Raw genomic sequence first — 72089 nt, forward strand, 5'->3', positions numbered from 1 at the left:
CTAAAGGTACAAGTTAGTATAGTGCGTCCTCCTCACATTGTTCAGCTAAAGCTACAAGTTAGTTTAGAGTGACCTCCTCACACTGTTCAGCTAAAGCTACAGGTTAGTTTAGTGTGACCTCTGCACAGTGTTCAGCTAAAGCTACAATTTAGTGTAGTGCGTCCTCCTCACAGTGTTCAGCTAAAGTTACAAGTTAGTTTAATGTGACCTCTGCACAGTGTTCAGCTAAAACTACAAGTTAGTGTAGTGTGTCCTCCTCACTGTGTTCAGCTAAAGCTACAAGTTAGTGTAGTGCAACTTCTGCACAGTGTTCAGCTAAAGCTACAATTTAGTGTAGTGCATCCTCCTCACAGTGTTCAGCTAAAGCTACAATTTAGTGTAGTGCGTCCTCCTCACAGTGTTCAGCTAAAACTGCAAGTTAGTGTAATGCTTCCTCCTCACACTGTTCAGCTAAAGCTACAAGTTAGTGTAGTGCACAGTGTTCAGCTAAAGCTACAAGTTAGTGTAGAGCACAGTGTTCAGCTAAAGCTACAAGTTAGTGTAGTGTGTCCTCCTCACAGTGTTCAGCTAAAGCTACAAGTTAGTTTAGTGTAACCTCTGCACAGTGTTCAACTAAAGCTACAAGTTAGTGTAGTGCAACTTGAGGACAGTGTTCAGCTAAACCTACAAGTTAGTGTAGTGCGTCCTCTAAACAGTGTTAAGCTAAAGCTACTAGTTAGTGTAGTGCACAGTGTTCAGCTAAAGCTACAAGTTAGTGTAGTATGTCCTCCTCAAGGTGTTCAGCTAAAGCTACAAGTTAGTGTAGTGCGTCCTCTGAACAGAGTTCAGCTAAAGCTACAAGTTAGTGTAGAGCGTCCTCTTCACAGTGTTCAGCTAAAGCTACAAGTTAGTGTAGTGCGTCCTCTGAACAATGTAAAGCTAAAGCTACAAGTTAGTTTAGTGTGACCGCTGCACAGTGTTCAGCTAAAGCTACAAGTTAGTGTAGTGCGTCCTCCTCGCAGTGTTCAGCTAAAGCTATAAGTTAGTGTAGTGCGTCCTCCTCGCAGTGTTCAGCTAAAGCTACAAATTAGTGTAGTGCGTCCTCCTCACAGTGTTCAGCTAAAACTACAAGTTAGTGTAGTGCAACTTCTGCACAGTGTTCAGCTAAAGCTACCAGTTAGTGTAGTGTCCTCCTCATAGTGTTCAGCTAAAGCTACAAGTTAGTGTAGTGCGACTTCTGCACAATTTTCAGCTAAAGCTACAAGTTTAATGTAGTGCGTCCTCTGAACAGTGTTCAGCTAAAGCTACAAGTTAGTGTAGAGCGTCCTCTTCACAGTGTTCAGCTAAAGCTACAAGTTAGTGTAGTGTGTCCTCTGAACAGAATTCAGTGAAAGCTACAAGTTAGTTTAGTGTTACTTCTGCACAATGTTCAGCTAAAGCTACAAGTTAGTGTAGTGCATCCTCTGAACAGAGTTCAGCTAAAGCTACAAGTTAGTGTAGAGCGTCCTCTTCACAGTGTTCAGCTAAAGCTACAAGTTAGTGTAGTGCGTCCTCTTCACAGTGTTCAGCTAAAGCTACAAGTTAGTGTAGTGCATCCTCTGAACAGTGTTTAGCTAAAGCTACAAATTAGTGTAGTGTGTCCTCACAGTGTTCAGCTAAAACTACAAGTTAGTGTAGTTTAATTTCTGCACAGTGTTCAGCTGAATCTACAAGTTAGTGTAGTGTGTCCTCCTCACAGTGTTCAGCTAAAGCTACAAGTTAGTGTAGTGCGTCCTCCTCACTGTGTTCAGCTAAAACTACAAGTTCGTGTAGTGTGTCCTCTGAACAGTGAACAGCTAAAGCTACAAGTTAGTGTAGAGTGACCTCTGCACAGTGTTCAGCTAAAGCTACAAGTTAGTGTAGTGCGTCCTCTGAACAGTGTTCAGCTAAAGCTACAAGTTAGTGTAGTGCATCCTCTGAACAGTATTCATCTAAAGCTACAAGTTAGTATAGTGAGTCCTCCTCACAGTGTTCAGCTAAAGCCACAAGTTAGTGTAGTGCGTACTCTGCACAGTGTTCAGCTAAAGCTACAAGTTAGTGTAGTGCGTCCTCCTCACAGTGTTCAGCTAAAACTACAAGTTAGTGAAGTGCATCCTCTTAACAGTGTTCAGCTAAAGGTACAAGTTAGTATAGTGCGTCCTCCTCACAGTGTTCAGCTAAAGCTACAGGTTAGTTTAGTGAGACCTCTGCACAGTGTTAAGCTAAAGCTACAATTTAGTGTAGTGCATCCTCCTCACAGTGTTCAGCTAAAGCTACAAGTTAGTTTAGTGTGACCTCTGCACAGTGTTCAGCTAAAACTACAAGTTAGTGTAGTGTGTCCCTCTCACAGTGTTCAGCTAAAGCTACAAGTTAGTGTAGTGCAACTTCTGCACAGTGTTCAGCTAAAGCTACAATTTAGTGTAGTGCGTCCTCACAGTGTTCAGCTAAAGTTACAAGTTAGTTTTGTGTGACCTCTGCACAGTGTTCAGCTAAAGCTACAAGTTAGTTTAGTGTAACCTCTGCACAGTGTTCAGCTAAAGCTACAAGTTAGTGTAGTGAAACTTCTGGACAGTGTTCAGCTAAACCTACAAGTTAGTGTATTGCGTCCTCCTCACAGTGTTCAGCTAAAGCTACAAGTTAGTGTAGTGCGTTCTCCTCACAGTGTTCAGCTAAATCTACAAGTTAATGTAGTGCAACTTCTGCACAGTGTTCAGCTAAAGCTACAAGTTAGTTTAGAGTGACCTCTGCACAGTATTTAGCTAAAGCTACAAGTTAGTGTAGTGCGTCCTCCTCACAGTGTTCAGCTAAAACTACAAGTTAGTATAGTGCATCCTCTAAACAGTGTTAAGCTAAAGCTAATTGTTAGTGTAGTGCACAGTGTTCAGCTAAAGCTACAAGTTAGTGTAGTACGTCCTCCTCACGGTGTTCAGCTAAAGCTACAAGTTAGTTTAGTGTGACCTCTGCACAGTGTTCAGCTAAAGCTACAAGTTAGTGTAATGCGTCCTCCTCGCAGTGTTCAGCTAAAGCTACAAGTTAGTGTAGTGCGTCCTCCTCGCAGTGTTCAGCTGAAGCTACAAATTAGTGTAGTGCGTCCTCCTCACAGTGTTCAGCTAAAACTACAAGTTAGTGTAGTGCAACTTCTGCACAGTGTTCAGCTAAAGCTACCAGTTAGTGTAGTGTGTCCTCCTCACAGTGTTCAGCTAAAGCTACAAGTTAGTGTAGTGCGACTTCTGCACAATGTTCAGCTAAAGCTACAAGTTAGTGTAATGCGTCCTCTGAACAGTGTTCAGCTAAAGCTACAAGTTAGTGTAGAGCGTCCTCTTCACAGTGTTCAGCTAAAGCTACAAGTTAGTGTAGTGTGTCCTCTGAACAGAATTCAGTGAAAGCTACAAGTTAGTTTAATGTGACCTCTGTACAGTGTTTAGCTAAAGCTACAAGTTAGTGTAGTGTGTCCTCCTCACAGTGTTCAGCTAAAACTACAAGTTAGTGTAGTTCAATTTCTGCACAGTGTTCAGCTAAATCTACAAGTTAGTATAGTGTGTCCTCCTCACAGTGTTCAGCTAAAGCTACAAGTTAGTGTAGTGCGTCCTCCTCACTGTGTTCAGCTAAAACTACAAGTTAATGTAGTGCAACTTCTGCACAGTGTTCAGCTAAAGCTACAAGTTAGTGTAATGCGTCCTCCTCACTGTGTTCAGCTAAAGCTACAAGTTAGTTTAGTGTGACCTCCTCACAGTGTTCAGCTAAAACTACAAGTTAGTGTAGTGCGTCCTCTGAACAGTGTTCAGTTAAAGCTACAAGTTAGTTTAGAGTGACCTCCTCACAGTGTTCAACTAAAGCTACAGGTTAGTTTAGTGTGACCTCTGCACAGTGTTCAGCTAAAGCTACAATTTAATGTAGTGCGTCCTCCTCACAGTGTTCAGCTAAAGTTACAAGTTAGTTTTGTGTGACCTCTGCACAGTGTTCAGCTAAAACTACAAGTTAGTGTAGTGTGTCCTCCTCACAGTGTTCAGCTAAAGCTACAAGTTAGTGTAGTGCATCCTCCTCACAGTGTTCAGCTAAAGATACAAGTTAGTGTAGTGCATCCTCCTCACAGTGTTCAGCTAAAGCTACAATTTAGTGTAGTGCGTCCTCACAGTGTTCAGCTAAAACTACAAGTTAGTGTAGTGCGTCCTCTGAACAGCGTTCAGCTAAAGCTACAAGTTAGTGTAGTATGACCTCTGCACAGTGTTCAGCTAAAGCTACAAGTTAGTGTAGTGCATCCTCTGAACAGTGTTCAGCTAAAGCTACAAGTTAGTGTAGTGTATCCTCTGAAAAGTATTCAGCTAAAGCTACAAGTTAGTATAGTGCGTCCTCCTCACAGTGTTCAGCTAAAGCCACAAGTTAGTGTAGTGCGTCCTCCTCACAGTGTTCAGCTAAAGCTACAAGTTAGTGTAGTGCATCCTCCTCACAGTGTTCAGCTAAAACTACAAGTTAGTGAAGTGCGTCCTCCTCACAGTGTTCAGCTAAAGCTACAAGTTAGTGTAGTGCTTCCTCCTCACACTGTTCAGCTAAAGCTACAAATTAGTGTAGTGCACAGTGTTCAGCTAAAGCTACAAGTTAGTGTAGAGCACAGTGTTCAGCTAAAGCTACAAGTTAGTGTAGTGTGACCTCCTCACAGTGTTCAGCTAAAACTACAAGTTAGTGTAGTGCGTCCTCTGAACAGCGTTCAGCTAAAGCTACAAGTTAGTGTAGTGCGACCTCTGCACAGTGTTCAGCTAAAGCTACAAGTTAGTGTAGTGCATCCTCTGAACAGTATTCAGCTAAAGCTACAAGTTAGTATAGGGCGTCCTCCTCACAGTGTTCAGCTAAAGCCACAAGTTAGTGTAGTGTGTCCACTGAACAGTGTTCAGCTAAAGCTACAAGTTAGTGTAGTGTGTCCTCCTCACGGTGTTCAGCTAAAGCTACAAGTTAGTGTAGTATGACCTCTGCACAGTGTTCAGCTAAAGCTACAAGTTAGTGTAGTGCGTCCTCTGAACAGTGTTCAGCTAAAGCTACAAGTTAGTGTAGTGCATCCTCTGAAAAGTATTCAGCTAAAGCTACAAGTTAGTATAGTGCGTCCTCCTCACAGTGTTCAGCTAAAGCCACAAGTTAGTGTAGTGCGTCCTCCTCACAGTGTTCAGCTAAAGCTACAAGTTAGTGTAGTGCATCCTCCTCACAGTGTTCAGCTAAAACTACAAGTTAGTGAAGTGCGTCCTCCTCACAGTGTTCAGCTAAAGCTACAAGTTAGTGTAGTGCTTCCTCCTCACACTGTTCAGCTAAAGCTACAAGTTAGTGTAGTGCACAGTGTTCAGCTAAAGCTACAAGTTAGTGTAGAGCACAGTGTTCAGCTAAAGCTACAAGTTAGTGTAGTGTGTCCTCCTCACAGTGTTCAGCTAAAGCTACAAGTTAGTTTAGTGTAACTTCTGCACAGTGTTCAGCTAAAGCTACAAATTAGTGTAGTGCAACTTGTGGACAGTGTTCAGCTAAAGCTACAAGTTAGTGTAGTGCGTCCTCCTCACAGTGTTCAGCTAAAGCTACAAGTTAGTGTAGTGCATCCTCCTCACAGTGTTCAGCTAAAGCTACAAGTTAGTGCAGTTCGTCCTCCTCACAGTGTTCAGCTAAAAATACAAGTTAATGTAGTGCAACTTCTGCACAGTGTTCAGCTAAAGCTACAAGTTAGTTTAGAGTGACCTCTGCACAGTGTTCAGCTAAAGCTACAAGTTAGTGTAGTGCGTCCTCCTCACAGTGTTCAGCTAAAGCTACAAGTTAGTGTAGTGCGTCCTCCTCACAGTGTTCAGCTAAAGCTACAAGTTAGTGCAGTTCGTCCTCCTCACAGTGTTCAGCTAAAAATACAAGTTAATGTAGTGCAACTTCTGCACAGTGTTCAGCTAAAGCTACAAGTTAGTTTAGAGTGACCTCTGCACAGTATTTAGCTAAAACTACAAGTTAGTGTAGTGCGTCCTCTGAACAGCGTTCAGCTAAAGCTACAAGTTAGTGTAGTATGACCTCTGCACAGTGTTCAGCTAAAGCTACAAGTTAGTGTAGTGCATCCTCTGAAAAGTATTCAGCTAAAGCTACAAGTTAGTATAGTGCGTCCTCCTCACAGTGTTCAGCTAAAGCCACAAGTTAGTGTAGTGCGTCCTCCTCACAGTGTTCAGCTAAAGCTACAAGTTAGTGTAGTGCATCCTCCTCACAGTGTTCAGCTAAAACTACAAGTTAGTGAAGTGCGTCCTCCTCACAGTGTTCAGCTAAAGCTACAAGTTAGTGTAGTGCTTCCTCCTCACACTGTTCAGCTAAAGCTACAAGTTAGTGTAGTGCACAGTGTTCAGCTAAAGCTACAAGTTAGTGTAGAGCACAGTGTTCAGCTAAAGCTACAAGTTAGTGTAGTGTGACCTCCTCACAGTGTTCAGCTAAAACTACAAGTTAGTGTAGTGCGTCCTCTGAACAGCGTTCAGCTAAAGCTACAAGTTAGTGTAGTGCGACCTCTGAACAGTATTCAGCTAAAGCTACAAGTTAGTGTAGTGCATCCTCTGAACAGTATTCAGCTAAAGCTACAAGTTAGTGTAGTGCATCCTCTGAACAGTATTCAGCTAAAGCTACAAGTTAGTGTAGTGTGTCCTCATCACGGTGTTCAGCTAAAGCTACAAGTTAGTGTAGTATGACCTCTGCACAGTGTTCAGCTAAAGCTACAAGTTAGTGTAGTGCGTCCTCTGAACAGTGTTCAGCTAAAGCTACAAGTTAGTGTAGTGCATCCTCTGAAAAGTATTCAGCTAAAGCTACAAGTTAGTATAGTGCGTCCTCCTCACAGTGTTCAGCTAAAGCCACAAGTTAGTGTAGTGCGTCCTCCTCACAGTGTTCAGCTAAAGCTACAAGTTAGTGTAGTCCATCCTCCTCACAGTGTTCAGCTAAAACTACAAGTTAGTGAAGTGCGTCCTCCTCACTGTGTTCAGCTAAAGCTACAAGTTAGTGTAGTGCTTCCTCCTCACACTGTTCAGATAAAGCTACAAGTTAGTGTAGTGCACAGTGTTCAGCTAAAGCTACAAGTTAGTGTAGAGCACAGTGTTCAGCTAAAGCTACAAGTTAGTGTAGTGTGTCCTCCTCACAGTGTTCAGCTAAAGCTACAAGATAGTTTAGTGTAACTTCTGCACAGTGTTCAGCTAAAGCTACAAATTAGTGTAGTGCAACTTGTGGACAGTGTTCATCTAAAGCTTCAAGTTAGTGTAGTGCGTCCTCCTCACAGTGTTCAGCTAAAGCTACAAGTTAGTGTAGTGCGTCCTCCTCACAGTGTTCAGCTAAAGCTACAAGTTAGTGCAGTTCGTCCTCCTCACAGTGTTCAGCTAAAAATACAAGTTAATGTAGTGCAACTTCTGCACAGTGTTCAGCTAAAGCTACAAGTTAGTTTAGAGTGACCTCTGCACAGTATTTAGCAAAAGCTACAAGTTAGTGTATTGCGTCCTCCTCACAGTGTTCAGCTAAAACTACAAGTTAGTGAAGTGCGTCCTCCTCACATTGTTCAGCTAAAGCTACAAGTTAGTGTAGTGCGTCCTCCTCACAGTGTTCAGCTAAAGCTACAAGTTAGTGCAGTTCGTCCTCCTCACAGTGTTCAGCTAAAAATACAAGTTAATGTAGTGCAACTTCTGCACAGTGTTCAGCTAAAGCTACAAGTTAGTTTAGAGTGACCTCTGCACAGTATTTAGCAAAAGCTACAAGTTAGTGTATTGCGTCCTCCTCACAGTGTTCAGCTAAAACTACAAGTTAGTGAAGTGCGTCCTCCTCACAGTGTTCAGCTAAAGCTACAAGTTAGTGTAGTGCTTCCTCCTCACACTGTTCAGCTAAAGCTACAAATTAGTGTAGTGCACAGTGTTCAGCTAAAGCTACAAGTTAGTGTAGAGCACAGTGTTCAGCTAAAGCTACAAGTTAGTGTAGTGTGACCTCCTCACAGTGTTCAGCTAAAACTACAAGTTAGTGTAGTGCGTCCTCTGAACAGCGTTCAGCTAAAGCTACAAGTTAGTGTAGTGCGACCTCTGCACAGTGTTCAGCTAAAGCTACAAGTTAGTGTAGTGCATCCTCTGAACAGTATTCAGCTAAAGCTACAAGTTAGTATAGGGCGTCCTCCTCACAGTGTTCAGCTAAAGCCACAAGTTAGTGTAGTGTGTCCACTGAACAGTGTTCAGCTAAAGCTACAAGTTAGTGTAGTGTGTCCTCCTCACGGTGTTCAGCTAAAGCTACAAGTTAGTGTAGTATGACCTCTGCACAGTGTTCAGCTAAAGCTACAAGTTAGTGTAGTGCGTCCTCTGAACAGTGTTCAGCTAAAGCTACAAGTTAGTGTAGTGCATCCTCTGAAAAGTATTCAGCTAAAGCTACAAGTTAGTATAGTGCGTCCTCCTCACAGTGTTCAGCTAAAGCCACAAGTTAGTGTAGTGCGTCCTCCTCACAGTGTTCAGCTAAAGCTACAAGTTAGTGTAGTGCATCCTCTTCACAGTGTTCAGCTAAAACTACAAGTTAGTGAAGTGCGTCCTCCTCACAGTGTTCAGCTAAAGCTACAAGTTAGTGTAGTGCTTCCTCCTCACACTGTTCAGCTAAAGCTACAAGTTAGTGTAGTGCACAGTGTTCAGCTAAAGCTACAAGTTAGTGTAGAGCACAGTGTTCAGCTAAAGCTACAAGTTAGTGTAGTGTGTCCTCCTCACAGTGTTCAGCTAAAGCTACAAGTTAGTTTAGTGTAATTTCTGCACAGTGTTCAGCTAAAGCTACAAATTAGTGTAGTGCAACTTGTGGACAGTGTTCAGCTAAAGCTACAAGTTAGTGTAGTGCGTCCTCCTCACAGTGTTCAGCTAAAGCTACAAGTTAGTGTAGTGCATCCTCCTCACAGTGTTCAGCTAAAGCCACAAGTTAGTGCAGTTCGTCCTCCTCACAGTGTTCAGCTAAAAATACAAGTTAATGTAGTGCAACTTCTGCACAGTGTTCAGCTAAAGCTACAAGTTAGTTTAGAGTGACCTCTGCACAGTATTTAGCTAAAACTACAAGTTAGTGTAGTGCGTCCTCTGAACAGCGTTCAGCTAAAGCTACAAGTTAGTGTAGTATGACCTCTGCACAGTGTTCAGCTAAAGCTACAAGTTAGTGTAGTGCATCCTCTGAAAAGTATTCAGCTAAAGCTACAAGTTAGTATAGTGCGTCCTCCTCACAGTGTTCAGCTAAAACTACAAGTTAGTGTAGTGCGTCCTCTGAACAGCGTTCAGCTAAAGCTACAAGTTAGTGTAGTGCGACCTCTGAACAGTATTCAGCTAAAGCTACAAGTTAGTGTAGTGTATCCTCTGAACAGTATTCAGCTAAAGCTACAAGTTAGTGTAGTGCATCCTCTGAACAGTATTCAGCTAAAGCTACAAGTTAGTGTAGTGTGTCCTCATCACGGTGTTCAGCTAAAGCTACAAGTTAGTGTAGTATGACCTCTGCACAGTGTTCAGCTAAAGCTACAAGTTAGTGTAGTGCGTCCTCTGAACAGTGTTCAGCTAAAGCTACAAGTTAGTGTAGTGCATCCTCTGAAAAGTATTCAGCTAAAGCTACAAGTTAGTATAGTGCGTCCTCCTCACAGTGTTCAGCTAAAGCCACAAGTTAGTGTAGTGCGTCCTCCTCACAGTGTTCAGCTAAAGCTACAAGTTAGTGTAGTCCATCCTCCTCACAGTGTTCAGCTAAAACTACAAGTTAGTGAAGTGCGTCCTCCTCACTGTGTTCAGCTAAAGCTACAAGTTAGTGTAGTGCTTCCTCCTCACACTGTTCAGATAAAGCTACAAGTTAGTGTAGTGCACAGTGTTCAGCTAAAGCTACAAGTTAGTGTAGAGCACAGTGTTCAGCTAAAGCTACAAGTTAGTGTAATGTGTCCTCCTCACAGTGTTCAGCTAAAGCTACAAGTTAGTTTAGTGTAACTTCTGCACAGTGTTCAGCTAAAGCTACAAATTAGTGTAGTGCAACTTGTGGACAGTGTTCATCTAAAGCTTCAAGTTAGTGTAGTGCGTCCTCCTCACAGTGTTCAGCTAAAGCTACAAGTTAGTGTAGTGCGTCCTCCTCACAGTGTTCAGCTAAAGCTACAAGTTAGTGCAGTTCGTCCTCCTCACAGTGTTCAGCTAAAAATACAAGTTAATGTAGTGCAACTTCTGCACAGTGTTCAGCTAAAGCTACAAGTTAGTTTAGAGTGACCTCTGCACAGTATTTAGCAAAAGCTACAAGTTAGTGTATTGCGTCCTCCTCACAGTGTTCAGCTAAAACTACAAGTTAGTGAAGTGCGTCCTCCTCACATTGTTCAGCTAAAGCTACAAGTTAGTTTAGAGTGAAGTCCTCACAGTGTTCAGCTAAAACTACAAGTTAGTGTAGTGCTTCCTCCTCACACTGTTCAGCTAAAGCTACAAGTTAGTGTAGTGCACAGTGTTCAGCTAAAGCTACAAGTTAGTGTAGAGCACAGTGTTCAGCTAAAGCTACAAGTTAATGTAGTGTGTCCTCCTCACAGTGTTCAGCTAAAGCTACAAGTTAGTGTAGTGCGTCCTCCTCACAGTGTTCAGCTAAAACTACAAGTTAGTGTAGTGCGATTTCTGCAAAGTGTTAAGCTAAAGCTACAAGTTAGTGTAGTGCGTCCTCTGAGCAGAGTTCAGCTAAAGCTACAAGTTAGTGTAGAGCGTTCTCTTCAGTGTTCAGCTAAAGCTACAAGTTAGTGTAGTGCGTCCTCTGAACAATGTAAAGCTAAAGCTACAAGTTAGTGTAGTGCGTCCTCCTCGCAGTGTTCAGCTAAAGCTACAAGTTAGTGTAGTGCGTCCTCTGAAAACTGTTTAGCTAAAGCTACAAGTTAATGTAGTGTGTCCTCCTCACAGTGTTCAGCTAAAACTACAAGTTCGTGTACTGCAACTTCTGCACAGTGTTCAGCTAAAGCTACAAGTTAGTGTACTGTGTCCTCCTCACAGTGTTCAGCTAAAGCTACAAGTTAGTGTAGTGCGACTTCTGCACAATGTTCAGCTAAAGCTACAAGTTAGTATAGAGCATCCTCTTCACAGTGTTCAGCTAAAACTACAAGTTAGTATAGTGTGTCCTCTGAACAGAATTCAGCGAAAGCTACAAGTTAGTTTAGTGTGATTTCTGCACAGTGTTCAGCTAAAGCTACAAGTTAGTGTAGTGGGACTTCTGCAAAGTGTTAAGCTTAAGCTACAAGTTAGTGTAGTGCATCCTCTGAACAGTATTCAGCTAAAGCTACAAGTTAGTATAGTGCGTCCTCCTCACAGTGTTCAGCTAAAGCCACAAGTTAGTGTAGTGCGTCCTCTGAACAGTGTTAAGCTAAAGCTACAAGTTAGTGTAGTGTGTCCTCCTCACGGTGTTCAGCTAAAGCTACAAGTTAGTGTAGTGCGACTTCTGCACAGTGTTCAGTTAAAGTTACAAGTTAGTGTAGTGCGTCCTCCTCACAGTGTTCAGCTAAAGCCACAAGTTAGTGTAGTGTGTCCTCTGAACAGTGTTCAGCTAAAGCTACAAGTTAGTGTAGTGTGTCCTCCTCACGGTGTTCAGCTAAAGCTACAAGTTAGTGTAGTGCGACTTCTGCACAGTGTTCAGTTAAAGTTACAAGTTAGTGTAGTGCGTCCTCCTCACAGTGTTCAGCTAAAGCCACAAGTTAGTGTAGTACGTCCTCCTCACAGTGTTCAGCTAAAACTACAAGTTAATGAAGTGCGTCCTCTGAACAGTGTTCAGCTAAAGCTACAAGTTAGTGTAGAGCGTCCTCTTCACAGTGTTCAGCTAAAGCTACAAGTTAGTGTAGAGCGTCCTCTTCACAGTGTTCAGCTAAAGCTACAAGTTAGTGTAGTGCGTCCTCTTCAGTGTTCAGCTAAAGCTATAAGTTAGTTTAGTGTGACCTCTGCACATTGTTCAGCTAAATCTACAAATTAGTGTAGTGTGTCCTCCTCACAGTGTTCATCTAAAGCTACAAGTTAGTGTAGTGCGTCCTCCTCACAGTGTTCAGCTAAAACTACAAGTTAGTGTAGTGTATCCTTTGAACAGTGAACAGCTAAAGCTACAAGTTAGTGTAGTGCACAATGTTCAGCTAAAGCTACAAGTTAGTGTAGTGCGTCCTACTCACTGTGTTCAGCTAAAGTTACAAGTTAGTTTAGTGTGACCTCCTCACAGTGTTCAGCTAAAACTACAAGTTAGTGTAGTGCGTCCTCTGAACAGCGTTCAGCTAAAGCTACAAGTTAGTGTAGTGCGACCTCTGCACAGTGTTCAGCTAAAGCTACAAGTTAGTGTAGTGCATCCTCTGAACAGTATTCAGCTAAAGCTACAAATTAGTATAGTGCGTCCTCCTCACAGTGTTAAGCTAAAGCCACAAGTTAGTGTAGTGCGTCCTCTGAACAGTGTTCAGCTAAAGCTACAAGTTAGTGTAGTACGTCCTCCTCACAGTGTTCAGCTAAAACTACAAGTTAATGTAGTGCAACTTCTGCACAGTGTTCAGCTAAAGCTACAAGTTAGTTTAGAGTGACCTCTGCACAGTATTTAGCAAAAGCTACAAGTTAGTGTAGTGCGTCCTCCTCACAGTGTTCAGCTAAAACTACAAGTTAGTGTAGTGCATCCTCTAAACAGTGTTAAGCTAAAGCTACAAGTTAGTATAGTGCGTCCTCCTCACAGTGTTCAGCTAAAGCTACAAGTTAGTTTAGAGTAACCTCCTCACAGTGTTCAGCTAAAGCTACAGGTTAGTTTAGTGTGACCTCTGCACAGTAATCAGCTAAAGCTACAATTTAGTGTAGTGCAACTTGTGGACAGTGTTCAGCTAAAGCTACAAGTTAGTGTAGTGCGTCCTCCTCACAGTGTTCAGCTAAAGCTACAAGTTAGTGTAGTTCGTGCTCCTCACAGTGTTCAGCTAAAACTACAAGTTAATGTAGTGCAACTTCTGCACAGTGTTCAGCTAAAGCTACAAGTTAGTTTAGCGTGACCTCTGCACAGTATTTAGCTAAAGCTACAAGTTAGTATAGTGCGTCCTCCTCACAGTGTTCAGCTAAAACTACAAGTCAGTGTAATGCATCCTCTAAACAGTGTTAAGCTAAAGCTATAAGTTAGTGTAGTGCACAGTGTTCAGCTAAAGCTACAAGTTAGTGTAGTACGTCCTCCTCACGGTGTTCAGCTAAAGCTACAAGTTGGTTTAGTGTGACCTCCTCACAGTGTTCAGCTAAAACTACAAGTTAGTGTAATGCGTCCTCTGAACAGTGTTCAGCTAAAGCTACAAGTTAGTGTAGTGGGACTTCTGCAAAGTGTTAAGCTTAAGCTACAAGTTAGTGTAGTGCATCCTCTGAACAGTATTCAGCTAAAGCTACAAGTTAGTGTAGTGTGTCCTCCTCACGGTGTTCAGCTAAAGCTACAAGTTAGTGTAGTGCGACTTCTGCACAGTGTTCAGTTAAAGTTACAAGTTAGTGTAGTGCGTCCTCCTCACAGTGTTCAGCTAAAGCTACAAGTTAGTGTAGTACGTCCTCCTCACAGTGTTCAGCTAAAACTACAAGTTAATGAAGTGCGTCCTCTGAACAGTGTTCAGCTAAAGCTACAAGTTAGTATAGTGCGTCCTCCTCACAGTGTTCAGCTAAAGCTATAGGTTAGTTTAGTGTGACCTCTGCACAGTGTTCAGCTAAAGCTACAAGTTAGTGTAGTGCAACTTGTGGACAGTGTTCAGCTAAATCTACAAGTTATTGTAGTGCGTCCTTTTCACAGTGTTCAGCTAAAGCTACAAGTTAGTGTAGTGCGTCCTCCTCACAGTGTTCAGCTAAAGCTACAAGTTAGTGCAATTCGTCCTCCTCACAGTGTTCAGCTAAAATTACAAGTTAATGTAGTGCAACTTCTGCACAGTGTTCAGCTAAAGCTACAAGTTAGTTTAGAGTGACCTCTGCACAGTATTTAGCAAAAGCTACAAGTTAGTGTAGTGCGTCCTCCTCACAGTGTTCAGCTAAAATTACAAGTTAGTGTAGTGCACAATGTTCAGCTAAAGATACAAGTTAGTGTAGTGCGTCCTCCTCACTGTGTTCAGCTAAAGTTACAAGTTAGTTTAGTGTGACCTCCTCACAGTGTTCAGCTAAAACTACAAGTTAGTGTAGTGCGTCCTCTGAACAGCGTTCAGCTAAAGCTACAAGTTAGTGTAGTGCGACCTCTGCACAGTGTTCAGCTAAAGCTACAAGTTAGTGTAGTGCGTCCTCCTCAAAGTGTTCAGCTAAAGCTACAAGTTATGCCGCGTACACACGGTCGGACTTTTCGTCTACAAAAGTCCAACGGACGCCGATGGACTAAAGCTGGCTGGTAATCCGATCGTGTGTGGGCTTCTCCGGACTTTCAGCAGACTTTTTCAGCCTCAAATCCGACGGACTTTAGATTTGAAACATGCTTCAAATCTTTACGTCGTAACTACGACGGACCCCGAAATCCGCTCGTCTGTGTGCTAGTCCGACGGACAAAAACCCATGCTAGGGCAGCTATTGGCTACTGGCTATGAACTTCCTTATTTTAGTCTGGTGTACGTCATCACGTACGAATCCGTCGGACTTTTGTGTGGTCGTGTGTAGGCAAGTCCGTTCGTTAGAAAGTCTGCTGCAAGTCCACCGAAAGTCCGCCGGAAGTCTGTCGGACAGGCTGTCGGACTTTTGTAGACGAAAAGTCCGACCGTGTGTACGCGGCATTAGTGTAGTGCATCCTCCTCACAGTGTTCAGCTAAAGCCACAAGTTAGTGTAATGCGTCCTCTGAACAGTGTTCAGCTAAAGCTACAAGTTAGTGTAGTGCGTCCTCCTCACGGTGTTCAGCTAAAACTACAAGTTACTTTAGTGTGACCTCCTCACAGTGTTCAGCTAAAGGTACAAGTTAGTGTAGTGCGACTTCTGCACAGTGATCAGCTAAAGCTACAAGTTAGTGTAGTGCATCCTCTGAACAGTGTTCGGCTAAAACTACAAGTTAGTGTAGTGCGTCCTCCTCACAATGTTTAGCTAAAGCTATAAGATAGTGTAGTGCATCCTCTGAACAGTGTTCAGCTAAAGCTGCAAGTTAGTTTAGTGTGACCTCTGCACAGTGTTCAGCTAAAGCTACAAGTTAGTGTAGTGCAACTTCTGCACAGTGTTCAGCTAAAGCTACAAGTTAGTGCAGTGCGTCCTCTGAGCAGTGTTCAGGTAAAGCTACAAGTTAGTTTAGTGCGTCCTCCTCACAGTGTTCAGCTAAAGCTACAAGTTAGTGTAGTGCATCCTCCTCACAGTGTTCAGCTAAAACTACAAGTTAGTGTAGTGCAACTTCTGCACAGTGTTTAGCTAAAGCTACAAGTTAGTGTAGTGCGTCCTCATAACAGTGTTCAGCTAAAGCTACAAGTTAGTTTAGTGTGACCTCTGCACAGTGTTCAGCTAAAGCTACAAGTTAGTGTAGTGCGTCCTCCTCATAGTGTTCAGCTAAAACTACAAGTTAGTGTAGTGCACAGTGTTCAGCTAAAACTACATGTTAGTGTAGTGCACAGTGTTCAGCTAAAGCTACAAGTTAGTGCAGTGTGTCCTCCTCACAGTATTCAGCTAAAGCCACAAGTTAGTTTAGTGTGACCTCTGCACAGTGCTCAGCTAAAGCTACAATTTGGTTTAGTGTGACCTCTGCAGAGTGTTCAGCTAAAGCTACAAGTTAGTGTAGTGCGTCCTTCTCACAGTGTTCAGCTAAAGCTACAAGTTAGTGTAGTGCGACTTCTGCACAGTGTTCAGCTAAAGCTACAAGTTAGTGTAGTGCGTTCTCTGAGCAGTGTTCAGTTAAAGCTACAAGTTAGTGTAGTGCGTCCTCCTCACAGTGTTCAGCTAAAGCTACAAGTTAGTGTAGTGCGTCCTCCTCACAGTGTTCAGCTAAAGCTACAAGTTAGTGTAGTGCGTCCTCCTCACAGTGTTCAGCTAAAACTACAAGTTAGTGTAGTGCAACTTCTGCACAGTGTTCAGCTAAAGCTACGAGTTAGTTTAGTGTGACCTCTGCACAGTGTTTAGCTAAAGCTACAAGTTAGTGTAGTGCGTCCTCACAGTGTTCAGCTAAAGCTACAAGTTAGTGTAGTTCAACTTCTGCACAGTGTTCAGCTAAAGCTACAAGTTAGTGTAGTGCGTCCTCCTCACAGTGTTCAGCTAAAACTACAAGTTAGTGTAGTGCGTCCTCTGAACAGTGTTCAGCTAAAGCTACAAGTTAGTGTAGTGCACAGTGTTCAGCTAAAGCTACAAGTTAGTGTAGTGCGTCCTCCTCACAGTGTTCAGCTAAAGCTACAAGTTAGTTTAGTGTGACCTCCTCACAGTGTTCAGCTAAAACTACAAGTTAGTGTAGTGCGTCCTCTGAACAGCGTTCAGCTAAAGCTACAAGTTAGTGTAACCTCTGCACAGTGTTCAGCTAAAGCTACAAGTTAGTGTAGTGTGTCCTCTGAACAGCGTTCAGCTAAAGCTACAAGTTAGTGTAGAGCGTCCTCTTCACAGTGTTCAGCTAAAGCTACAAGTTAGTGTAATGCATCCTCTGAACAGTGTTCAGGTAAAGCTACAAGTTAGTTTAGTGTGACCTCTGCACAGTGTTCAGCTAAAGCTACAAGTTAGTGTAGTGCGTCCTCCTCACAGTGTTCAGCTAAAGCTACAAGTTAGTGTACTGCGACTTCTGCACAGTGTTCAGCTAAAGCTACAAGTTAGTGTAGTGCATCCTCTGAGCAGTGTTCAGCTAAAGCTACAAGTTAGTGTAGTGCGACCTCTGCACATTGTTAAGCTAAAGCTACCTGTAGAAGGTTGGTGGTGTTTTCCTGATCCTATCACTTCCGCAGGCAGCTAAATTATTTACACGTTAGTGTAGTGCGACCTCTGCACAGTGTTCAGCTAAAGCTACCTGTAGAAAGTTGGTGTTGTTTTCCTGATCCTATCACTTCCGCAGGCAGCTAAATTATTTACACGTTAGTGTAGTGCGACCACTGCACAGTGTTCAGCTAAAGCTACCTGTAGAAGGTTGGTGGTGTTCCCATTCTACAGGCAGCCAGTTGATTTTGCTAGCTGCAGTATCAGTATATATAGATAGATAGATAGATAGATAGATAGATAGATAGATATCCCAGCTTAGTGCAGCTACAGGCCATTAATATGTCTGGAAGGCCAACAAGGAGAGGCAGACAGTCACAAGCCATTAAAAGAGGGCAAGCAGGCTCTGTGTCAAGAGGCAACAGTGCTGGTCGTGGAGACGGTGCATCCTCATCAGAACATGGCCGTGGGACACGCTTGGCCCTTTCTTCGGCAGCTGGCCATGTTGAGCCGCAACATACGGAAGACTTGGTCGAGTGGATGACCAAGCCATCCTCATCCTCCCCATCCTCTCTCACCCATGCTCAGGGTACTTTTTCTGGCAAAGCAGCTGCTAACATGGCCTCTTCCCTCAGCTCAATGGCATCAGTGACTCCTTCCCTAGCCCCACCATGTCCTCCTGAGAAGTCCCTCGAACTGTTTGACCACAGTGTTGGTTACATGCTCCAGGAGGATGCCCAGCATTTAGAAGGCTCTGATGATGATAATGACCTAGATGAAGGCAGTAACGTGAGCACGGACAGAGGGGGTGCCCAAGAAGGACAGCAATCTGGCAGTCATGCTCCCCCTGCTGCAGCATACTGCCAGGTTTGCTCCAGTGATGAGGAGGGAGGGGATGATGAGGTCACTGACTCAATGTGGGTGCCAGATAGGAGAGAGGAGGAGGATAAGGAGGCATATCACCAACGAGACAGGACGCCCTCCAGGGGCCAGCCTAAGGGCAGTACACTGACTGCATCACACCGCATAGCTCCGCATGTGCAGGGCGCTGCTGTCTCTGCGCGTTATTCTAAAAGTTCTTTAGTGTGGGCATTTTATGAGATGAGTGCATCACATCGCGCCGCTGCTATTTGCAACATATGTCTCAAGTGTATCTCGCATGGCCAAAACATCTCCCGCTTGGGCACCACATGCTTGACCAGACATATGTTAACCTGTCATGCAGTTCATTGGCAAGCGTATCTAAAAGACCCACACCAAAGAACAAAGAGGACCTCTCCTTGCTCCTCATCAGCTGAGATCTCCAACCCCACTATACCTTCAGTCCTCTCTGAGACCTGCACTGAGAGGAATGAAGGTGTAGAATTAGGTGTGTCACAGCCAAGTACTTGTGGGCAATCTTCTTTCGGTACACTGACATCAGATTGTACCAGGCAAATTTCCCTGCCCCAGCTGCTGCACCACCAAAAGAAGGTCACTCCCTGCCATCCACATGCCCAGCGGTTGAATGCTAGCTTGGCCAAATTGCTAGCACTTCAAGTGCTACCTTTTCAGTTGGTAGACTCTGCCCCCTTCCGTGAGTTTGTGGAATGTGCGGTTCCTCAGTGGCAGGTACCCAAACGCCACTTTTTCTCATGGAAGGCGCTTCCGGCTCTCTACTGGCATGTGGAAGGCAATGTCTTGGCCTCGCTGGACAGGGCGGTCAGCGGTAAGGTGCATATTACCGCTGACTAATGGTCCAGCAGGCATGGACAGGGACGTTACCTAAGTTTCACAGCGCATTGGGTCACTCTGCTGGCAGCTGGGAAGGATGCAGGACAAGATGCAGTAGTGTTGGAGGCTTTTCCGCCACCACGCCTCCAAAATGCCACTACTAATGATTGTGACACACCTCTCTCCTCCACCCCCTCCTCTTCTACTTCCTCCATGGCCTCTTCCTGTGCTTTGTCCTTGGAACCATCGGTGCTCCGTAGGCATTCAAGGGGTTACGCAAGTACGCAGGCCAAAAGATGCCATGCGGTGCTTGAGCTGGTGTGCTTGGGGGACAGGAGCCACACTGGGGCAGAGGTTCTGTCAGCTCTGCAGGGGCAGGTTCAGAGGTGGTTGACGCCACGCCAACTTAAGGCAGGAATGGTGGTTTGCGACAATGGCACCAACCTCCTCTCCGCCCTCCGACAGGGACAACCGACCCATGTGCCCTGTTTGGCTCATGTCCTTAACTTGGTGGTGCAGCGGTTCTTGGACAGGTACCCAGGCTTACAGGATGTCCTGAGGCAGGCCAGGAAAGTCTGTGTGCATTTCCGCCAGTCATATAATGCCAGTGCTCGGCTGGCAGACCTCGAAAAGGAGTTTAACCTGCCCAAGAACCGCCTAATCTGTGACATGCCCACCAGGTGGAACTCAACGTTGGCCATGCTGCAGTGGCTGCACATACAGCAGAGGGCCATCAATGAGTACCTGTGTGACTATGGCACCAGGACAGGGTTAGGGGAGCTTGTTTTTTTCCCCACGCCAGTGGGCCATGATCAGAGATGCATGCACTGTCCTGTCACTATTTGAGGAGGCCACAAGGATGGTGAGCAGTGACAGTGCATGCATCAGTGACACTGTCCCTCTTGTCCACCTGTTGGAGCACACGCTGCGTTGAATAATGGACAGGGCACTTGAGGCAGAACAGAGGCAGGAAGAGGAGGACTTCCTTAGCTCTCAAGGTCCCCTTTATCCAGACAGTGTTCCTGCGTGCCCGCCGATCACACAGGAAGAGGAGGAGGAGGAGGATTGTGTCAGTATGGAGGTGGAGCCTGGCACTCAGCATCAGCAGCAGTCTTTAAGGGATCAGTCCCAAGAATCACATGGACTTGTACGTGGCTGGGAAGAGGTGGCTGTGGACCATGTCATCCTTAGTGACCCAGAGGACTCCGGACCGAATGTCTCAGCAAACCTATGCTGCATGGCCTCCCTGATCCTGCAAAGCCTCCATAAGGATCCTCTTATTCGTGGTATCAAGGAGAAGGACCAATACTGGCTGGCAACCCTCCTTGATCCACGCTACAAGGGTAAGGTTGCAGACCTTATCTTGCCGTCGCCGAGGTAGCAGAGGATGAAACATCTTCGGGAGGCCTTGCAGAAAGATCAGTGCAATGCGTTCCCAGAGACTGGGAGGTTATAAACTCCTGTTTCTGGACAACGTGTTGCTGAGTCTTCAGTCAGTCAAAGAAGGAGCAGTGGAGAAGGTGGCCGTCTGACCGATACGTTCTGACAATTTTTTAGTCCGCAGCCCCAAGGTATGATCGGTTCCAGCAACCATCGCCAGCATCTGTTTTACATGGTGCAGGAATACCTAGGGGCAAGATCTGACTTGGACACCTTTCCCACCGAAAATCCTCTGGGTTACTGGGTCTTGAGGATGGATCAATGGCCAGAGCTTGCACAGTATGCAATTGAGCTACTGGCCTGTCCTGCATCCAGTGTTCTTTTGGAACGCACATTCAGTGCTGCTGGAGGCTTTGTAACCAATCACAGGGTGCGTCTGTCCACTGACTCGGTAGATCGTCTGACCTTCATAAAAATGAATCGGTCTTGGATCACCACCAGCTACCAAGCATCTGATGCTGACGTAACCAAATAATTTTTTTTGAAATGTCAGATCCCTTCAAAGACAGTGTATGCTGATGCTGAGTGACTATCCTGTTATGCTGAGTAATTATCCTCTTCCACCTCAATGATCATGCTGATAGCTTGTAAGAACATTTTTGGTTCTGGGCGCCGCCACCAGTGCCTAAGGCCCAATTTTTAAGCCCCTGTTTAACAGGGGCATGTAATTACAATTTTTGATGCAATTCTTTGCAGCAGGGCTTGTTCCTGCGTTCCAACTAGAATATCTGTGAGGGGTTGCAGTGTTGTGGCAACAGCACCAGTGCCTAAGGCCCAATTTTTCAGCCTCTGTTTAACAGGGGCGTGTAATTACAATTTTGATGCAATTCTTTTGCAGCAGGGCTAGTTCCTGCGCTCTAACTAGAGTATCTGTGAGGGGTTGCAGTGTTGTGGCACCAGCACCAGTGCCTAAGGCCCAATTTTTCAGCCCCTGTTCAACAGGGACATGTAATTACAATTCTTGATCTAATATTTCACATCAGGGCCCTGTGAGGGCTTACAGTGTTGAGGCCACAACAACACCTAAGGCCCAAATTTCTGCTGAGTATATAGGGCAGGCCCCTACTTTCAAACAACCAACTTACAAACGAATCCTACTTGCAAACGGAAGGAGACAACAGAAAGTGAGATGAAATCTACCCCATAGGAAGGGAAATTCTCTCTTGTAAGAGTTAATATGGGAAAAACTTTTCTCCTTTCCACTGATGCTTTATCACCAATCCTTGTTTCACTAAAACCCCCAAATTTTCAAAAAACATTTGTCATTAGGACAAAAAGTGAGGTGAAATCTTCTGAAGAGGAGCACAGACAACAAAACAAATGTCACAGAGGTGATAACCCTTCCCTATGTTTTCCAAAAAGCTTAAAAACAGATTTTTTGGCTGAAGCTACACTTTGAAAATGTACCAGTTCAAAATTACTAACAGATTCTACTTAACAACAAACCTACAGTCCCTGTCATGTTTGCACCGCCTGTATACTGCTGTTCAGAGTATATAGGGCCTGGGGGCCTTTCCTTTTTTTAATTTGGGTGCAGGGTTCCCCTTAATATCCATACAGGACCCAAAGGGCCTGGTAATGGACTGGAGGGTACTCATGCCGTTTGTCTCACTGATTTTCATCCATATTGCCAGGACCCGACATTACATTAAAGCCGCAAGCAGTTTTAAATGTCTTTTTTCCTTTAAAAATGTCATTTTGTGCAGGGACTGTTCTAAGCACGGGAAACACGCGCCACTTTACAGGCATACTATAGACACCCCCAGGTACAATATTTAAAGGAATATTTCACTTTTTTTTTTTTACTTTAAGCACAATTAAAATCACTGCTCCCGAAAAAACAGCCGTTTTAAAAGTTTTTTTTGCATTGATACATGTCCCCTGGGGCAGGACCCGGGTCCCCAAGCCCTTTTTAGGACAATACCATGAAAATTAGCCTTTAAAATGAGCACTTTTGATTTTGAACGTTCGAGTCCCATAGACGTCAATGGGGTTCTAACGGTCGTGCGAATTTTCGGTCCGTTCGCAGGTTCTGGTGCGAACCGAACCGGGGGGTGTTCGATTCATCCCTACCCCCCACTGTCATCATATCAATAAAAGCTTGGAGATTTCTCCTATCTCGCCAAATTGCTAATAGTAGAGCAATAGACTTCACACTTCCATTAATGCCCCGTACACACGGTCGGACATTGATCGGACATTCCGACAACAAAATCCTAGGATTTTTTCCGACGGATGTTGGCTCAAACTTGTTTTGCATACACATGGTCGCACAAAGTTGTCGGAATTTACGTACGACGAGACTAGAAAAGGCCAGTTCAGAACCAATCGCGGCACCCTTTGCTAATCTCGTGTTAGTAAAAGTTTGGTGAGAGACGATTCGCGCTTTTTCATACTTGTGGTTTTCAGATCGTTTTCTGCTGTTCAGTTTGTGCTTGTGGGTTTGTATCTGCTCTTCAGTGCGTGCAAGCAAGCTACATGTGACTTTATATATATATATGACCTTGGTGGTATGGACATGTCATTGCCATCATCCCATATAATTTTGTAGAACATTATATATAACCTCTAACGGGATTTTTAAGGCAATGAAAATTTGTAAATTTACTTAAAATCAATTTTATTGAGGATCAAGAAAAATTATTTATACAAAATCAAGATAAGTAGAAAAAATTAGTGTAAAAAATTCCCATTGCTAATGGTGCATAGCTATATAAAAACAATATCAAAGAAAGGTGATACAGCACACCACTCAATACAATCACCACAGATGAAAACCGTGGCATTGAGTGGTGAATTTTCCAATGCGTTTCAACCTGTATGTTTTTATGATAAGTCTTCTTCAGGGAAATGCATCACATTCTAAAAAATCAAAAAACGTCATATTACTATTTATTTTACTCTTAGTCAATGTATTATAATTCCTGTAAAATGCAGAGGTCCTAACACTCACATCCTTCCCGGATATCTTGTGGACAAACAGAGGTTCCCAACAAGGGTGGACAGTACCAAGTCTCCAAAGATTAATTATCCTATAGCTCCTACAAGACGGCTGGAAATATGCATTAAATCCAAATATTTGGCGTATTCAGCATCAAATAGTGATAGCTGTGTAAAGAAGAAGGGGGGCATAATTAGAAGGAGGCCACAAGCAATAAAGGGGGAGGGAGGGGAAAGGACAGGAATGGGAGGGGGAAAAAAAAAAAAAAAAACACACATCTCATCCCCCAGCCCCTGTGCATACACACGGGCTCCTCACCATCCTCCAAGTCCCCAAACCTTCTCCCTAGGTAAAAAAGTTTTACAAGCTTCCCATTTGTAAGCTGGAAAAACGAACACTTACTGTTGCCAGATGTCCGGTGAAACGAGCTCCAGGGATAATAAAGAAAATTAGGCCATAAGTCCACCCTGACATCCCTCGGTGGTTCCCGAGGGGGGAATGACGCCGTCTTGCCGTCTTTGGCGTCCTTTTTGTGATGTGGGCGGGGGCTGGCTGCCGCGCCAGCCAATGGCGTGGCTCACAGACCCTGACCGCCCTTCAGTAAGATTAAGCGTGGTGACGCTAACCGTCACCACGGTAACTAATGACGCCATAAGGCCTCGCATGCGCACCACTAACGCGTCCGATCCGTGGTGACGTTGGGCATCACCACGGAGACGGATGATGCTGCCGGGTAGCGCATGCGCGCCGCGGGGAGCCTGCATTGCATCCCCCACGCAGCCCGTAGCGTGAGCGGCCGACCCGTTGTCATTTTGAGAAAGGGCTGTGCCCATACAAGAGTTATAACCTCCCAGGCAAAAAAGAAGAAGAAAATCCCCATAAAGGAGTGAACTGCAGGACAGGATCGCTCCCAGAGATCCCCCTGCATGTACCCTTATATAGAAGGGAACATACTGTTGTAATGTATTCACCTTCCCCTTTAATCCGCAATATGCGGGGAAAAAAGAGGGGGGGGGAGAAAAAAGGGGTGTAATAAGTAATGGGCTGAATTTGAATAATGGGAGAATAAAAAAAAAAAATATATATAAAAATTAAAAAAATTAAAAAATCACATAAGTCCCCACCTGCATTGAGATTGTAAAAAAAGGAGGCAGGGGGGAGATTGGGACTAATAACCACCGACACGAGAGACTCCCTGTCTGGGGGAACAACCCAAGGCAGGGAGAGATTGGAAGGCCCCCGTGTATATCTAACACGAGGGCCCCCCTGTGCCGGGTAGGGTATAGGATGCAGGGGGTATGAGGATACCCCTGTCTATGAAGATCCAAGGAGACTGGACCCCTCTACTAAGTTAAACCCACAGATACCCCAGAAGGGGGGGCAAAGTGCAGAGCATGACCGAGGACCCCTGGTTGTGGATAATACATTGAACAAGGAGAATGTTATCATATGGATATAGTTTGGAAGGGCTGAAACGCCCAAACAGGAGATAACAATACCTCTAAAAAGAAGAAAAAATTGTACAAAATAAGAAGGAAAACATTCAGATCAATATCTTAATTCGTTCCATCTAATAATTTAAATTGGAGAAAACTCCCCTAGGAGAAAAAAATCTCTATCTGATGCCTATATACACGCCAGGGCTACTCATGGAGAGTAACTCACATAAGGAAGGATTTAGAGGAAATGAAATCGTGGCCCATCTAGAGGGAAGAGTGACCACTGTAATGGAGAGTAGGGGGGCATCTTAGTCGGTTTTGCCTGACCCAAAGCCCTCCAAAAAAGGCCTAAAGCTCTCCGTTTCATTTAAACCTGGGGGGGTGGTGGCCCTAAGACGCCTGATCCAGCACATCTCGCGCTGGAGCAGGATCTTGTTCCAATCACCCCCCCGGCCGGTATATGGAGTCTATCCAGAACTGTAAAGTTAACCTTGGGCATCCTGTAGTTATGTTGTTTGGCTACATGCCTACCCAACGGTAGGTAGAGATTGCCTATGCCCATGCTGTGTATATGTTTTTCCACTCTTACCAAGACCTGTCGGGTCTTACCAACATAAAAGGCCCCACAATGGCATTGCATTAACTACCCCCCGTGTTCTACAGTTGGCAAAGTGTGGTAACTGGAAAATCTCCCCACTGGGTAGGTTTATCTTGGTTCTTTTTCCTATGACTCCACATTGTGCGCACGATGCACATGGGTATGTACCCCAAGTTCTACAGGGATCTCTTCTCGCACTTCCTTTATATTCACTCTGTGTGAGTGTATCGCCTATGGAGCCGGATTTTTTGTAGGTGATTAGAGGTCTTGGTGTTACTAGACTGCCCAGGATTGGATCCTCCATGAGAATTGACCAGTTTGGATTTAATGCATATTTCCAGCCGTCTTGTAGGAGCTATAGGATAATTAATCTTTGGAGACTTGGTACTGTCCACCCTTGTTGGGAACCTCTGTTTGTCCACAAAATATCCGGGAAGGATGTGAGTGTTAGGACCTCTGCATTTTACAGGAATTATAATACATTGACTAAGAGTAATATAAATAGTAATATGACGTTTTTTGATTTTTTAGAATGTGATGCATTTCCCTGAAGAAGACTTATCATAAAAAAATACAGGTTGAAACGCTTTGGAAAATTCACCACTCAACGCCACGGTTTTCATCTGTGGTGATTGTATTGAGTGGTGTGGTGTATCACCTTTCTTTGATATTGTTTTTATATAGCTATGCACCATTAGCAATGGGAATTTTTTACACTAATTTTTTCTACTTATCTTGATTTTGTATAAATAATTTTTCTTGATCCTCAATAAAATTGATTTTAAGTAAATTTACAAATTTTTTTTTTTTTTTAACTTTAAAAGGTTTTTTATTGAGTTTGTCAATATGATACAGAGACAGGGTTACAACACATAAAGAAGAATGTAAACTAATATAAGTAACAAATTTAGTTAGGAAGCACAGAGCCAGAGTGATCGTATTTAGAATTACAGTAATATATATTTACAGATACTTATGTATACTGATATTTGCTAGTCCATAACACCCAACATTTGTCGAATTTATCACAATAAAGTGAATTAATTGCTAAGAGACGTTCAAATGTATAGTTTTGATGCACTTTTCTGATCACCTCGTTTATATTGAGTGTTAGGGTATTTTTCCAGTTTTGGAGTACCAGGGACCTAGCTACTAGTAGTATATGGGTGACTATGTGTCTCATGTTTTGCGGAAATTTTTCTAGCCCTATTAGTAGGATAGCCAATGCGGGATTTGGGGACGTGAGTATTCCTGTAATGGACAATATGAGTTTAAAAGTTTGATTCCAGAAGCTAATTACATTGGGGCACTCCCAGAACATGTGGAGAAGGTGACCTTTATGTCCACAGTTCCTCCAGCATAGGGGTGACGAGTTGGGAAACATGTGTGCAATTCTGCTCGGGGTGTATTGCCATCGGTTCATCACCTTTTATTGAAGATTCCCAGTGATTGATACAGTGTGAGGCACGGTGTATAGTTTGAAACATGAATTTCCATTGATCTTCAGTAAGCGTTTTACCTATGTCCATGTCCCACTTCATATGTACTGCTTTTTTTTAAACACTCTTTTATTTTGTAGTGTGTTGTAATATAGTGATATACCCTTATTGTTTTTAGCCCCTTGAGTGAGGTGTCGCCAAATGGAGAGCGGGAGTTTGAAGGTACCTATTGGATTTTTTTTCATAAAGTGAGATACTCGCAAACATGTAAAGAGCATATGTTGAGGTAAATTATGTGCTTTCATAATATGTTCTGCTGATTGTGGGGTGTTATGTGTGATGAGGTCCTGTACTTTTGTTATCCCATAGTTGAGGAGCGCTTTCAAGGAAATCATTGGAATATTAGCTTCAATCATGCTTAGAGGTAGAGTAAAATCTATTGACTTGCTGTCATAAAGTGTGCGTGTTAGGAGGAATCTCCAAGCTTGTAATGTTATGGCGATAGTTGGGGGTAGGTGTTTGAGGTTCCAAGGTAACCAAGTGTCTCCCAAGAGGACCGTTTGTAGGTCTGGTAAAGGAGCTAAATATCTTTCTATGTCAACCCATAGTGGATTATCCGTGGTCAAAAAACAATATTTGAGTTGGTCAAGTCTAGTTGCCCACATGTAATCATGTATGTCTATCAGACCTGCGCCCCCTGCGGATTTGTGGGGTATTAGGTTGAGTTGAGAGCATCTTGCTTTTTTGGATCCCCATAAGAGTTTCTATTGGAGGTTAGAGAGGGATTTAAGATAATGTTCGGGAATAGCAAGAGGAAGCACTCGGAACATGTATAAAATTTGAGGGAGAATCATCATTTTAAATGCTGCTAGCTTACCTAACCAAGATAGTTTTCTTTTCGCTAAATTACAAGTTTGAGTTTCTAGGTTGTGAATGAGTGTCTTCATATTAATGGCCATTAGTGAAGTAGTATCATTGGTTAGGGTGATGCCCAGGTATTTTATGCCTTTAGTGCTCCATTCGTATGGGAGGGAATGTTGTAGTTCCAGACAATCTGCTTTCGGTACACCCAAATTAAGTATGAGGGATTTTGAAAAGTTTACTTTGTAATATGAGACATCGCCAAAAGATTTCAATATTTCGTGTGCTGCTGGGAGGGATTTTAGTGGGTTTGATAGCATAAGGATCACATCATCTGCGAATAAATTGATGACATGGTGGGAGGTGTTAAAATGGAATCCATGTATATCAGTGTGAGTTCTAATGGCCTCGGCCAGGGGTTCAATCATGAGGTTGAAGATCGTTGGGGATAAAGGGCAGCCCTGGCGAGTACCATTAGATATTTGAAATGGTATGGAAAGCATGCTGGATGTGTACACCTGCGCAGAAGGGCAAGAGTACAGGGCCAGCACTGCGTTTAGTATATGACCACAAAAAACAAACTTTGACAAAGTCATCGACATATATTTCCAGTGGACCCTGTCAAACGCCTTCTCTGCATCAAATGATAGCAGCAGAGAAGGCGTTTGTTTTTTAACAGCATAGTGGATTATATTGACCATTCTCCGTGTCTGTGTTTAGTAGGGAGATTGGACGAAAATTAGGTGGTATATTAGGGTCTTTGCCTGGTTTGGGCAGACTAACTATGTATGCCTTTAGCATTTCTGGGGGGAAGGATGATGTGTCTGCTGCTTTTGTAAAGACTTGAAGAAGATAAGGTGTAAGGTGTGATTTGTATATTTTAAAATATTCATTGGAGAACCCATCAGGTCCTGGCGATTTGCCATTAGGTAGGGAGGCTAATGCATTTTCAATTTCAGGTATATTGAATGGGGAGTTAAGTAAGCTGATTTGGGATTCCGATAGGGAAGGTAATTTTAGGTTGTGAAGAAAGTTTTGTATATTTGGTAGAGTTGGTTGGTGTGTGGTAGAGTCATCTTTAATATTGTACAGACTGCTGTAGTAATTGGCAAATTGGTTGGCAATGTCCTGTGGATTAGTAATTTTGTGTTTGAGGGTGGGGTGAATCAGATGTGCGATTCTTGTTTTGGATTGTATTGCTTTTATTTGATTGGCCAAGTATTTGCCTGCTCTATTAGCATTAGCGTATGAGTTCAGTTTCAGTCGGCGTAGGTGGTGGTCATATTGTTGGGTCAATAGGTCTCTTAGTTTGTTTCTCAGTGAGGAAAATTGTTGTGTGAGATTCAGATCAGGCTTTTGTTTATTTCGTGATTCTAAGGATTGTATGTCCGACAGAATGGAATCGATATGAGCTTTGTGTCGCTTTTTTTCTCTAGCACTTAACTGAATTAGTATTCCCCTCATACACACCTTATGGGCGTTCCATAGAGTAAAAGGGTTTTCTACCGATTTTGCATTTTCATGAAAAAAATTGCTAAGGTGTTGAGATATGATTTTGGACGTGCGGGGTTCTTGTAATATTCTAATGTTATTGCGCCAGATGGGTGTAGAAGAGGAGACAACCTGGTCATTGATAGGAATAGTAACTGCTGCATGGTCAGACCACGTGATATCATGGATCTGTGCAGAGGAGACTTTCTGTAATAACCATTTATCAGTAAAGAATAAGTCAATTCGTGAATAAGAACAATGCCTATGGGAGAAAAAAGTGTAATCTTTAGCATTTGCATTTAAGCAGCGCCAGGTATCAAAGAGTTCTGCACCATGAATGGTTTTGTTCAAGAATGTATTCCCATTCATTTTGGTGTTTCGTATCTAGTTTCGGGTCCATAATGTGATTAAAGTCACCGCAGAGTATGAGGTTGCCATACAAGTGGGAGTTCGTCTTCTTAAGAAGCCTGTTGAGAAAGCGGGTTTGATGTGTATTAGGGGCGTACAGAGACACTACCGTATATGGAGTTGAGTTAATGTCACCCTTGAGGATGATATATCTTCCGTTAGCATCTAGAATGGTTTCCTTGTGTTGAAAGGATAGCGTATTTCTCAGGGCAATTAGAACTCCTCTCTTTTTATGTCCTGGTGTGCATGCCAGAAACACATGGGGGTACTCTTTGTTGGTGCATGTCGGTGCGTTGGATTCCTGGAAGTGAGTCTCCTGTACACATAGTATGTCTGCCTTGTGTTTAAGGGCCTCGGCCCACATGGAGTGCCGTTTGGCAGGGTGATTTAAGCCCCTGGCGTTTATGGATAGGCAGTTAATTGGCATGTAGATATTTTCGGGGATTGTGAGGCGTCATTGTGCAGGTTATGTACTCACTGTGGCCAAATTGTATCTTCTGGCACGGCAGAGTTGATTCTGTGTAATTCCGGTTCGTAACTGGCGTCCACTACTGGTTGGCGTGCTTCCATCATAAAGGAGGTAAAAGAAAACAAACAATATAGAAGAAATAAAGTTAATGTTGCAAAGTTAACAAACTTATTAAGAAAGGGATCATTAAATAGATCCATTTGCAGACGTAACTGCTGTTTAGGTAGAGGCAGGGAGAAAACAGGGATTGAACTTGAACACCCTGTGTCCGGAGAGAAGGAATGCCAAAGGTCGTGGTGTGTTTATGCGTTTTCACCGGCAGATTTCTTAGAGGAACGTTTGCGTGAAACCACTTGCCAGTCATCTTGTATTGGAGAAGGTGTAGAAGCTTGGGCAAGTGGCGGAGTATGGGCTGGTAGTATGTTCCATTGTCGCAGTGCTGCAATGCCTTCATCCAATGTGGAGATCAGGACTGACGTACCATTATGAGTAACGGACAGCTTGGCGGGGTATTTCCACTTATGGATAATGTTGTGGTTTCTTAGAGCCTTGGTGATTGTCGCAAGGTTGCGACGTTGCTGGAGAGTGTGTCTAGATAGGTCTGGTAACAGCTGCAGCTCAGCATATTGCGGATGTCTGCTGTCAGGTTTGCGAGACACTATCAGGAGCTGTTCCTTGATATGATAGTAGTGTACCCTGAGTAATACATCCCTGGGAGTATTTTCTGGAAGGAAGGATGGTTTGGGGATACGGTGGATGCGATCTACAATGAGGTCTTGTGGAGATGGGATTAGGGTGGAAAAGAGCGCTTGGGCGTACGCCAGTAGTTGTGTAGCAGGAATCGATTCAGGTATCCCCCTAATCTTTAGGTTGTTCCTCCGGGAACGGTCTTCCAAGTCTGCTACTTTTGATTTCAGCCATGCGATTTCTTCTGTGTGGTTGCTGTGTGCATCCACCATTGTATTGAAGGATGAGGTAAAGTCACTCATACTGTGTTCAACATGGTCTACTCTGCTACCCAGGGCCTGCACTTCCCTCTGACAGTGGTTGATTCCTGCTGTCATATCAGCATGCAGTGAGGCTTTTAATGACAGTAACATGTCCTTTAGGACTGTATCAGACACCGGTCTGTCAGAAGTGGGGAAAGCTGCTATAGGGTCTGGTGTATGGGATGTAGCTGGCGCTTCAGTGTTGTGAGGCCTGCTTACCTCCATGTCAGGGTCCGTCAGCGGTCTCTCAGGGGAAACAGTTCTTTGTTTCTGCTTTGCTGGACTCCTGGTGGACGGACTAGAGGTCCCAGAAGAAGACCCGCTATCCGTTCGGGTGTTTCGCTGCTCGTTTTGAGGGCCGGAGCGGCCGTTTAGTGTGGATGCAGCCCGCTGTGCTTTCTGGCTCAGCCTCGCGCCGGCACCATTTTGGTGGTGATCGCGCGCCTGGAAGAAATCTTGCAATTTCTGCAGATTCTGTGGATTCTTGCAGTGCCTGGGCATATCGGCAGGCTCAGTGGGTTCCAGGGATCCTGTGGATGAATTGTGGGGTCTGGATGTTGCCGGTGAGCGTGGATGGGTTCGGATTCTCTCCGGCGGCCGAGAGGAGCTCTTACATTAAGCGTCCATGTTGGAGCTCGGTCGCTACGCCCCTCTAAATTTACAAATTTTCATTGCCTTAAAAATCCAGCTACATGTGACTTTGTCATTGTGTTCTTGTTCATTCGTTACTGTTTTTCAGGTCTCTCTTCACAGGCCTTGCTGTTCTTCAGTGCATTCTGTTACTTCGTTCTGAGCGTTTTCTAGCCATGTTGCATATACGTACTCCTTGTAGAGTTCGTGCTGTGTGGGGGCTTGGTGTTGGGGTCCTGACCTTGACACAAGTCCAGTCCATGAACAGGGTGGGGAGGAGTTCATGGACCAAGAATTGGTTGCTCCAGCGTGACCAGTTCTGTCACATGCCTTTGCTCCGTGAGATCCGTGAGAATAATCCTGATGATTTTAGGAACTTTCTCCGGATGACGGACCCCATATTTCACCGTTTGTTGGCTTTGCTGACCCCCTATATCAGCAGGCAGGATACCTGCATGAGGCAAGCCATCACTCCGGATCAGAGGCTCGTCGCCACCCTGCAGTACTTGGCGACGGGGAGAAGCCTGCAGGACTTGAAGTTCTCGACAGGCATCTCCCCCCAGGTTCTGGGAATCATTATCCCAGAGACCTGTTCTGCCATCATCCAGGTTCTGCAGAAGGAGTATATTAAGGTAAGATTTTTATCCTTTAATATCACATTTTATTGTATATAATGTTTGTTAATATATTGTATTTCTTTCCTCATTCCCTAATTACCATGATTGTAATATGCTGTGAATGTCCCCTTTGTCCTCGTGCATGCTGGATTTTTAGGTAATTATTTTTGTTGTCCTTCATACATATTTGCCTTCACTTACCTCCCCAGCATGCTCTCCTGGCCCTATATTCACCTCATGTAGTCACTTAACAATGTATTTTATCAGCTCCATAGTAGTGCTTTACCCCAAACACCCCCTAAAATGTTTTTAAATGTGATTTGTGCTTTAAATTCAGGCAGAGTGCCAGAGGGTTTTTTTGGGGGGGTCCCCAAATCATTTGGAACCCTCTCTCCCCCCAACTGCTAAGACAGCCGATACCAATTCTCTATCTCTCCTCAATCATCTATCTGCTGACTTTGCCAAACCCATACACACTATACCCATCTCTTTAGTGGTCAGATTTATGGATGAATTCCCCAAAGCATGTAGTGCAAGGGCCTGCCTGTATACTTTCAAATGGTACTGTTTAAAGTTTTTTTATCCTATTATTGTCTTGATAGGTAATAGCAGAATGTCCAAATGTGCTAAAATGTGTACAGTGTGTATTTTTATCTTTGCATTATGACACTTCTTACCTGTCCAGTGGGCTGCCAATAGTCTAACTAAGGAGGGGCTGTTCAAAGTAATACCCATTATTTAGGCATTCATCTCTCAATGAAGTGGAGAGGGTTACCTGTCCAAGAGCTCCCCCCTATAATGTTAGAAATGGCCCAGGAGATCCTTCCAACTCCACTCAGTAACATCTGATCCAGCTGGTCGCTATCTCATTATAGTGTGTGACATAAATGCCACCCGATATACTCTAGTGAACGTATATGTTCCCAATAACCACCAAATTCGATTCCTGAACAGGTTGATGGAAAAGCTCAAGAAGCTCCAACAAGGTTCTCTAGTACTATGTGGAGACTTTAACATTACACCAGATCCACGCATAGATTCCACATCGGTATCCTCCAATAGGTCACCCTCTTTGGCTAATTTCTTACGTTCCCAGGACCTGTATGATGCATGGCGATGCACACATGCCAATGAAAGGGACTTTTTGTTTTTGTCTCATACACTGCACATATACGAGGATTGATCTGTTTCTGACAGACAAGTGGCTGCTTCAAAAAATAATTCAAATCAAAATCAATAATATAACGTGGTCGGACCATGCTTCCGTCCTCCTGACTCTAGGGGATAACTACCCCAACAATAGGGCATATGTGTGGCGCTCTAATCCCCAGGTAATACAAAACCTGGTAACTAAAAAAATACTGGAGGGTCACTTGTCCGATTATTTTCAGATCAATTCCTCCTCTACAAAAGATCCATTTGTACTCTGGAACGCACATAAGGCGTACATTAGAGCAATGTTTATCCAACAAGGCTCAAAAAGCGGAGACAGCAGCGGCTTAATACCCTACTATCTGAAATTAGTACCCTTGAGGCTCAAAACAAAATAAATCCAACACACCACATCAGCGCGAAAATCGCCTCCCTAAGACGCGACCTTAGGCTAGAACTTCTGCAGTCTTTTGAACAAACTGAAAGAAGGGTGAAAATGTCCTTCTATTCATCTAGTAACAAAGCTGGTAAAGCACTCGCTCGCAAACTACAAGGCCAGCGCTTTAAAACCAAAATACCTCATATCATCAACCCTAAGTCTAAACAAAAAGTATTTGATCCCCAAAACATTGCAGATGCCTTTAGTGAATACTATGGGTCCCTTTATAACCTAAATCAAGATAGCAATACTGCACAACCTTCTAATTCAGCTATAGTTAATTTTTTAAAAGACATTGACCTACCACAACTCTCCGTTTCACAATTACAGGAGTTAAATACCCCCTTCTCCCTGTCGGAAATAATGAAGGTTATCGATACTCTTCCCAATAACAAATCCCCAGGACCGGATGGGCTGACAGGGGAATACTACAAAAATTTTAAACAAACTTTAGGCCCACACCTTCTTAGGGTGTTTGAGACCGCTGCTGCCTCTGCTTCCTTTCCATCTGAGATGTTAGAAGCTCTAATAGTTACTCTGCCTAAACCGGGCAAAACACCGGACGTCCCCCAAAATTTTAGGCCCATTTCTTTATTAAACAATGACCTAAAGATTTATGCTAAATTAATAGCACTGAGACTTGTGGACATCCTGCCCACCCTAGTGGACTCGGACCAATCTGGATTTACTAAGGGTAGACAGACCTCGGATGCCACCAGATGACTAATAGATATAATCCACTTGGCTACAAAACACAGGACGCCTTCTCTGCTCCTTGCTTTGGACGCAGAGAAGGTGTTCGATAGCGTACACTGGATGTACCTAACAACAACATTGGAGAAATTTGGCTTCAAAGGCCATCTGCTTTCTGCAATACTAGCCCTGTATACTTCCCCGTCAGCCCGAGTGTATACTTCGGGCATGCTGTCTAAACCCTTTAGGATTACAAACGGCACTCGCCAAGGATGCCCACTGTCTCCCCTTATTTTTAATTTGTTAATAGAGCCATTAGCCGCCAGCATTAGACAAAACCCTAACATACAAGGTTTTATGATCAACAAATGCAAACACGTCATAAGTCTCTTTGCAGATGATGTGATCCTAATGCTCACTAATCCAGTGTCTTCCCTGGAAAATGTATCTCAACTATTGCATAGGTACGGTATGGTATCATACTACAAGGTAAATGACGCCAAATCTTATATATTGGATCTAGGTGTAAATCCAAATGACAAAGCAGACCTACAAAACAGATTCCCATATGTATGGAACCCCCAAGAAATTACATATTTAGGGATTAAACTCACCTCTCAACCTAAACAATTGTTCAATGCTAACTACCTGCCGCTAGAACGCAAATTACAAGCAGGACTTCAAACCTTAAGCAAACATACATTATCATGGTCAGGAAGACTGGCAGCCTTCAAAATGCAACTCCTACCACAACTACTTTATATATACCGAACGGTACCCATTCCGGTCCCCAGAAAATTCTTTCAAACCTTACAAACCATTCTTTCCAAATACCTTTGGGAAGGCAAGAAACCCAGAAGCGCTTTCTCCAAACTTCGTAAGACAAAACAAGCGGGCAGAGTAGGTCTACCAGTCTTGGCTGACTACCATTTAGCTGCCATATTAGCTCAACTTAGAGGATGATTTCCTGACCAACCTACCCCACTCTGGGGGAGCATTGAACAAGCTGCAATACCAGGAGGTAACCTATACGAATATGTCCTAGCTTATCCCCATCTTAAAACTAAAACTAATCTTCCTCTACCAATTCTAGCAACTCTGTACTCATGGAAGACTATGGTGACTTCCAAATCTCTGTCATCCCCCACTATTCCGTTATCCATACCCATCTCTATCCTAGCACCATCTTTCATGTTCTCTGGTGTTGTAAAGGACTGGCAAACTTTTGGTCCAACATCTTTACTATCCTACACCAAGTGACAGGCATACGGATTCCATACTCTCCTTCATTAGCTCTATTAAATGTAGGAATTGAAGACATACCACCACTCCATAGGAAATTCACCATCCACTTATTTCTAGCAGCCAAGTTAGTGATACTTAGACTGTGGAGATCACAGAATCCCCCAGAAGTAAAAGAAGCTATACGCACACTTTCCATACACTATACCTATGAACGCATGCTTGCAACCATTGAGGGAAAATACGAGACCTTTCTTCCACATTGGCAACAATGGATAACTTGGTACAATATGAACCACACATAGCTAAATTCCTAATAAGCGTATAACTATATACCATCCCTATTCTCCGAGTAGAACGGAATAAAAATACTCTAATTGAGGTTCGAACCCCTCCTTTTCTCTATTGTCTCTGAGCTGATCCTTGTTTGTTTGTTTATTTTACTTATTAATTACGAGCAATACGCTCTTGATGTAAAAATGCTAACAGTAATTGTCTAGTTGAACTTCCCCCATATTGTTACAACAGAGGAGAGGACGTGTGGGGAAGGTCCCTTCACAGAGTCACAGTAAGCTCCCACAGGGGTGACTTGTGGAGAGAGGCAGCACCTTCCGTCCTCTACACATTCTTCAATAACCACACTAATGTTATGTAGATGCACGATTCTGTTAGCTATTATAATTATAATTATCTATACAACAGCCTATGCTACATTTTGATGATTGACAACTGTTGTTTACCTTTTGTATGTTGAAAAAACTGAATAAAAAACTATTGATAAAAAAAAAAAAAGAAATGGCCCAGGAGAGGGGGGAGGGGGAATCTGATAGGTGTACCTTAGACTTTGGTGTTTAAAAATTCCCATAAATAAATGTTATCTTGATGTTGGCCAAAAATGTTTGTGTCTAATCTGCTTTCCATGTTTATGTGCAAAAAGGCTAATTTTTTTTGTTTTCCTCAACAGTTTCCTTCCACGCCACAGGAATGGCAGACTGTGGCCTCCCACTTTGCCCAGCGGTGGGACTTTTCTTACTGCGGAGGGGCAATTGATGGGAAACACATCCACATCATCCCACCACCCAACTCGGGGTCATACTATTATAATTACAAGGGGTTCAATAGTATTGTGATGTTGGCGGTGGTGTCGGCTACTTATGAGTTCCTGTATGTGGACGTGGGGAAGAATGGCCGGATGTCCGATGGTGGAGTCATCACCCAGACCGAGTTCTAAAGGCATCTCCAGAATGGCAGGTTGGACTTGCCACCTCCAGAAGACAATGTAGAAGGACTCCCATTCGTCTTCATTGCGGATGAAGCCTTTACGCTGGGGGACCATCTTATGCGGCCATTCCCGATGAGGACCTTCACCCCGGACCAGAGGGTTTTTAATTACCGGCTGGCCAGAGCCAAAAGAGTGGTGGAGAACACGTTTGGAATCATGGCCAGCCGGTTCTGCCTATTTCTTACACCCATACACATGGCGGAGTACAAACTGAATCATATTATCCTGGCGTGCTGTGTTCTACACAACTTTTTACGGCAACATTCTGCCAAATATGCTGGCTCAGTTGGGCCTGAGGCCGGAATTCAAAATGAACCAACCCTGACGGCGCTTGAAAGTGGCCGTCCTGGCTTGCCCTCCCTGAGTGCCCATGATGTCCAGCTAAGATACCTTGAATTCTTTGCGGGTAGGGGGGCTATCAATATGCCAGACAATGTGTGAAACCTTTATCAAATAAAAAAACATTAAGCAAATCTTTGGTGACATTTACTGCTTGTGTTTGTTTTAGCTGACCCTGACAGAAATGTGTTGAGTCCTGAAAATGGCGTGATTGTGTAACCTTATACAAAGCATTGTTGCGTGTTATTTACTAAAGGCAAAGACACTTTGCACTACTAGTGCACTTGAAACTGCACTTGGAGTGCAAAGTGGATTTGCCCTTAGAAAATAACACCCATTGTCACAGAAAACACCAATTAGAGCGCCACAAAAGTGTTGTAGCGTTGAGACAATAATCCACACATTTTGATTGACAAAATTTTTAATACCAGCACAATCACATGTGCATTTAGAAAAGGTTTTTAAAACAAACCAACATGTTTGTTGTATAACAATAGCCGAATGTCAACATGTGCTAGCTGCCATCATGGGGGATCAAGGGACGTGTTTTGGGGGAGCCACCCCTTCCTCACAGCTACTTTATTATTGAGGAAGGGGTTGCACCCCCAAAACGCGTCCATTGATCACCCGTGATGGGAGGTAGCACATGTTGACACACTGTGTGCATCTTCAAAATTTGGCTTTTCTCCAATTATACAAAAAATGTTTAAATTGTAGCACACTATAAAAGAAAGGGCTTTGGAGGGGTTTTAAACTCTCCCCAAAACATCAATGATGTTCTTATTTTTTTGAAGAACATCATTGATGCTTTTCTTTATGTTTTTCAAGTCCCTATTACACCCCAAATGCCCTGGATCCACAACATCATGATCACCTAAAAAGATAGAAACCAAAAAAAACATGTATTATAAATATGCCAGCATCCATCTCTTACCTGAGCCTGTGGTCGCAGACACTCACCTGTTGTGGTGACTATTTCCACCACGTCTTCCTCCTCCTGCTTTTCTTGTCTTTGGGGGATTTCCCCTTCTTCCAGAGGTGGGGGGTCTCTGGTCTCCTCGGATGAGGGGTGTCCTCCGAGTCTTTTCTCCCCTATGTGAAAAAAAATGGTGTACTTAGCACACAGATATTTGATGGCAGAACTATAAATATGAAACATTGCTAGGAAGTGGGGTACAATTGTCTGTTTGTCAAGCTACAATACTTTACCTGTTTTGTCCAAGCTTCACAGATGGAGACACCCCTATAGTATACACTGGAGCACCTGTGTGGGCCCCCTAATAAAAAGGGTGTTCTGGTGTCCCACACTAGTGCTCCAGAGTCCACCTGTGAAAACTGCTGCTGAGTGTCCTCTCCTTACACAGAATCTAGTTTGCATTTAATTCTAGTAACAAACCCATCTACACAACCAAATTATTTTCATACAAGTAGGCCCTAAAAAATGTGGTCAAATGCATATGGCCAAAACAATGGTGTTTTATAGGCTGAAAGAAAAATGTTTGATAAGAACGAATAATGTGCCCATGAACATGAAATTTGACCTTTTAAAATGGATAACAGTTAAGAAAAGCACATGGAGCAGCACGAACATAATAAACATAAAGAATAGGAACACAGGACAACTACTTACTTTTTTGCAGCACTCTCTGGATCTTTCGGTACTGCTCGTGTTCTCGTAATTTTAGGTCCGACCACCGCTTCCTGAGCTGATCTTTTGATTGCCGTACCCCAAAATTCCGGTGCAGACTTTTGACCACTTTCATCATGATCATGGCCTTTCTGACATTGGGGTTGGGGTAAGGTCCATACTTCGTCTTCCCAAAGGACATATTTGATGCCTTAAATCATCTCCTTCTGGACGTTTCAGGCTCTGGGCTTTCCTCCTCCTCCTCCTGGTTGGTGTAAATATCAGACACCTGCTCTGACTCCGCCAGGTGCTCTTCCCCACTGCGCCGAATGAGAAGGGGTGGGGAATAGACTAGAAAGAACGTCAGGGGTGGGCGGAGTTTCACACATGCGCAGTGTCTATAAAGCGTAACACGCGTGTGTAGTACGTATGATCTGTGAGCAGAGGAAGGAGTAACAGAGGTGCCAATCGTGATAACGAAGGTAAGATTTAACATTGGGCCTATACTGCTTCTAGATTGAGGCCTGTATTTGCACAAGTTTAGAAGACTTTAGGCTGACATTAGAGTTTGTCTTTTGTTGTGTCTTGCAGTGAAAATGGATATCTTGAAAGATCAGGACTTTATGCCAATCTTCATTGATATGTTCAGGGATCTGCCTTGTCTGTGGGAGATAAACCACCCTGAATATAAGAACCAAACAAAGAAGAAGGCAGCGCTAGATCAATTGCTGGAATTTGTGAAGACTGTGATCCCCACAGCAGACATCACCTATTTGAAGATCCTAATTGGTGGCCTGAGGAGCACTTATCTAAGGGAGCACAAGAAGGTCCAGGATTCCCAGAGATCAGGAGCTGCAGATGACATTTATGTCCCCAGGCTGTGGTACTATGACAGGCTGCATTTTCTGGCAGGTCAGACTGAACCCAGGCCAGCACTCTCCAGTCTTCCTTCCACGCTTCCTTCCCCCCCAGCTGAGGCTTCTGATGCCCAACCTGGGCCTTCCAGGCAGCAACATGTGGAGGAGCCCAGCTTGAGCCAGGTATAGCATTCCTCTAAATATTTCTGGTTGTCCAATCAATGATGTTAACTAGATGTTAGTTTGGAGTACTAATTTATGATTGTGATTGATGAAGCAAAAACTAAAACCATGTCCCTTTTTCATACACAGGGAAGTCTCAGCCAGGAGGTGGCCGGCCAAGCAGGCTGCCTGATACCCAGGTCCCTACCCTACACCTTCAAAGACAAAGTGGCAGGAAGATGAGTAACCTGGAGGAGGCTGCCATAGGCCTCTTTTGGAAGGCTACAGAGGCCCCGAGAAGCCCCCACAGTGTGGAGGAGGACTCTGCTTGCATAACTGCCTGCAAAATGCTGCAGATGGAGGAGGGCCAATGACTCCTGTGTGAGTCCTTAATTTTGGAAGCTCTCAATGAGGGGTTGAGGGGCCAAATAACATCTGCTACCCACATTTGTGACCTCACACATAGTCCTCCTCCTCCCCCAGGTCCTCCTCCTCCTCCTCCAGGTCCTCCTCCTCCTATTCCAGGTCCTACTACTCCTCCTCTAGGTCCTACTCCTCCTCCTGCCACATCTCCAACACCAGAGCCACAGCCAGGAAGGAAGCATGGAAAGAAGACCAGAAAGTGATGACCCTGGGTCCAGTCTGGTCTGGTAAAAGATGCAGCCTCTTGTAGTACCACAGCCTGGGGACACAGATGTCATCTGCTGCTTTCTGGATCTCTTGGACTTCTGGACCAGACTGCACTCCCTTAGATATGGACTCCTCAGGCCACCAATTTTGATGTTAAATAATTGATGTCTGCCCTGGGGGTCAAAGGCTTCGCCAATCTCTGCTGTTTATCCAGCGTTGCCTCCCTCTTTGTTTGGTTCTGAGCCCTTAATAAAGGATTTTTTGTTTCAATTATACTTGCCTGTGTGTGTTTTCCTTAAAAAAGGACAGTTTGTTTGTGAGGAGGCAGGTACATTTCAAAAATACAATGTGAAATTAACAAGGGACACCAACACCAAGCAACCTTCTTGAGCTTAAATAATATAAGATATCAATGGTGTTGTGGTAACTTGACACACAAAACACACACAAAAATATTAGGGAGTAAAACTAAAACTAAAATAAAACAAAGATCATCCTTGAAAAAAATACAACCCCCCCCCAAAAAAAAAAAAACAGCCTTTAAAAAAAAAATAAAAAATAAAACAACCAAATAATTTTTGTCAGATGTGACAAATCAGAATATATTGAGGGAATCCCCATAAATAATAAAGAAAGAAGTTGGTGAGAAGTCTGTGTGAATATGAGCAGCAAAACTACTTCATTCTTCTCACATTATAAAGAAGAAGAGAGTGCGCTGTATTAAACCATTTTTTACATTGCAGCGTGACAAAAATGCTGTATCCATTGCGAACGCTAATGCCGCGTACACACGAGCGGACTTTCTATCCTACTTGGTCCGGCACACTTTCCGACGGACTTTGTCCGCCAGGTGCGCCGGACTTTAAAACGAACGGACTTGCCCACACACGCCGGGATTTTCCGGCGGGCTAAGTCCGCCCGTCTTTCCGACGGACTTTCGCCGGAGTTCCGGCGGACTTTCAGAATGAACGGACTTGCCCACACACGGACAAGTCCGTTCATTTTGAACGTGACTCAGGTGCGACGGGACTAGAAAAGGATGTCAATCTTGCCGCTTTTATCGGCTAGATTGACACCTTGCGAGCCCCGTCGCGGGGCATACCAGGCCCTTAGGTCTGGTATGGATTATAAAGGGGAACCCTGCTACGCCGAAAAAACGGCGTGGGGTCCCCCCTAAAATCCATACCAGACCCCGATCCGAGCACGCAGCCTGGCCGGTCAGGAAAGGGGGTGGGGACGAGCGAGCGCCCCCCCCCCCCTCCTGAACCGTACCAGGCCGCATGCCCTCAACATGGGGGGTGGGTGCTTTGGGGGAGGGGGGCGCCCTGCGCCCCCCCCAAAGCACCTTGTCCCCATGTTGATGAGGACAAGGGCCTCTTCCCGACAACCCTGGCCGTTGGTTGTCGGGGTCTGCGGGCGGGGGCTTATCGGAATCTGGGAGCCCCCTTTAATAAGGGGGCCCCCAGATCCCGGCCCCCCACCCTATGTAAAGGAGTATGGGGTACATGGTACCCCTACCCATTTACCTAGGAAAAAAGTGTAAGTAATAAAACACACCACACAGGTTTTTAAAATATTTTATTAAACAGCTCCGGGGGGGGGGTCTTCTTCCGGCTTCGGGGGTCCCTCCGCTTCATCTTCTCCCGGCGTCCGTTTGGTTCTTCTCCGCTCTCCGGCCTCTTCTCCCGGTGTCGCAGGTCTTCGGCCGGCCCCTCCGCTCTCTTCATGTAGCTCTATTGCGAGCGGAGGTCCGGACTTCTGGGCTTCTTGGCTTCTTGGCTTCTTGGCTTCTTGGCTTCTCTTCTCTTCTCTTCTCTTCCCCCAGATGTTGACACGACGCTCTCTCCGGCTGGACTGGTCTCTGAGGGCTGCGTTGTGACTTATATAGGCGGAGACCCCGCCCCCATATGATGTCACAGTCCCTGGGCATGCTGGGACTGTGACGTTTTAGGGGGCGTGGTCGGGGGGCGTGGTCGACCACGCCCCTAAAACGTCACAGTCCCAGCATGCCCAGGGACTGTGACATCATATGGGGGCGGGGTCTCCGCCTATATAAGTCACAACGCAGCCCTCAGAAACCAGTCCAGCCGGAGAGAGCGTCGTGTCAACATCTGGGGGAAGAGAAGAGAAGAGAAGCCAAGAAGCCAAGAAGCCAAGAAGCCCAGAAGTCCGGACCTCCGCTCGCAATAGAGCTACATGAAGAGAGCGGAGGGGCCGGCCGAAGACCTGCGACACCGGGAGAAGAGGCCGGAGAGCGGAGAAGAACCAACCGGACGCCGGGAGAAGATGAAGCGGAGGGACCCCCGAAGCCGGAAGAAGACCCCCCCCCCCGGAGCTGTTTAATAAAATATTTTAAAAACCTGTGTAGTGTGTTTTATTACTTACACTTTTTTCCTAGGTAAATGGGTAGGGGTACCATGTACCCCATACTCATTTACATAGGGTGGGGGGCCGGGATCTGGGGGCCCCCTTATTAAAGGGGGCTCCCAGATTCCGATAAGCCCCCGCCCGCAGACCCCGACAACCAACGGCCAGGGTTGTCGGGAAGAGGCCCTTGTCCTCATCAACATGGGGACAAGGTGCTTTGGGGGGGGGGGCGCAGGGCGCCCCCCTCCCCCAAAGCACCCACCCCCCATGTTGAGGGCATGCGGCCTGGTACGGTTCAGGAGGGGGGGGGGCGCTCGCTCGTCCCCACCCCCTTTCCTGACCGGCCAGGCTGCGTGCTCGGATCGGGGTCTGGTATGGATTTTAGGGGGACCCCACGCCGTTTTTTCGGCGTAGCGGGGTTCCCCTTTATAATCCATACCAGACCTAAGGGCCTGGTATGCCCCGCGCTCGCCGCAATAGGAAGATTTGTTTTTCCTATTGCAGCGAGCGCGAGATGCAATACCATCCCCTCGTGTCGTATTTGGTCTGTCGGACCAGCCTACACACGAGCGGGCTTTCCGTCGGACCAGCACACACACGAGCGGACTTTCCGCCCGAAACTGAGTCCGACGGAAAGATTTCAAACATGTTTGAAATCTAGGTCCGGCGGGCTTTTGGGAAGAAGTCCGCCGGAAAAGTCCGCCGCCGCCCACACACGGGCGGATTGTCCGGCACACTCTGGTCCGCCGGACCAAGTATGCCGGAAAGTCCGACCGTGTGTACGCGGCATAATTTTACCAGACCAAACTGTTCCGTCTCGGAATTTCTTCTGAGCATGCGTGGCACTTTGTCCGTCGGAACTGGCCACACACGGTCGGAATTGACGCGATCGTATTTTGTTGTCGGAAAATTTTATAGCCTGCTCTCAAACTTTGTGTGTCGGAAAATCCAATGGAAAATGTCCGATGGAGCCCACACATGGTCGGAATGTCCGACAACATGATCCGATCAGACATTTTCCATCGGAAAATCCGACCGTGTGTACGGGGCATAAGTGTGGTTGAAGCCAATATACCGATGGTATCCCTGAAAACATTCCCTTCTAAAGAGATTAAAAGTGTACAAGACTTACTCCACAATAACAGACCAAAATCTGCAGAATGTTTAATGAAAGAACACAATATGCCACAAAACATGCTTTTTACCTGCATACGTGTGGCTCGCTTCATGCACACACACCCGTGGAACAATACCCACCTTCCAATCCCAGTATGGCAGCACTTCACCCGAGGCTCATTGCACAACAAAGGCATATCTATATATTATAATCTACTACAGAACAAAAAAGAGTTAAAAAAATCTAGAACACATCTGAAATTGGATATAGATATAGGAACAACGATTACAGACAAGCAATGGCAATTCTCGTTTAAAACCATACAAAATGTATCGCACTGCACTAACCACTGGGAAACATCACTCAAGATAATACATTGCTGGCAGTATACCCCATGTAGAATTTCAAAAATGTTTCCTAACACCTCACCTCTATGTTGGAGAGCGTGCAGACATAAAGGCCATCTTCTACACAAGTTCTGGGAATGCCCCAACGTCACTAGCTTCTGGAACCAAACCTTTAAACTTATTTCAGAACTCACGGGAATAATTACACCCCCAAACCCAAAGTTGGCTATACTATTAATTGGATTAGAAAACTTCCCATATTCCATGAGGCATGTAGTATCTCACATCCTGTTGGTTGCTAGGTCCCTGATACTTCACAACTGGAAAAACGCCCCAACAATTAACATGACTGATGTGATTAGGAAGGTCTAGCAAAACTACACATTTGAATGACTTATAGCAATTAACTTGCTTAAATGCGATAAATTTGACAAACTGTGGATACTATGGACTGACAAATATCATTATGCATAATTAACTGTATGTATAACCTGTAGAGTTCATCATTTGATTGCTCTGGATATGTGCTTCTTCTTGTTCTTTATTTGTATTTCCCTCTATATTTTTGTGTATATCTCCTGTTTCCAACCTTTTTCTGTAAATTACTGAAAAACCAATAAAAATCTTTTCAATGAAAAAAAAATGTGTCTCTGGCAGCATATTGAGTGGGATTGCAGATCAAATTGTTAGTCAGTGTCTAGTGGTGTTGAAGAGAAAGTGTGGAAAAATAAAAACGTTAAAGGAAAAAAATTAAAACATTATTTAAAAGAAAAAGGGGAGAGGAGAGGCAAGGTGTAAGGTCCAGGAGATGGATAAGGGAAAAGGGGTGGGGAGGGAGTGAAGAAAAGCTCTAAGGATTGCTTCAATCCAAGCTTCACCCATACTACAGAGGGGAGAAATTAATGCTATTCAAGAGTCTCATTTGTATCTCGCCAGGTAGCATTAAACTGAAACAAAATGGTTGTAGGTATTACACAAGCAAATGCTGAGTGTTTTAGGATGTGAAGACTCTCCATATTGACCATATGTTTCTGAAATGGTCTAGTGTGCCATTATCTACCACTATAGTTTTCTTAATTTCAGATATGTGTTTGATCCTGCAGAATAAATTGGTGACAGAAGAAGGACCTTGGGACCTCCACATAGGTGTGCGCAGGGGGTGTGCCAGGTGTGCCTGGGCACACCCTAATCACTACATGCGATGCTGATTCCCCCTACTGCCCAGGTTTCCCCCCCCGTATTGGCCTCACAGTGCTGCTGGTTTCCCCTTGTGTTGGCCTCACAGTGCTGCTGGTTTCCCTCCACTCCTCTCCCTCCAGCTGCTGTGGGGGATATTTCAAAATCGAGATCAGGGGAAGGGGCTAGTAAATATGTAATTTACCAGTCCCTTCCTTTTTAAATGAACACACTCGCTCACCATGTTCAATCATAACTGAAGCATTGTAAAATGTGTTTACTATGCTTAATTTTGTGAATGAACAGGAATCCACTGAGCACACAGCACTTCCCATTCATACACTGCCCCGTGCAACTGAGGCTGCATGTGTGTTTCAGCTTTGGGGTGCACACCCTAATGCAATAGGCTGCGCACACCTATGGACTTCCATTTTTAGGAAATGAGTTTTTTTGCTGCAATAATAAGATGCATAAGTACAGGCGATCCCCAGGTTACAAACATCCGACTTACAAACGACTCCTACTTACAAACGGAGTTAGACAACAGGAAGTGTGAGGAAATCTACCCCTAGGAACGGAAATGTACTCCTGTAATGCCTCGTACATACGGTCAGATTTTCTGATGGAAAATGTGTGATTGGACCTCGTTGTCAGAAATTCCGACCATGTGTGGGCTCCATCACACATTTTCCATCAGATTTTCCGACACACAAAGTTTGAGAGCAGGATATAAAATTTTCCGACAACAAAATCCGTTGTCGGAATTTCCGATCGTGTGTACACAAATCTGATGCACAAAGTGCCACGCATGCTCAGAATAAATAAAGAGATGAAAGCTATTGGCTACTACCCCGTTTATAGTCTCGACGTACGTATTTTACGTGACCACGTTCAGAATGATCGTATTTTCCGACAACTTTGTGTGACAGTGTGTATGCAAGGCAAGTTTGAGCCAACATCTGTCGGAAAAAATCCTTGTTGTCGGAATGTCCGATCAATGTCCGACCGTGTGTATGGGGCATAAGAGTTATCATGGGAAAAAGGTTTCTCCACTGAAGCTTTATCACCAATCCTTGTTTCTACAACAACCCCAAATTTTCAAAATCCAATTATATGGACAGAAAGTGAGGTGAAATCTTCTGAACAGGGGCACAGACAGCAAAACAAATGTTACAGGGGTGTTAACCCTTCCCTATGCTATCAAAAAAAATGTAAAAAAATATTTTTTTGGCTGGAGCTACACTTAAAACGTGTACCTGTTTCAACTTCCAAACAAATTCAACTAAGAACAAACCTACAGATGCTATCTTGTTTGTAACTCGGGGCCGACTGTATTGACTTTTTTGTATGCAGCCACGGTTTGAGGAGTATCATGTAGGAGGCAGACACCAGGAACCAGGGGAGAGGCTTGGTCCACAATCTCTGATATAATTTATTGCCTGAATTTCATTCCAAAATGTGGTTATGAGGAAGGACGTCCACAATATATGTAAACTTTACTTCACCATAGTTTTGCTAAAACATATTGGAAGTGTTTGAGAAGGTTTAGGGAAGCTTCAGTGGTGCCTAAAATGTACCATCTGGAAAGAAACTGATATGCTATCTCTTGAATAAAGGCATACGGACCTACAAAACTTCTTGCAGCTGGCCAGGTCTGTACGCCATATATACCTCAATTTCCTCATATTCTTCTGTGTGTTACAAGCTCATGGTGACTTCAATGACCTTGAGCTTATATCAGAACTCTGCTGAACAAAACCATAGCTCTGATCAGTGAATCACATTCTGTTGATCAGAGCTATTCCCCAAAAAGATCCCTGCCTCCACTGCTACACTGACATGTGTCCTGGTTTACCCTAAAGTACACCCCATCCCCACCTAACTAATCCCTACAGCACCTCTAGCTTTCTACACTAACCCCCACACACCTGCACTAATCTTGACCCCCCCGCCTCCCTCAACACGATCCTCCCCTGCAGCTTCCTTCCTCTGCCCTCCTGCTGGCTTATATGCTGAAAGGAAGGCACAGAAAGGAAAAAAATCTACATGGGGGCACTCTGACCCCCCCGTAGTGCCCCCTATCATCGATCTCTTGGGGACCCCTCCTCACACTGCAGCCGGCCGGTTTTCCCTCCCAGCCTCTCGCCAGGTTATGTGCTGCATGGGAGGCAAAAATGGGGGGAAAAAATCATCTACATTCTGCACTCTGACCCCTCCTGTAGTGCCCCCTTATTGCCAATCTCCCTGGACCCCTCCCAACACTGCAGCCAGCCGGCTTTCCCTCCCCGTCGGCTGCAGCTGCTGCTTGGATCCCTGGCTAACAGGCTGGAGAGTGGGGGTAAGCCCCCTTCCTTTTCTAGGTTACATACAGTGCCTTGCAAAAGTATTCACCCCCCTTGGCATTTTTCGTGTTTTGTTGCCTCACAACCTGGAATTAATATGGATTGTTTGAGGACTTGCATCATTTAATTTACAGAACATGCCCACAACTTTAAAGATTTTTTTTTTATTGTGAAGCAAACAACAAATAGGACAAAATAACAGAAAAAGTCAGTGTGCATAACTATTCACCCCCCTAAAGTCAATACTTTGTAGTCCCTCCTTTTGTGGCTATCACAGCTCCAAGTCACTTTGGATAAGTCTCTATGAGCTTGCCACATCTTACCACTGGGATTTTTGCCCATTCCTCCTTGCTCCAGCTCCTTCAAGTTGGATGGTTTGCGCTTGTGAACTGCAATCTTTAAGTCTGACCACAGATTTTCTATTGGATTGAGGTCTGGGCTTTGACTAGGCCATTCCAACACATTTACATGTTTCCCCTTAAACCACTCAAGTGTTGCTTTAGCAGTACGTTTGGGGTCATTGTCCTGCTGGACGGTGAACCTCCATCCTAGCTTCAAATCACACATTGAGTGGTACAGGTTTTGCTCAAGAATATCCCTGTATTTAGCACCATCCATCTTTCCCTCATCTCTGACCAGTTTCCCAGTGCCGACTGCTGAAAAACATCCCCACAGCATGATGCTACCACCACCATGTGGTCACTGTGGAGATGGTGTTCTTTGAGTGATGTGATGTGTTGGTTTGCGCCAAACATAGCGTTTTCTTTGATGGCCACAAAGTTAAATTTTAGTCTCATCAAACCAGAGCACCTTCCTCCATACATTTTGGGAGTCTCCCACATGCCTTTTCACAAACTCAAAAAGTGCCATTTTGTTTTTTGCTGAAAGTAATGGCTTTCTTCTGGCCACTCTGCCATAAAGCTCATCTCTATGGAACGTACGGCTTATTGTCGTCCTATGTACAGATACTCCAGTCTCTGCTGTGGAACTCTGCAGCTCCTCCAGGGTTACCTTAGGTCTCTGTGCTGCCTCTCTGATTAATGCCCTCCTTGCCCGGCCTGTGAGTTTTGGTGTGTGGCCGTCTCTTGGCATGTTTGCTGTTGTGCCATGTTCTTTCCATTTGGTTATGATAGATTTGATGGTGCTCCAAGGGATCATCAAAGATTTGGATTTTTTTTATAACCTAACCCTGACTTGTACTTCTCAACAACATTGTCCCTTACTTGTTTTGAGAGTTCCTTGGTCTTCATTGCAGTGTTTGGTTAGCGGTGCCTCTTGCTTAGGTTTTGCAGCCTCTGGGGCCTTTCAGAAAGGTGTGCATATGTAATGACAGATCATGTGACATTTAGATTGCACACAGGTGGACATCATTTCACTAATTATGTGACTTCTAAAGGTAATTGGTTGTACCAGAGCTTTTTATGGGCTTCATAACAAAGGGGTGAATACATACCCACATGCCAATTATCAGTTTTTTATTTCTAAAAAATAGTTTTATGTATATATGTATGTATGTATGTATGTATGTATGTGTGTATATATATATATATATATATATATATATATATATATATATATATATATTTCTAATTTTACTTCACCAACTTAGACTATTGTGTTCTGATCCATCACATATAATTCAGATTAAAAAACTTTGAACCAAAGGCTGTAATGTAACAAAATAGGTAAAAAGCCAAGGGGGGTGAATACTTTTGCAAGGCACTGTAGTCGGTACCGACCGCTCCTATGTTCAGCTGTCATGGTAGCATAGTAAACAGTGTTTACTAAGCCCCTGTTTTATGAATGAATGGGAGCTGCTATGCAGAGGCTTCTATCCAGTCATACATATTGCAGCTGAGCCTGCAGAGAAAAGGATTTAACTCTTCAGTTCCTTTCTCTGTATAAAAAAAGAGACATTAGAGGTCTGATGTCTCTCCAAAGCCCCCCCCCCCCAAATAAAATGTAAAAAAAATAAAAATTGTAAACAAAAAATAAATAAATAAATCATATTAAGGCCCCTTTCACATGAGCGCCCGTGGGATGGAATCTGTTTGCTCAGCGGGTGATCACTCTGCTGATCCTCGTGGAGCAGGTGGATGACAGGTTCTTTTTCAAGCCATTTAGAGCCTCAGGCTCTAATAATGTGGCTTGAATAAAAAATTCATACAGACATATGAGTCTAGCACCCTGCATGCATCCCCACATGCAAACTAGGGGGGTGGCACCCCTGCACCCCTAATTGACCGGCCATTCCTGGACGGATGAAAGATAGGACCACCATACGGCTAATCCTTGCAGGCAGGATCGGACCAGATAGTGGCAGATGTCAGCGGACATGTCACCGCTGACATCTGCCACTCCATATGGGTAAATGGAGGGTCCAATCAGGTCCGCCTGAAAAACAGACAGGCGGACCTGATAGGGCCCTTTCACACAGGCTGTCCAAATCACCCTTGCCACTAAAGCCCAAGGCTAAGCTCCAAAGACTATTGACAGGCAGTGAGGAACAGATGCAGTGTGCCTCCTCACTGCCTGTTTTAACCCCATTTTTGCAGACAAATGCGCCGCAACTGCATGCATTGCATGCAGTTTCTGGGTGTTTGCGGCACTTCCCCATTCATTTGAATGTGTAGCGTTCGGCAGGTGGCATCGCTACAAATCAGGTCAACTTTGCCATGGGCACAAAGCAATGCAGCCCAAGCATGTAAACACCCTCATCCACTGCCTATTGCGGCTTGAGGGGTATGGTTGGTGGGTGGCAGAAACACAGCTCAATCATGCATTTTTGCTGCCCCCTGTCCAACCAAAAGTTTAAACAAAGCTCAAAGCCTTGTTCACGTGGGGCATACTACTACTGGTCCGAGTTTAGCTGCAGAGGGATGCACAGGTGTTCTGTGCATCCCCATGCAGGCAGTCCCATTTAATTGAGATGCAGCAGCTACAAGGACACAGCCACTGCTCCCAACTTGACATCTTTGTGTGTGCATGTCCCTGAACTCACACTGTCTGCGTTTGGGTCCATGCACCTTCACCCGCATGGATGTCAGATCTGTCCCGGTAGCTACTGGATCCCAATTGACATGAAAAGGACTGCCTGCACAGGGATGCACAGAATACCTGTGCATCCCCATGCAGGTAAACAGGAAAACCTCCCAGATTTTTTTTTTTTTTTTGACATTCAAAGTTTATTGAAGTTCAACAGGAGTACAGAAATGTGTACAGTCATGTATAGAAGTCATACAGAAGAGGAAAGTTGCATATCAACTAGATATTGTACCCAGTGGTATTGGTATCACACACATTCATCCCTGGTGGGAAAGTGAGTACATACCAAAGCATCAATGACATGTTCTGGAAGTGCATATAGCTAAGTCATTCACAAGTGACTCAATTTATCCATTTGGGGATGTAATTTTTAGGTTACCATTAAGATGTTCTACACAAGAAAAAAGCTAATAAGAAGTAAGAAAAGATAGAAATGAAGAGTTAGAGTAGTAGTGGGAGGGTTTGTGGAGCTCTCAATAGGTGACAGGAGGGATAAACAGGTATGAGTTTCAATTGTAGAAAACAGTAGGCATAGCTGGAGTTGGTTCAGATGTACATTAGCTTATCTACTCTTTGTATAAGTATTAAAGGATCACTAAAGTTATTTATTTTTTTAAAATAACAAACATGTTATACTTACCTCCACTGTGCAGCTCGTTTTGCACAGAGTGGCCCCGAACCTGGTCTTCTGGGGTCCCTCAGCGGCTGTTCCTGTCCCCCCCCGCAAGGACTCAACACTTTCATGCGAGCTCCCTCGCATGTTGTTGAGTGCTTGCGGGCTTGCTCCTGTGATACAGCCAACAGCCATAGCCGCTCACTGTATCACTCGGTCCCGCCCCCCAGCACGCCTCATCATTGGATGTTATTGACAGCAGTGCGAGCCAATGGCTGCACTGCTTTCAATCCACTGTAACCAATCAACGGCCAGGCTACATCTCCAGCATGTGCTTGAGATCTGAGCATTACAAACATGATGTTTTGCTGGAGTGGCATACCAGTCAGTTAGTAATTTGTAAGATGTTTCTTGTGTCTTAGTGCTAATGGAACACTTGTGTGTTAAAATGCAAGCCTTGAGACTTCCGGTTCCGGCGCCGTATGCAGTGGCTTTGCTCCAGCCGGCAGGAAAAGCTGACATATAATCTCCCGAGGGCAGCTCATCTACCGCCGGATCTCCTCTCACATATATCTGCAATATGGAGAAGTACCTGTCTCAACCACGGTCCTGTTTGGGATCACAATCGAGGCACACATCCTCCCTCACACACAGGCACAGATCCTAAAATGGCTGCCGCAGTGCGCTCTTTTTCTCCCTCACAGAACACACAGGGCGCTGTGACAGGAGATGCTGTGGACCAGGAGGAGGAGAATGATCAGTGAATTGGAGACTCCAGAACCCTAGGATTCATACGAAAAGATAGCCCAAGTGGTGGCAGCACTCCTATCCCCCACCATCACAGCAGCTGTGGACAGAGCTGTGGCGGCAGGCATTTTACAACTCAGCAAGGAGCTAGCAGAACAGGCCCATAGACTCACAGAGGCTGAACAATGCATATCATCTCTGGAGGATGATCAATATCAGACAAATGCAGCTATGGAGAAATACACTCAAGCGCAACAACTCCTTCACGAAAGAATAAAAGATATGGAAAATCGTTCGAGGAGGAACAATTTAAGAATAATCAGTCTTCCAGAGACATACAAGCCGGGATCTTTGCTGGACATCTGCATCACCCACATACCAGAGGCCCTGGGTCTATGCTTTAAATGTGTGGCAGAAAGAGCTCACCACCAGGGATTGGCTTTATGTTCGACTCGAACATTGGCTGTTCGCCAGTTCGCCGAACAGCGAACAATTTGGGTTGTTTGCGGCAAATTCGAAGGCCGCGGAACACCCTTTAAAAGTCTATGGGAGAAATCAAAAGTGCTAATTTTAAAGGCTTATATTCATGGTATTGTCATAAAAAGTGTTTGGGGACCTGGGTCCTGCCCCAGGGGACATGTATCAATGCAAAAAAAAGTTTTAAAAATGGCAGTTTTTTCAGGAGCAGTGATTTTAATAATGCTTAAAGTGAAACAATAAAAGTGTAATATTCCTTTAAATTTTGTACCTGGGGGTGTCTATAGTATGTGTATATACCTGGCGTTGGCTGCGCTACCTCCAATGATATAATATGATATTAAAATCACCACTTTATCTAAATCAATCATAAATCTACATATACATCAATGATTCTTCACTTATACTTAATATCACCACTCAAAACTACCAATCTGTGTGTAAAATACATTAATAAATATATTAATAAAATAAAGTTCAGTTATAGTCCACTTGTGCTGATGTGCTAATAAAGACGTGGATCCCTAGATGGGCTATCCACTACAGGTGTGCTGTTTTCTGTGCTCTTATTTCTCATTCGTGATTATTGTGACTTCCAGTGCCAACACCACCACCACATAAATTGGCCACTCACCAGATACTAATAAATATAGGCCCTTGGTTCATTGAGGGATAACCATTCTTCTTTATTATTTGCCTTGTTCTGTTCCCAATGCAATGTAGCAAGTATTTCCGTCCTCATGGAAAACAATCAAACAGCGGTCATAGCACAGTATGCTTAAACGGTTTATTTAAAATCATGCAGAAAAGGCTATAAAACTCACATGTTTCTGGTGCCCATGGGCCGGCACCAAGCTTATCCAGCAGTTTAAATGGATGGAAAGGGATCACCGTCTGTTTTGTCCGCCAGCGTGCGGAGCAAGCCTCATCCCCGCTCAGCTTACGATTTGTAAGGAAATGACAGGAAATGACGTAGTGACGTCGCGTGTAAATTCCCAGCAGCCTCTACGCGTTTCGCAATGGTAATTGCGTCATCAGGAAGCTGCTTGGTGATTGGGTGTCACTATATTTATGTCCTGGTCCCATTACTGTGGGCCAATCGCATGTTTCCCTATCCCGGAAGTTTCTCGCCGCCAATTTAACTATTCCTGTGTGCCCACACCCGAATCTTGTGTTGTTACATATTTTTACCTATTCCTACTCTCCCGCTTTGTACGTTATATTAGGCTGTTATCTGAGCATTGTAAAGTGTATTTATAGTTTGTCCCTTCTCCTCACTGACGTCACCCATGTAAAATGGCTGGAAAAGCTTTAACAATCTTATAACATTAACTACTGTTAACTATTATTATATTGTCTAAAAAATACACACAAATTCGTTTTTGGAAAAATGTGTAAATACATATATGTGTACATTTCCCTCTCCTTTTCCTTTCCTTTCCCAGTTACTTCTCTTTATAAGAAAAAATAATAATACAAATGAAAAAAGTAAAAAATGAAAAATGAAAAAAATATAAAAATACAAATATAAAAATACAAATAAAAGTGAAAAAAAATAAAAAAATAAATATGAAAAAATATATAAAATTGGAAATAAAAATAAACATAAAATAAGAATAAAAATAAAAAAGAAATAAAATAATAAGACTAAAAATAAAAATAAAAATAAAAAATGTAAAATAAAATAAAAATAAAATAAAAATATTAATAAAACAATTTTAATAAGAATACAAATAAAAATAAAAATTTTTTTTTTGGTAATGTGTTTAAAAATCCTCTGTAGCAGTTCACATCTAGTTCCACATTCAACCCCATAGGCTTTATTGTATTTAATTTGAATATCCAGTAAGTTTCATTTTTGGATACTTCCCTACGCATATTCAGGTTTCTCCAGTTCTATTTTATCTATCGCATAAAACTTCAGGTGTCTGGGGTCTCTCCTGTGTGTGTCCCTGAAATGTTTTGACACACTATGGTATTTATACCCTTTCTTGATATTCTTGACATGTTCACCTATTCTTACCGAAAGTGCCCTTGTGGTTCTACCCACGTACTGCAGCCCACAGCTACATTCCAACACATATGTCACGTGGGTGCTGCAGCACATGATTAACTTGTCAACCTTATATTTTTGTTTAGTTGAATTGGATTGGAACCCTGTTGTTTTTCTTCCTACCTTACTAGTAAGTTTGCAGGGTTTACACTTGCCACATCCTTTGTTTTAGCCTTAATTTAGCCTTAGGTTTTTCATTGCCCATGCCACTGCTACCAGACCATCCATCTGCTTGATGTTAGTGTACAATGACTCCACGTCCAATGTCACTAATAACGCAGGGTCATCAACAGAGATCTGTCTCAGGATGTCAATCACATCTTTGCTATCCTTAATGAAGGCCTTCCCCTTCCCCACCATTGGTTGGAGGAACACATCCAGGTACTCACCTAGCCTGGAATGCACTGATCCAATCCCACTCATTATGGGTCTCCCTGGTGGTTTTATTTTGCTCTTGTGGATTTTGGGTACTTGGTATATTACTGGGACTTTTGGTGCTTCGGGTAACAAGTATCTACCCTCCTTTTTTTATTATTCTGTCTGCAATTCCCTTATTTAAAAATTCCTTCAGTTTAGATTTAAGTTCTTAATTTGGGTTCTTCTTCAGTAATTGGTATGTGGTAGTGTCTGCAACCAGTCTTTCCAATTCTAAATTATATTCCTTTTTTGTCAAAATTACCAGCCCTCCCCCTTGTCAGCAGGTCTTATCACTATGTTTTTTTGTTTTTCTAATTTTTTTATACCTTGCCATATTCTATCTTTTTTTGGGTTTTCTGGTTTTATGTTTTTTATTTCTTTTTCAACCATTCTTTTAAATACATCAATGTGTTGATTCGTGCTGGATTTAGGATTGAATGTGGACTTGTTTCTAAGTTTACTATGTGTATATATTGTGTTACTCTGCTGTGTGTTGCTCTCCCCCTTTTCCAAAAAATGCTTTTTCAAATTTAGCTTCCTGACGAATTTTTGTAAATCAATGAACGCTTCAAACTGATTAAACGATTCATTGGGTGCATATTTTATTCCTTGGTCTAATACTAGTAGCTCCTCCTGTGTGAACACTACGTCAGTTAAATTGAACACCCCCTCTCCTAATTTTCTCTTTTTCTTTTTAACTCCCCTCCTACAGCTTCTCCTTCTTGTGGATTTCTGTTCCAATCACCTTCTTGTGGGTTCAGGATGTCGATCACAACTTTGCTATCCTTAATGAAGGCCTTACCCTTCCCCTTCCCCGCCATTGGTTGGAGGAACACATCCAGGTACTCACCTAGCCTGGAATGCACTGATCCAATCCCACTAATTATGGGTCTCCCTGGTGGTTTTATTTTGCTCTTTTGGATTTTGGGTACTTGGTATATTACCGGGACTTTTGGTGCTTCGGGTAACAAGTATCTACCCTCTTTTTTATTTACTATTCTGTCTGCAGTCCCCTTATTTAAAAATTCCTTCAGTTTAGATTTAAGTTCTTTATTTGGGTTGTTCTTCAGTAATTGGTATGTGGTAGTGTCTGCAACCAGTCTTTCCAATTCTAAATTATATTCCTTTTTTGTCAAAATTACCAGCCCTCCCCCCAGAAGGTTAAGATGGGACCTAGGCCCCAACGATGGAATAGTAGATGAGGATTTATCAAGGGCATGGTTCACTTTTTTCAATGACTGTGAAAACAAATTACTTAACATTATCATTGAAAGAAGAATAAAATTAATAGAGGCCAACATCAGTAGTATAAGGGAAAACATGCTACCCCATCTAGAAACCATTGATTATAAAACAAGGGCAACTAAGTTACAAGACTTTTTAACCAAATTAGACAATGAAGTTAAAAATAAAAAAGTTAAAAAATACCAAAGAGACAAGACTATATGGAAGGGAGGGTATACAAGTGGCAGAAGAAGAGTTAGTAACAAATTCAAATAACACATCCCTGAATGAAGAAATGGAAACTAGGGGTTTGGAGACAGAAGGTACAAACAATAGAGTAACCTGTACCCCCCACCACAAATGTAACCAATACGAGTAAAAAATGTTAGAACCCAACCCAAGTACTAGCACCCAACAGAAAATAGCTAATAACAGACCAGAACAAGGTGGAAATACGAATAACACATCCGCCTATCAACCACCCATGGGCCAATATCTTAGACCTTGGAGGTGAGGTTTTAGAGGTAGAGGCAGGGGACATTACAATTACAATCCATATTATGCCCCCCACAGTGTCAGGGGAATGGTGGGATTGGAGGGAACCTTACAAACCCCCCATGCCGGTATTTCAGACCAGCAGGGGAGGCTCGCACAGGAACCCGCAAGAAGGTGGTTGGAACAGAAATCCACAAGAAGGAGAGGCTGTAGGGGGAAGCTAAAAAGAAAAACAGAAAATTAGGAGAGGGGGTGTTCAATTTAACTGACGTAGTGTTCACACAGGAGGAGCTACTAGTATTAGACCAAGGAATAAAATATGCACCCAAATCGTTTAATCAGTTTGAAGCGTTCATTGATTTACAAAAATTCGTCAGGAAGCTAAATTTGAAAAAGCATTTTTTGGAAAAGGGGGAGAGCAACACACAGCAGAGTAACACAATATATACACATAGTCAACTTAGAAACAAGTCCACATTCAATCCTAAATCCAGCACAAATCAACACATTGATGTATTTAAAAGAATGGTTGAAAAAGAAATAAAAAACATAAAACCAGAAAACCCAAAAAAAGATAGAATATGGCAAGGTATAAAAAAATTGGAAAAACGAAAAAACATAGTGATAAGACCCGCTGACAAGGGGGGAGGGCTGGTAATTTTGACAAAAAAGGAATATAATTTAGAATTGGAAAGACTGGTTGCAGACACTACCACATACCAATTACTGAAGAAGAACCCAAATTAAGAACTTAAATCTAAACTGAAGGAATTTTTAAATAAGGGGATTGCAGACAGAATAATAAATAAAAAGGAAGGTAGATACTTGTTACCCGAAGCACCAAAAGTCCCAGTAATATACCAAGTACCCCAAATCCACAAGAGCAAAATAAAACCACTAGGGAGACTCATAATGAGTGGGATTGGATCAGTGCATTCCAGGCTAGGTGAGTACCTGGATGTGTTCCTCCAACCAATGGCGGGGAAGGCCTTCATTAAGGATAGCAAAGATGTGATCGACATCCTGAGACAGATCGATGTTGATGACTCCGCGCTATTAGTGACATTGGACGTGGAGTCATTGTACACTAACATCAAGCAGACGGATGCTCTGGTAGCAGTGGCATGGGCAATGAAAAACCTAAGGCTAAATTAAGGCTAAAACAAAGGAGGTTTATATTGGAAGGACTCAGAATGGCCATGAGCAACAACTTTTTTTGGCACAACCACAGTTATTACAGACAAACTAAGGGGGTAGGGATGGGCAATAAATACGCACCAAGTGTGGCCAACATCTTCCTTAATAAATGAGAGGAGGAGGAGATTTTTGGAAGATTCTGGCCACACTTGCTGGTATACAAAAGCTTTATAGATGACATACTGATTGTCTGGAAAGGCAGTCAGGATGAGCTGAATAAATTTGTTAACCATATAGGTGCAAACAAATATGGAATAAAGTTTACTGCAAATGTTGATCGGAACACCATACATTTTTTGGATTTGGAAATTTTTAAAAATGGTAACAAACTAAGCACTAGAACGCACTTTAAGGGCACCGATCGAAATGGCTACATAACAATGAGAAGCTGCCACCACCCCCAGTGGAAGAAGGCCATCCCCAAAGGCCAATTCATCAGGATTAGGCGCAATTGCGTCCTGATGGAAGATTTTTTTACACAAACAGACATTTTGATCGAAAAATTTGTGGATAAGGGTTATAATAGGCAGGAGTTACTAATTACCCGTGAAAAGTTGGAAATATGGATATGGAAACCATATTACAAAATAAAAATAGGGAACGCAATTATAAAGACGGAGTACAGTTTATAACAGGATTTAATAGACAATATAAGGCGCTGGAGGGTATCATTAAGAAAAATTGGCCCATAATTAGTAGTGATCCACAGCTAAGTAAAATTTTGCCGTCAAAACCCACATTCATTTACAGAAGAGCAAAGAGAATCAGGGATCAGATTGAGAAGAATGTACACGACCTCCCAAAGAAAATTTCTACTTTTTTGGATCAGAAAGGTTTTTAGAGATGTGGCAAGTGTAAACCCTGCAAACTTACTAGTAAGGCAGAAAGAAAAACAACAGGGTTCCAATCCAATTCAACTAAACAAAAATATAAGGTTGACAAGTTAATCACGTGCTGCAGCACGCACGTGACATATGTGTTGGAATGTAGCTGTGGGCTGCAGTACGTGGGTAGAACCACAAGGGCACTTTCGGTAAGAATAGGTGAACATGTCAGGAATATCAAGAAAGGGTATAAATACCATAGTGTGTTGAAACATTTCAGAGACACACAGGAGAGATCCCAGAAACCTGAAGTTTTATGCGATAGATAAAATAGAACCTAAGTGGAGAAACCTGAATATGCGTAGGGAAGTATCCAAAAATGAAACTTACTGGATATTCAAATTAAATACAATGAAGCCTATAGGGTTGAATGTGGAACTAGATGTGAACTGCTACATAGAGGATTTTTAAACACATTACCAAAAAAAAAAAAAATGTATTTGTATTCTTATTAAAAAAAAATATTGATATTTTTATTTTATTTTTATTTTATTTTACATTTTTTATTTTTATATTTATTTTTATTTTTATTATTTTTTTTTATTTTTATTTTTATTCTTATTTTCATTTCCAATTTTATATATTTTGTTCATTATTATTTATTTATTTTTTCATTTTGTATATTTGTATATTTTTTCATTTTTTTCATTTTTATTATTATTTTTTCATATAAAGAGAAGTAACTGGGAAAGGAAAGGAAAAGGAGAGGGAAATGTACATATATATATATATATATATATATATATATATATATATATATATATATATATATATAATATTTTATTTATAAATATTATTTTTCTGTATTTTTTTCTGTATTTACACATTTTTCCAAAAACTAATTTATGTTATGAAGCTCCCCCTATATATATATATATATATATATATATATATATATATATATATATATATATATATATATATATATATATATATATATATATATATGTGTTTTATTCATTCATATATTTACATATATATATGTATTTTTTAGACAATATAATAATAATTTTTTAGGAATAGAGAATATATTGAAATATATAATTATTTTAGATGAAATATTTTTTGATGCTTGTGTGGACCTAATAAAGATTCAGGGGATTTTTTTATGGATTTTTTTAATGGATTTTTTTAATGGATTTGTATGTAACACAGTAGTTAATGTTATAAGATTGTTAAAGCTTTTCCAGCCATTGTACATGGGTGACCTCGGCGAGGAGAAGGAACAAACTATAAATACACGTTACAGTGCTCAGATAACAGCCTAATATAACATACAAAGCGGGAGAGTAAGAATAGGTAAAAATATGTAACAACACAAGATTTGGCTGTGGGCACACAGGAATAGTTAAAATGGCGGTGAGAAACTTCCGGGATAGGGAAACATGCGATTGGCCCACAGTAATGGGACCAGGACATAAATATAGTGACACCCAATCACCAAGCAGCTTCCTGATGATGCAATTACCATTGCGAAACGCGTAGAGGCTGCTGGGAATTTACACGCCACATCACTACGTCATTTCCTGTCATTTCCTGTCGAGCGAAAGCGAGGCTTGAGCCGCAAATCGTAAGCCGAGCGGGGACAAGGCTTGCTCTGCACGCTGGCGGACAAAACAGATGGTGATCCCTTTCCATCCATTTAAACTGCTGGATAAGCTTGGTGCCGGCCCATGGGCACCAGAAACATGTGAGTTTTATAGCCTTTTCTACATGATTTTAAATAAACAGTTTAAGCATACTGCGCTATGACTGCTGTTTGATTGTTTTCCATGAGGACGGATATACTTGCTACATTCCATTGGGGACAGCACAAGGCAAATAATTAAGCGGAATGGTTATCCCTCAATGAACCAAGGGCCTATATTTATTAGTATCTGGTGAGTGGCCAATTTATGTGGTGGTGGTGTTGGCACTGGAAGTCACAATAATCACGAATAAGAAATAAGAGCACAGAAAACAGCACACCTGTAGTGGATAGCCCATCTAGGGATCCACGTCTTTATTAGCACATCAGCACAATTGGACTATAACTGAACTTTATTTTATTAATATATTTATTAGTGTCTTTTACACACAGATTGGTAGTTTTGAGTGGAGATATTAAGTATTAGTGAACAATCATTGATGTATATGTAGATTTATGATTGATTTAGATAAAGTGGTGGTTTTGATATCATATTATATCATTGGAGGTAGCGCAGCCAACACCAGGTATATACACATCTTATATTTTTTCACTTGTTGGAGGAATAGTTTTTTTGACTGCAGCAACCAGGGTTTTCAATTTAGTTTATTAAGTTTTATATTGAAGTTTTATATTGAAGCACATATAGGATTGAGCTGGTGACACACACATTATAAGTAGGTGTCTATAGTATGCCTGTAAAGGGGCGCATGTATCCCGTGTTTAGAACAGTCTGACAGCAAAATGACATTTCTAAAGGAAAAAAAGTCATGTAAAACTACTATCGCTAGCGCCAGCTATAATGAATTGTCGGTCCGGCAATACACATAAAAGTTCATTGATAAAAATGGCATTAAATTTCCCCACAGGGGAACACCCGAACCAAAATGTAAAAAAAAATGCGTGGGGGTCCCCCTAATTTCCATACCAGTCTGGTGTGGATATTAAGGGGAACCCCACGCCAAAATTTTTTTTTAAAATGGCGTGGGGGTCCCCCTTAAAATCCATACCAGACCTGAATCTGGTATGGATTTTAAGGGGAACCCCACACCAAATTTTTTTTTAAAAATGGCGTGGGTCCCCCCAAATATTCATACCAGACCCTTATCTGAGCATTCAACCTGGCAGGCCGCAGGAAAAGAGGGGGCCAAGAAAGCACCCCTCTTCTGAACCGTACCAGGCCACATGCCCTCAACATTGGGAGGGTGCTTTGGGGTAGCTCCCCAAAGCACCTTGTCCCCATGTTGATGGGGAGAAGGGCCTCATCCCCACAACCCTAGCCTGGTGGTTGTGGGGGTCTGCGGGTGGGGGCTTATCGGAATCTGGAAGCCCCCTTTAACAAGGGGACACCCAGATCCCCCCTGTGTGAATTGGTAATGGGGTACAAATGTACCCCTACCATTTCACAAAAAAAGTGTCAGAGGTTAAAAAACACAAGAGACGGTTTTTGACAAGTCCTTTATTAATTTCTTCTTCCTCCATCTTCTTCTTCTCCATTTTCTTCTTCTCCATCTTCTTCTTCCTCTGCTCTTCTCATCCCACATCAGAAATTACACTTTGGGCCCAATTTGGACACTTTTGTTGCCAACGGTGAGTGGAAGCTGTCCTTTTAAACCGCTGTATGGTCTTGCTGCAGCTCAGATTCAGGGTCTTGGCAATCTTCTTATAGCCTAGGCCATCTTTATGTAGAGTAACAATTTCAGATCCTCAGAGAGTTCTTTGCCATGAGTTACCATGCTGAACTTCCAGTGACCAGTATGAGAGAGTGAGAGCGATAACCAAATTTAACACATCTGCTCCCCATTCTCACCTGAGACCTTGTAACACTAACGAGTCACATGACACCGGGGAGGGAATGGCTAATTGGGCCTAATTTGGACATTTTCACTTAGGGGTTTACTCACTTTTGTTGCCAGCAGTTTAGACATTAATGGCTGTGTGTTGAGTTATTTTGAGGGGACAGCAAATTTCCACTATTATACAAGCTGTACACTCAATACTTTATATTGTAGCAAAGTGTAATTTCTTCAGTGTTGTCACCTGAAAAGATATAATAAAATATTTACAAAAATGTGAGGAATGTAATGACTTTTGTGAGATACTGTTTATATATATATATATATATATATATATATATATTGCAGTGTTATATATAAGCTCATTAATATGGGTTATGGGGTATGGAGTTTTAGATATTTTGTCTCATATGGGTAATTCCAAATTTAGTGTTGGTTATTCTGATAAATGTGTTCTGTAACATCACACTTGTGAAATGAGAATTTATATTTGTATAGCAGGCTTTTTTATTGCTGTTTCTGGGATTCCATATTGAGGATATTATCCCTCTTGGTTTCCCTACTGAGGATATTATCCTTTTTTGAGTCCTGGTGACCACAGAGAATCAAAGTGTCACTTCCATTATTTTGGAGGTAATTACTCATATTTGGACACAGATGGCAAAAAAACTCAACTTTATCTAAAACTAAAAAAAAGTTTTTACTTTAGATACAATTTATGGAAGAAGCAATCAAGGTATCGGTTTGCATACACTTATGTGTGAAAGCAACTTGTGTCTAGCAGTTACATTATTGAATGCATAAATAAATCAGTTGGTTAACCGTTATAGTAGCTGCCTTTTCAATATATTATTGATATTAACAGTGGGGTTACATTTCAATACAATTTCGGAGACAATTAATGCTACAGTATTGACTTATATGACACCAGCAAACATTTAACAGAACATGACACAGCTGTGTGCTTTTTAAATCTTTAGTGTTTGACAGTTTGTGAATAAATTAATAAATCCTTTGAATAGTTTGTGAAAAGACCAGAAACATCAGGCTTGTTATATATGTAACATTTTTAGATTTCTATGCTGAATTTATTTTCCTGATATCCTTTTACCCTTTCACTGCCAGGTTCAGCCTTCCAAGTTATAAGCTCTCCCATACTAAGCATAACTAAGACCCCTTTCACACTGGGGCAGTTTTCAATCATTTTAACGCTAGAAATAGCGCCTGAAAACTGCCTCTTCTGCCACCCCAGTGTGAAAAGTCCTGCAAGCAGCATCTTTGGGGAGGTGTAAGAGCGCTGTATACACTGCTGCCAGACCGCCCCTGCCCATTGGAATGCATGGGCAGCTCTTCCGAAGCAGCTGAAAAACAATTCGGAAGTACCCCAACACGGGTGCTTTTAACCTCTTCTTGGGGGTTAAAAGCACCTCGCTACTGCCTGAAAAGTGGCGGCAAAGCATGACTATAAGAGCGGTAAAGTGCCGCTAAAATGAGCAGCGATTTACCGCTAACATTCGGGTGGCTGCAGTGTTAAAGCAGCCAAAGTGATGAGTATTATGACATGTACACACAGTCGGACATTGATCGGACATTCCGACAACAAAATGCATGGATTTTTTCAGACGGATGTTTGCTCAAACTTGTCTTGCATACACAAGGTCACACAAAGTTGTCGGAATTTCCAAACGCCAAGAACGTATGATGAGACTATAAAAGGGCAGTTCAATACAAAGCGCGCCACCCTTTGGGCTCCTTTTGCTAATCTCGTGTTAGTAAAAGTTTGGTGAGAGACGATTTGCGCTTTTTCAGACTTGTGGTTTTCAGATCGTATTTCTGCTGTTCAGTTTGTGCTTGTGGGTTTGTATTTGGTCTTCAGTGCGTGCAGCGAGTTCCCATTGATTTGTCATTGTGTTCTTGTCCATCCGTTACTGATTTTCAGGTCGCTCTTCACAGGCCTTACTGTTCTTCAGTACGTTCTGTTACTTCGTTCTGACCAGCTGACCATTTTGTAGCCATGTTGCGTGTATGTACTCATCGTAGAGTTCGTGCTGTGCAGGGGCTTGGTGTTGGGGTCCTTACTTTGACACAAGCTCAGTCCATGAACAGGGCGAGGAGGAGTTCATGGACCAAGAATTGGTTGCTCCAGCATAACCAATTCTGTCACATGCCTTTGCTCCGTGAGATCCGTGAGAATAATCCTGACGATTTCAGGAACTTTCTCCGGATGACGGACCCCATTTTTCACCATTTGTTGGCTTTGCTGACCCCTTATATCAGCAGGCAGGATACCTGCATGAGTCAAGCCATCACTGCGGAACAGAGGCTAGTCGCCACCCTGCGGTACTTGGCAACGGGGAGAAGCCTGCAGGACCTCAAGTTCTCGACAGGCATCTCCCCCCAGGCTCTGGGGATCATTATCTCAGAGACCTGTTCTGCTATCATCCAGGTCCTGCAGAAGGACTATATTAAGGTAAGATTTTTATCCTTTAACATCACATTTTATTGTATTTAATGTTTGATAATATATTGTATTTCTTTCCTTATTCCCTAATTACCATGATTGTAATATGCTGTGAATGTCCCCTTTGTCCTCATGCATGCTGGATTTAAAAAAAAAAAATTGTTCTTCATACATATTTGCCTTCACTAACCTCCCCAGCATGCTCTCCTGGGCCTATATCCACCTCGTCTACTCAATTAACAATGTATTTTGTCAGCTCCACAGTAGTACTTTACCCTAAATACCCCCTAAAATGTGTAAAATTGTGATTTGTGCTTTAAATTCAGGCAGAGTGCCAGAGGTTTTTCTTTTGGGTCCCAAAATTATTAGGAACCCTCCCTCCCCCCAACTGCTAACTCAGCTGATACCAATCCTCTATCTGCTGACTTTACCAAACCCATACACACTATACCCACCTCTTTTGTGGTCATATTTATGGATGAATTCCCCAAAGCATGTAGTGCAAGAGCCTGCCTGAATACTTTCAAATGGTACTGTTTAAAGTTGTTGTATCCTATTATTATCTTGATAGGTAATAGCAGAATGTAAAAATGTGCTAAAATGTGTACAGTGTGTATTTATATCTTCGTATTATGACACTTTTTATCTGTCCAGTGGGCTGCCAATAGCGTAAGTAAGGAGGGGCTGGCCAAAGTAATACACATTATTTAGGCATTAATCTCTCAATGAAGTGGAGAGGGTTACCTGGCCAAAACATCTCCCCCCCTAAAATTTTTAAAATGGCCCATGAGAGGGTGGGGGGAGGAATCTGATAGGTGGACCTTATACCTTTGTCTTTAAATACTCCCTAAAATAAATGTTATACTAATGTTTACCAAGAATGTTTGTGTCTAATCTGCTTTCCATGTTTATGTGCAAAATGATTCATTTATTTTTCTTGTTTGACTCAACAGTTTCCTTCCAACCCACAGGAATGGCAGACTGTGGCCTCCCACTTTGCCCAGCGGTGGGACTTTCTTACTGCGTTGGGGCAATTGATGGGAAATACATCCACATCATCCCACCACCCAACTCGGGGTCATACTATTACAACTACAAGGGGTTCAATAGTATTGTGATGTTGGCGGTGGTGTCGGCTACTTACGAGTTCCTGTATGTGGACGTGGGGAAGAATGACCGGATGTCAGATGGTGGAGTCATCGCCCACACAGAGTTCTACAGGCGTCTCCAGAATGGCAGCTTGGACTTGCCACCTCCAGAAGACAATGCGGAAGGACTCCCATTTGTCTTCGTTGCGGATGCAGCATTTGCGCTGGGGGACCATCTTATGCGGCCATTCCCTATGAGGACCCTCACCCCGGACCAGAGGGTTTTTAATTACTGGCTGGCCAGAGCCATAAGAGTGGTGGAGAACACGTTTGGAATAATGGCTAGCCGGTTCCGCCTATTTCTTACACCGATACACATGGCGGAATATAAACTCAATCACCTCATCCTGGCTTGCTGTGTTCTCCACAACTTTTTAAGGAGAAATTCTTGGAACTATGCTGGCTCAGATGGGCCTGAGGCCGGAATTAATATTAATGAACCAACCCTGATGGGGCCATCGATATGCCAGACAATGTCTGACACATTTTTTAAATAAAAATATATTTTAAACAGAACAAATATTTGCTTTGATTTACTGCTTGGCTTTTTTTTAGCTGACCATGACCAAAATTTGGGGAGTCCTGAAAATGGCGTGATTGTGTAAAATTAAAAAGCACTGTGGGTGTTATTTACTAAAGGTAAATACACTTTGCACTACAAGTGCACTTGAGACTGCACTGAAACTGCACTTGTAGTGCAAAGTGGATTTGCCTTTAGTAAATAACCCCCATTGCCACCGAAAACAACAACTTAACTACAAAAAATGCTTTTGACCATTGAAAGAAGAAGCCACACATTGTTGATTCTCAATCTTTTTAATGAAAGCACAATCACATGTGCATTTCTAATAAAAGGTTTTTAAAACAAACCTACGTGTTTGTTGTATAACAATTTTTTAGGTCACATTAAAAGTAGAAATTGCCTTTTAAGGTAAAACAGGCATGTTTAAAACCACAAAAAAATACACAACTCTGGAACTTACAAAGTTCAACTTGTATAGAAAGTGAAGGCAATATCAGACATGAGTATTTATAAACTGTGTTTAATATTGCTTTCAGCAGATGGGGTGAAGTCACCCCTGGAAAAGCCACATTTTGTAGATGCACACAAATTGCTTAATGTCAACATGTGCTAGCTGCCATCATGGGGTATCAATGGACGTGTTTTGTGGGTGCAACCCCTTCCTCTCAGCTACTTTATTATTGAGGAAGGGGTGCACCCACAAAACGCGTACATTGATCTCCCGTGATGGCAGATAGCACATGTTGACACACTGTGTGCATCTTCAAAATTTGGCTTTTCAATAATATGTCAAAAAATTGTTAGAAAAAAAACAATAATAAAGCACAAATAAGTTAGGGATTTCTAGGGCTTTAAAATTCTCCCTAAAACATCAATGATGTTCTTCATTTTGTTTTGAACATCATTGATGTTATGCTTGATGTTTTACAAATCCCTATTACACCCCATTATCTCCCCGATGAGGATCTGGGCACTTTCACTGGTGAAGTGACATTCCTCTTCCACAACATCACGATCACCTAAAATATAAAAAAAATAACACACCATGTATTATAAATATGCTGGCATCCATCTCTTACCTGAAGCTGTGGTCCCTGACACTCACCTGTTGTGGTGACTATTTCCACAACATCTCCCTCCTCCTCCTCTGCTTGGGATTGGGGGATTTCCCCTTCTTAATGAGGTGGGGGGTCCCTTGCCTCCTCTGATGAGTGGTGTCCTCCGAGTCTTTTTTCCCCTATGTGAAAAAAAATAGGTATACTTAGCACACAGATATTTGATGGCAGAAATAGGAATATGAAACATTGCTTGGAAGTGGGGTACAATTGTTTCTTTTGGCAGAGTTCCAAGATGAAGAATTATTTTTTTCCTTTGTCAAGCTTGAATACTTACCTGTTTTGTACAAGCTTCACAGATGGAGTCACCCCTATAGTATACACTGGAGCACCTGTGCAGGCCCCCTAATAAAAAGGGTGTTCTGGAGTCTTTTTTCCCCTATGTGAAAAAAAATAGGTATACTTAGCACACAGATATTTGATGGCAGAAATAGGAATATGAAACATTGCTTGGAAGTGGGGTACAATTGTTTCTTTTGGCAGAGTTCCAAGATGAAGAATTATTTTTTTCCTTTGTCAAGCTTGAATACTTACCTGTTTTGTACAAGCTTCACAGATGGAGTCACCCCTATAGTATACACTGGAGCACCTGTGCAGGCCCCCTAATAAAAAGGGTGTTCTGGTGTCCCACACTAGTGCTCCAGCGTCCAGATGTGTAAACAGCTGCTGAGTGTCCTCTCCTTACACAGAATGTAGTTTGGATTTCATTCTAGTTACTAACCCATCTAGACTACAAACTTATTTTAAGAGAAAATGTATTGAACTACATCTGGACAAAACATGTTATTTTATTGGCTGAATGAACAATGTTTCCTACGAACGAATAATGTGTCCATGAACATGAAAGTTGCTGTTTTAAACTGTACAAGAGTAAAGAAAAGCACATGGAGCAGCACAAAAATAATACAAATAAAGAATAGGAACACAGCACAACTACTTTCTTTTTTGCAACACTCTCCTGATCTTTCTATACTGATCATGCTCCCTTAATTTGAGGTCCGACCACCGCTTCTTCAGTTGATCCTTGGATCGCTGTACCCCAAAATTCCTGTGCAGGCTCTTTCACCATGATCTTGGCCTTTCTGACAGTTGGGTTGGGGTAAGGTCCATACTTCCCGTCATAGTCGGCCCTCTTCAATATGTCGACCATCTCCTCCATTTCTGGCTCTGGCTCGTTGCTGCTATTAGCATGCACCTGTTGTGTCTCCGCCATGTGCTCTTCCCCACTGCGCCGAATGAGAAGGGGTGGGGCATAGACTAGAAAGAATGTCAGGGGCGGGTGGAGTTTCATGCAAGCACAGTGTGTATAAAGCGTAACACGCATGCGTCGTACGTATGATCTGTGAGCGGAGGAAGGAGTATAGGAAGCGCCGATCATGATAACGAAAAAAGAGAATCTGACAGGAAGTAGATTAAGAAAGTGTGCCACATCCCATATACCGAAAAGAGAACATGGATTCCCCTAAAGCGGGATTTTAAAGGCACTACCATACAATTGATACAATATAGATAAAATATTTATTACATATCCAAAAAACAAAATATATACAAATCAGAACAAAAAATGCAAAATACACTAAAGCGAAATACAAATAAATATGGATACAGATGGAAGTGTAATGGAAAAAGGACCGTAAATGGAGGTTGATAAGTCTCATTGAACCAACGCGTTTCAGAGAATCCTTCATCAGGGTTCATAGAGTGAGAGTTAACATCTGGGGGATTACAAAGTCAAAGGGATAATTAGTATCACATATAAAAAAAAACAAAAAGCAGGAAAGAAAGAAGAATCAAAACTTAAACCTCACTTACTTCCAATATACAAATACTACATAGGTATCCATGGCATAAAAACAATTTCACGGATGTCACCCAGGCAGTATACATTTGAAGATTGGCTAGAGAATATCTCTTCCTAGGTTGTGTCATGGAAGGTTTGTGTGCCAGGGAGGAAAAAATACCCCTAATGGGGCTGAAGGAGCTGCCATTTATGTCCCCATGCTGTGGTACTATGACAGACTGCATTTTCTGGCAGGCCAGACTGAACCCAGGCCAGCACTCGCCAATCTTCCTTGAACGCTTCCTTCCCCCCAGCTGAGGCTTCTGACGTCCAACCTGGGCCTTCCAGGCAGCCACATGTGGAGGAGCCCAGCTTGAGCCAGGTATAGCATTCTTCAAAATATTTCTGTTGGTCAAATTAATGATGTTAAATCTAGGTTAGTTTGGAGTCCTAATTTCTGATTGTGATTGATGAACCAAAAACTAAAACGATGTCCCTTTTTCATACACAGGAAAGTCTCAGCCAAGAGGTGGCCAGGCCCAGTAGCCTGCCCGATACCCAGATCCCTCCCCTCCGCCTTCAAACAAAAAGTGGCAGGAAGAGGAGTAACATAAAGGAGGCAGAAATTGGCCTATTTTGGAAGGCTACTGCGGCCCTCAGAACCCCCCACAGTGTTCAAGAGGACTTTGCATACATAACAGTCTGCAAAATGCTGGAAATGGAGGAGGGCCAACGCCTAATATGTGAGTATAAATAAGGGGTTGAGGGGCCTACTCACAAGCCAAAGCCATGTTTGGCTGGCCATGGTCCTCCTCCTCTTCCTCCAGGTCCTCCTCCTCCTCCTGCCACACCTCCAGCACCAGAGCCACAGCCTGGAAGGAAGCGTTTAAGGAAGACCAGAGAGTAATGACCTGGTTTCAGTCTGGTCTGACGAAAGATGCAGGCTGTGGTATGACCACAGCCTGGGGACATACATGTCATCTGCTGCTACTCCTGATCTCTTGGACTTCTGGGCCAGATTGTACTCCCTTATATATGGACTCCTCAGGCCACCAATTTTGCATTAAAATAGTTGATGTGTGCCCTAGGGACCAAAGGCTTCACCAATTTCTGCAGTTTCTCCAGCGTTTCCTTCCCTCTTTCTTTGGTTATGACCCCTTTATAAAGATATTTTTTTTCTATTATACTCGCCTATGTGTTTTCCTTCAAAAAGGACAGTTTGTTTGTGAGGGGGCAGGTACATTCCAAAAATACAATGTGAAATTAACAAGAGACACCAACACCAAGCAACCTCCTTGAGATTAAATAATACAAGATAATAATGGTGTTGTGGTAACTTGACACACAAAACACACCCAAAACTATTCTGGAGTAAAAAAAAAAAATAATGAAAAAGAAAAAAAACAGGAGATCAGGATTTAACAAACTAAAAAAAAAATACAAAATCTAAAAACATAAAAAAAAATTATTTTCAGAAGATGTGACTAATCAAAATATTATATTCATGAAATCATGATAAATAATAAAGAAAGAAGTTTGTGAGAAGTCTGTGTGAATATGAGCAGCAAAACAACTTCATTCTTTTAGCATTATAAAGAAGAAGAGAGTGTGCTGCATTAAACAATTTAAAACATTGCAGCGTGACAAAAGTGCTATATCCATTACAAACGCTAATTTTACCAGACGGAGCACTTCCGTCTCACAATTTATTTTGGGCATGCGTGGCACTTTGTGCGTCGGAATTGTCCACACATGGTTGGAATTTACACGAACGGATTTTGTTGTCGGAAAATTTTATAGCCTGCTCTCAAACTTTGTGTGTCGGAAATTCCGATGGAAAAAGTCCGATGGAGCTCACACACAGTCGGAATTTTCGACAACAAGCTCCGATCGCACATTTTCCATCGGAAAATCCGACCGTGTGTACAGGGCATTAGTATTTCTTTTGTTTGGCTTTTTTTTGGGGGGTTTCATTGACCCTATTATTTTGCTCTAAATTGGCCTCTAATGTCCCCGCCACACCTATGAGTTGCATTAATGCGTGGTAAAACATTACAACTGCACTGCATTGTGGTGTCATTAAACTTGAATGGCTCTCTAATGCTGTAATACAGTAGTGAGTAATGTACCCACACTGCAGCCCATCACAACAGGCATTGTGGTGTGTATGGATGAGCGGAACACCCCCCAGTTCGGTTTGCACCAGAACAGGCAAACAATTAGTGTAAACACTGTTAAAGTCTATGGGACATGAACATGAAAAATCAAAAGTGCTAATTTTAAAGGCTTATATGCATGTTATTGCCATAAAAAGTATTTGGGGACCTGGGTCCTGCCCCAGGGAACATGTATCAATACAAAAAAAATTAAAAAAAACCCTGTTTTTTTAGGAGCAGCTATTTTAATAATGCTTAAAGTGAAACAATAAAAATTAAATATTCCTTTAAATATCGTGCCTGGGGGTGTCCTTAGTCTGCCTGTAAAGTAGCGCATCTTTCCCGTGTTTATAACAGTACCACAGCAAAATGACATTTCTAAAGGAAAACATTTAAATTAAGGGGAACCCCACACCAAAATGTAAAAAAAAAATGGCGTGAGGTCCCCCCAAAATACATACCAGACCCTAATCCGGGCACACAATCTGGCAGGCCTCAGGAAAAGGGGGTAACCCCCAAAACACCTTGTCCCCATGTAGATGGGGACAAGGGCCTTTTTCCAACAACCCTTGCTCGGTCGTTGTGTGGGTCTGCAGACGGGGGGTTTATGGGAATCTGGAAGCCCCCTTTAACAAGGGGGCCCCCAGATCCCACCCCCCCATGTGAATGGGTATTGGGTACATTGTAC

This window comes from Aquarana catesbeiana, linkage group LG05 (assembly GCF_042186555.1).
Source record: "Aquarana catesbeiana isolate 2022-GZ linkage group LG05, ASM4218655v1, whole genome shotgun sequence".
Taxonomy (NCBI): Eukaryota; Metazoa; Chordata; class Amphibia; order Anura; family Ranidae; genus Aquarana; species Aquarana catesbeiana.